This window comes from Mytilus californianus, unplaced genomic scaffold (assembly GCF_021869535.1).
Source record: "Mytilus californianus isolate M0D057914Y unplaced genomic scaffold, xbMytCali1.0.p SCAF_11, whole genome shotgun sequence".
In the NCBI taxonomy this organism is placed as follows: Eukaryota; Metazoa; Mollusca; class Bivalvia; order Mytilida; family Mytilidae; genus Mytilus; species Mytilus californianus.
Genome location: NW_026262593.1, coordinates 60,079,724 through 60,138,704, shown reverse-complemented (window position 1 = coordinate 60,138,704; position 58,981 = coordinate 60,079,724). Strand labels below are relative to the sequence as shown.

The 58,981-nt window shown below is 33.4% G+C and overlaps 1 protein-coding gene and 1 long non-coding RNA gene across 3 annotated transcripts; one reads left to right on the top strand and one right to left on the bottom strand.

The window, feature by feature from the left end:
* Window positions 1–541: 541 nt before the first annotated feature.
* Window positions 542–5,815, top strand: LOC127720451 (uncharacterized). Its single transcript, XR_007990751.1, has 2 exons — window positions 542–676; window positions 5,413–5,815. It is a non-coding gene; the product is annotated as an uncharacterized LOC127720451 (long non-coding RNA).
* Window positions 5,816–8,026: 2,211 nt separating this feature from the next.
* On the bottom strand, window positions 8,027–46,322 carry LOC127720427 (uncharacterized). 2 transcript variants are annotated; one of them, XM_052227015.1, is made up of 13 exons: window positions 46,260–46,322; window positions 33,351–33,483; window positions 30,437–30,536; window positions 29,142–29,288; window positions 27,963–28,091; window positions 26,869–26,944; window positions 23,611–23,720; window positions 22,774–22,816; window positions 17,424–17,512; window positions 14,902–14,916; window positions 11,207–12,064; window positions 8,751–9,184; window positions 8,027–8,181 (listed from the first exon to the last, which is right to left on the bottom strand). In XM_052227015.1, exons 1-13 carry the CDS (start codon window positions 46,277–46,279, stop codon window positions 8,158–8,160), a joined length of 2,178 nt encoding a protein of 725 aa, XP_052082975.1. In that variant the 5' UTR covers window positions 46,280–46,322; the 3' UTR covers window positions 8,027–8,157. The 2 variants fall into 2 exon arrangements, with proteins under 2 accessions (XP_052082975.1, XP_052082976.1); XM_052227016.1 differs by lacking the exon at window positions 14,902–14,916.
* Between the last annotated feature and the right edge of the window lie 12,659 nt (window positions 46,323–58,981).

Here is a 58,981-nt window from a genome sequence, read left to right as displayed (position 1 = left end):
GTCTTTTGGTCATTTTTTTTTTGTTTTTTTCCACATCATTGTTAGTTCGTTTTTGACTTATGAGTTTGACTATACCTTTTGTATCTTCCGCCTCTCTTCTATCTTATCAACCCTCCTTGATTTGTATTTGTAATTAAGTTTTCTCAACCAGCAAATTATTCATCCAGATTGAATATTTTGGAAGAGTCTCATTACAATATAAGTGTCATTGTTTATTTGATTTGGGATTCAGAAAATTAAAATAACATCTAGGACAGACTTGGTCATTTCGTTTTGGGGCCTTTTATAGCTGACTATGCGGTATGGGCTTTGCTCATTGTTGAAGGCCGTACGGTGACCTATAGTTGTTCCTTTCTGTGTCATTTGGTCTCTTGAAGAGAGTTGTATCATTGGCAGTCATTCCACATCTTCTTATTTTTATATTGGTACTATCCAAAGACACAAACAGCTAGTGCAAACTAAAGAGGCTTATATAAATTACAATGTATGTTATGTGATATTTTGTAAATAAATAATAGCACAAGAGTGCACACGCTGAAATGTCTCGCCTTCTTTACTAATCATTGATATTATGTTGATAGTCCTAAATATAAAGCTTTATTACAACTGTCACATAAACTTAACATTAACCAAGTAAACTAAACATTGACCAATGAACCATGAAAATGAGGTCAAGGTCAGATGAACCATGCTAGGCAGGCATGTACAGCTAACAATTCTTCCATACAACAAATATAGTTGACCTATTGCTTATAGTTTAAGAAAAACAGACGAAAACACAAAAACTTAACACTGAGCAATGAACCTTGAAAATGAGGTCAAGGTCAAATAAAACCTGCGTAACTGACATATAGATCATAAAATATTTCCATACACCAAATATAGTTGAACTATTGCATATAGTATTAGAAAAAAAGACCAAAACTCAAAAACTTAACTTTGACCACTGAACCATGAAAATGAGGTCAAGGTAAGATGACACCTGCCAGCTAGACATGTACACCTTACAATCATTCCATACACCAAATATAGCTGACCTATTGCATGCAGTATTAGAAAGAAAGACCAAAACTCAAAAACTTAACTTTGACCACTGAACCATGAAAATGAGGTCAAGGTCAGATGACACCTGCCAGCTAGACATGTACACCTTACAATCATTCCATACACCAAATATAGTAGACCTATTGCATACAGTATAAGAAAAACAGACCAAAACACAAAAACTTAACTATAACCACTGAACCATGAAAATGAGGTCAAGGTCAGATGACACCTGCCAGTTGGACATGTACACCTTACAGTCCTTCCATACACCGAATATACTAGACCTATTGCTTATAGTATCTGAGATATGGACTTGACCACGAAAACTTAACCTTGTTCACTGATCCATGAAATGAGGTCGAGGTCAAGTGAAAACTGTCTGACGGGCATGAGGACCTTGCAAGGTACGCACATACCAAATATAGTTATCCTATTACTTATAATAAGAGAGAATTTAACATTACAAAAAATCTGAACTTTTTTTTCAAGTAGTCACTGAACCATGAAAATGAGGTCAAGGACATTGGACATGTGACTGACGGAAACTTCGTAACATGAGGCATCCATATACAAAGTATGAAGCATCCAGGTCTTCCATCTTCTAAAATATAAAGCTTTTAAGAAGTTAGCTAACGCCACCGCCGCCGCCGCCGGATCGCTATCCCTATGTCGAGCTTTCTGCGACAAAAGTCGCAGGCTCGACAAAAAATGGTATAACTAATTTATTTTAACTACTGAAGATTTCTGATTTATAAGCAGCAATATTCATAGTTTTCCAAAGATTCATAATACTGTAATGAAACATCTTAAGATTTCATTATATTACAAATACAGTCATTGAATTCTAAATAAAAACTTTTTATAAAATAGCCTTCCTATAACTATATGTAATTCTAATTTAATATTTACATCTGTTAATGCCAATACCATATCAGACAACCTTTTTTTTAATTCACCAGAGATCCTAGATATAAATATGCATGGTATCATAAGCATAATGTTCTCTTAAAAACAGTATATGATCCTTTTTCAAGAAATATTCTTTCATGTCTACCCATCATATTTCATTTTAGTCATAAATTTAAAACATGTTTTAAAAATAATTTATTTTTAGTACTATCAGGGATCAGGTCTTGCTTAAACAAAGCATATTATTGTTAATTTCAAAAACTATCAATTAAAGGAGAGAAACCAAAAATTCAATTCCATATTTCATTCATCCAAATATCTTCAAAACTTTATAGCAGTTTCACCTGAACCATATATGAGTTGTACACATTTTTTTCCCTTTCTTACTTAGGATTATAATAGAACTGAGCTAGGATGAAACACTTATAATGCAAGTATTTAAATTTTCAAAGCTACTGTACCCTGAAATATAGGTCATGTGACATTCATCTTATGGTACATAGTCAGTCTTTCAAAAATGACTTTGCAAAATTATAAGGTTGTATGTTAATAAATTCTGAGAAATAGCTGCCAATGAGTGAATATACACTGATGTAGATGCCAGAGGTACTTAAAATAAGTTATAAAACGTTTCTCATTTCCAAAAATAAATTGTTAAAAAGTTTCCTGTTTGCTAAAAAATATACATGGAAAACAAAATATTCATGATTGCCAAATAAAAGCAGTTATACAAAAAAACACAAATACTGGTCTAAAAAATGTCTGATATGGTATTTCTACAGAAAAATATTGGTACAGTATTACATGGAACCATGTCTCTTGCGTGGGACTACTGCCGTTAGTTGAAAGTATGATGTGTGCCAAAAATTTAAGTTCAATTATCAGTAAAAATATGAAAACTGGAACAATAATCAAAATTATACTCTAGATGTCATCTCTTGATTATGAAGAAGCTTCTGTAAAAGTTTCCAGAAGTTCCAAGATTTGATAATTAAAATTTTTTAAAACCTAGATTGTTTCTGAATAATACCTTAAGAAATGACATTCCATAGGAAAAAGACAATTATTTTTTTCTTCATCAGATGCTTTTTCTGGATTATGAAGAAGATTCTGTTTAAATTTCACAAAATTCCATGAAGGTTTGATGTGGGACTAACACATGAATATCTATGGGTCCCAGGTTTGATTTTAACCAAAGACTGAACCTAAATGGTGTTGACACAGACGACACTATCTAGGATAGCTAAGATTAATGTCCCAGGCAAGACAGTAAGCATCCAAGAGACAAATCCTTATATAAATGACATAACAAAGAATTTCATTACATATCTTTAATACCTAATAAACTGTAACTTGATGCTTATATAAAAACATTCAGCACTACTTAACTTAACGTAACAGCTAAACATTCTATTTAACATGAGTGAAAAAAATAGAAAAAACATTTAATCACAATTGTTAAATGACTTGATATAATACTGTGAAAGACCATCAAAACTGACTACATTGAGTATGAGGGTCTGGATGGGGGTCCTTCATTTCTTTATTCTGTAAATTTTTTTTTACCAATTTTCTCTATTCTTTATATTTTAGCACCCCATTATTTTCTGTTCCTTACTTTTTTTGCCTATTTTTCTCTATTCTTTATATTTTATTTTCTATTCTTTATATTTTAGCACCCCATTATTCTCTATTCTTTACTTTTTTAGCCTATTTTTCTCTATCCTTTATATTTCAGCACCCCATTATTTTCTATTCTTTATATTTCAGCACCCCATTATTTTCTATTCCTTACTTTTTTTGCCTATTTTTCTCTATTCTTTATATTTTATTCTCAATTCTTTATATTTCAGCACCCCATTATTCTCTATTCTTTACATTTATTCTGCCAATTAAGCCCATTATTCTATATTTAGTAAACCCCATTCAGACCCTCATGTATCACATGACTCTTAATAATTATATATAATGTGTTTGTGCTAATAAGTAAACCTTAGAGGAATAACTTTGAATGCATTTCATAAGGTTTAGAAAATATACATATGTACAAATATTACAAAAATACCATTCACAAAAAAATATATATCAACATATATTCATGAATTAAGACAACAAGACACTGACATAGCACCCAATACCACCAGTACTGTTTCCTTTTGGGTTATAATTACCCCTATGGAAATTATACAAAATTCAGTATTAATGATCCTACCTGAAAATATTTTCAATCACCTGTGCCAGTGTAATGTAATGTAATTCTGATAAAATGGTCTTCAATAACAAAACTGCCAATCAATTAATGAGTTTTGTAATGAAACTATTTGATTGACAGGTATTTCATGTAACTAATTAAAACTTTTAATTAACTTAAAAATAAATTCAACAATCTACTCGATCATATTGCCGTAGTGGTTTTATATCAATTTCATTTATCTAATTTTTAAATAAAATACCATTTTGAAAGATGAATCTTTTCCAAATTTTGAAAATATATTTCCATATATCAAAATAAAAAGTAACTAATAGTTGACCATTATGATGAAGTAATATATACAACCTTTAAATCTGTTCGAAATATTATGCGCTATATAATACTGTATATGTAGGCTATTTTTGCAGTTTGGGTCTTAGTTGGGGCAGATAAATCTTGGCTGTGTTCCTTATTCACATTTCATGGCCTTGTACAATGAGATTCAATGAAGGGTTAATTTTGCAGTAAAAGCTCTACTGCTAAAATTAGATACACATAAAAATTTCTGATATACAGTAACTAAATCTTGAAGGAAGGATGTCAACAGAGGGAAAAACCGGTTATAAATATTTAGGACAAGAGTATATATGTCAGTCAGAACAAAACTCATATGTGATCTGAAACTAGCATGCAATTATCATACAAATACCAGCTAAATATCTTATAAATAGCTGAACATTTACATTAAAATTAAATATAATAATAAAAAATATACATCACATGCTTAGCACTTAAAAAAAGTAACAAACAAGCAAACAAGCAATAATAATTAAAGCACTTTAAAAGGAACAGATATACACAAATGATGAGAATAAATTACAGGCTCCCAGAATCAATAATGGCTCATCTAGCACGGGGGTCTCTTCCTATATAAAGGTATACACATACTTGCCATTTTTTTTTTGGAATGTCAAATATATCAATAGGGTGCAATTTCACATGAGGTAATATATCGATAAGTAGGAATTTATATGTCAATTGATCATACATGATCATCTTCTGTTAAAATGTCTGTAAAAACTGTGTTCTGATCTTTATATCTTGTAATACAAGAGTGCACACACTGAAATGTCTCGCCTTCTTTACTTATCATTGATATTATGTTGATAGTCCTAAATATAAAGCTTTATGACAACTGTCACATAAACTTATTATTAACCAAGTTAACTAAACGTTGACCAATGAACCATGAAAATGAGGTCAAGGTCAGATGAACCATGCTAGACAGGCATGTACAGCTAACAATTCTTCCATACAACAAATATAGTTGACCTATTGCTTTTAGTTTAAGAAAAACAGACCAAAACACAAAAACTTAACACTGAGCAATGAACCTTGAAAATGAGGTCAAGGTAAAAAAAAAACTGTGTGACTGACAAATAGATCATAAAATATTTCCATACACCAAATATAGTTGAACTATTGCATATAGTATTAGAGAAAAAGACCAAAACTCAAAAACTTAACTTTGACCACTGAACCATGAAAATGAGGTCAAGGTCAGATGACACCTGCCCGCTAGACATGTACACCTTACAATCATTCCATACACCAACTATAGTAGGCCTATTGCATACAGTATAAGAAAAACAGACCAAAACACAAAAACTTAACTATAACCACTAAACCATGAAAATGAGGTCAAGGTCAGATGACACCTGCCAGTTGGACATGTACACCTTACAGTCCTTCCATACACCGAATATACTAGACCTATTGCTTATAGTATCTGAGATATGGACTTGACCACCAAAACTTAACCTTGTTCACTGATCCATGAAATGAGGTCGAGGTCAAGTGAAAACTGTCTGACGGGCATGAGGACCTTGCAAGGTACGCACATACCAAATATAGTTGAACTATTGCATATAGTATTAGAAAAAAAGACCAAAACTCAAAAACTTAACTTTGACCACTGAACCATGAAAATGAGGTCAAGGTTAGATGACACCTGCCCGCTAGACATGTACACCTTACAATCATTCCATACACCAAATATAGTAGACCTATGGCATACAGTATAGGAAAAACAGACCAAAACACAAAAACTTAACTATAACCACTGAACCATGAAAATGAGGTCAAGGTCAGATGACACCTGCCAGTTGGACATGTACACCTTACAGTCCTTCCATACACCGAATATACTAGACCTATTGCTTATAGTATCTGAGATATGGACTTGACCACCAAAACTTAACCTTGTTCACTGATCCATGAAATGAGGTCGAGGTCAAGTGAAAACTGTCTGACGGGCATGAGGACCTTGCAAGGTACGCACATACCAAATAGAGTTATCCTATTACTTATAATAAGAGAGAATCTAACATTACAAAAAATCTTAACTTTTTTTTCAAGTAGTCACTGAACCATGAAAATGAGGTCAAGGACATTGGACATGTGACTGACGGAAACTTCGTAACATGAGGCATCCATATACAAAGTATGAAGCATCCAGACCTTCCACCTTCTAAAATATAAAGCTTTTAAGAAGTTAGCTAACGCCGCCGCCGCCGTAGCCGCCGCCGCCGCCGCCGCCGCCGGATCACTATCCCTATGTCGAGCTTTCTGCGACAAAAGTCGCAGGCTCGACAATAAATCACAGACTCTATATGGTTAACATTTCATTGAAATAAGATGTAATGATAGCTCGCAAATATATATAAATGGGTTGTGATTTTCCTATGAAATATATAAATGGGTAGGGATTTTCACATGAATCAATATATGAATGGGGGTGTTTTTTAAACCCCAGAAGGACATCTGTACCCAAATTTGTAGGTTGAGACCCCATGTGTCACTTAGCTGGTAACACTATCCCTTTATAGTTGTAGAGTATGCATGTCACAAAATATACAGTCTGGACTTTGTATCAAATAGCAAGTCAGTAAAACTTCTTGTTCAAAATGTCATATAAGAGTAATTTTCCCTCAAGCTATTCAGCTAAGTGATGATAATAGCTGGCATGAATTTTGGTTATTTTAGAACTTGATATTTACAGGATTAAAGAAGTGGTCCACACAAAAACATCAAAACCAAATAACATTAAAATAAACTACTGTAAATTCAGAAATTATTGCGATGTTTTTATTATTGCAAAAAATGTGACAGGGTTATATTCGCAAAAATTTAAACTCGCATTTTGAAATTTTTTATATGAATTAAACAGGATTTTTCTCAATATCGCAAAAATTAAATTTTAGGCTAAAATGACAAAATCGCAATAATAAATGCACGCAATAATTTGTGAATTTACAGTACTACATATACCATTAACAAAATATTCATAACAGTATCAGTAGGCACTAGAGTAAAGAGGTAGAGGGTATTTGTAAATATCCCAAAATAAATCCAATTTTAAAGAATTATATTGAATACTGGAAATTTTATATTGTAGCCAGATGGGTCTTTCAGAAAAAGTACACCCCCCTTTGCACATTGAATAATGGAATAGCCTTTAGCAATAAAGTCACTATACTTAACCAAATTAATATAACACACTGGCCATTTCATATAATTCCATATTATTGTATTATGATGATTCTGACACATGATATTGTAAGCTATGCCTAATTCAATTTTGCTGTCATGATTATTTTAAAATAGCTAACAAAATGGACCTTACCACGAAGACTTAACTTTGATCAAAAGAACACTGAAAACGAGATAAAGGACAATGGATATATTACAGATGGAAACTTCAGAACATAAGGCACCTGTATACAAGATATGAAGTATCCAGGTCATCTAACTTTAAACAAATAGTTTATTGCGCTCTAATTAGCATCCCTGGTGTCTCCAAGGTGAGAAAAAACCCAGTTACCCATTCAATTAATCTGCATTTATTGAGAAATCAGAAAAATCTACTGTACACTTAAAATTTAAAGTCCAACGTTAACATTTGCACTAGTATAATATATCAATTATTGTCTGTTTAGTTTTATAATTCTTCAATGGAAACTGTCTGGTGCTTGCTACAACATAAAAAAAGAAACATTATTTTATGTCCAAAAGTATTTTATTTTCACTTTTTCGTTCAGTGTTGTTGAACATTGTGTCAAAAGTGTGTCAAGAGATATTTGTTTTAAAATTTAGTATTCACAACATAACAAGAGTTAAAACACAGAAATGTGTCGCTTTCCTGATCATGATTTAGTTAATGTTGAGAGTCTTTAAGATAAAGGGTTTACCACTGCTTATGGTATCTGAGAAACTAACCAAACCACCAAACTTAACATTGACTTACGTGGTTTCCCTTAAAATGACCTAATCACAAACTTTAACAAATTGATGACACTGCTGGAAACAGCACCCATAAGTCTTGCCTTCATGACTTTGTTGAGGCAAGACAATAGAAGTATACTATTACTATAGCTGATGCATTCTTTATGGACAAATTCTTTTCTTTATCACAACTTATTTTTAAAATCATCCACTGGTTATTAGTTATCAGATTGATTTGACATAACAAGACCTTGATAATACCGGTAAAAAAATAACAAAGTTAAAATTCATGTAGTTAATATTATGACTATACACATACTGGTACATTATCTGTTTCTTGCTGTAATGAAGACTGGTTACTCGCCGACTCTCCACTATTGTCAGAGACTGGTGCAGCCAACATATTTCCTGATGCCGTTTGATGAAAGTTTGGTTGTTGTCCAATGTTATCTACCAGATTTATTTCCTCAGTTTGTGGAGATTCCTGATTTGTGGTGAGTGAGGGTTGCTGTCTTACCATACTTGGTGGAGTACCCAGCGTAGAATTGGTATCATCTTCCCTATTATTTTCTCTCATGTCTGGGTATTCGCCATAAGGAGTATTTGCAACGACCTTGTGACTGTCATTATTGACTGCAATCTGAATATCAATACCATTTGCAGTAGTTGGTGAAGCAGTAAATCCTTCTGCTCCACTTACTGATGCTTGAGGATTAGCTTGTTGTTCTTGTGATGTTGATCTTATTGGTATGACTAAAAATAGATATTCAAAAAGACTACTTTTACAATATAAAAATAAAATGCTTTGCTGAGTGCAGCTGGATATGACCGCAGAGGTCCAACCCTGAGCAGTTGGAGTGAAAATGGACACAATATTCGCACTTGATACATAATATGGTTTTTGACACCGAATATAAACTGTAGTCAAAGAACTTAAAAATGGTTATTTATTGAATTTATATTCAATTTTTTGCTTTTGTGAAATACACTATGCTGTTGTGTATTGACCCCCCCCCCAAAAAAAAATTTTTTTTTTGCGGTCGTATAATGACAATGGTTACAATAATTCATGCTAACATGAATAGCCCAAGCTAAATGTTGATACTTTTTATTGTAACTCTAAGTTATACTGTGGATTCATCATTATTCGTTAAATATCAATTTTTGTGGATTTCAGGAGTACAGAGGAACCAAGAATTCAAATGTGCAACATATTACAAATGGTTGAGAGTTGTCTCATTGGCACTCATACCACATCTTCTTATTTATGTTGACTGCAGGGTTTGTTGCTAGCGCTGTGTGGATGCAGTAGAATGTGTCCCCGTACTTGTGGTGTATACCCTTACATTTTACAATTAAGGGTTGTTTGTTTGTGAGAGAGCTCGCAGGAGAGTTGTCTTGTTTGGCACTCATACCACTTCTCCTTATTTATATAGGAATATATGCAGACTTTGGCAAAACCACCAAATTCTAAAAATACCCATGAAAATTCCAGTTTTCCTCAATCCACAAAAATTTGAAACTCTGAAATTTTGATGTTTTAAATCACTTATGAAATTGGTTATTTTTACCAGCATTCAATGTTTTGTCAGAATCATCAATATTATGCAGAGTTCGGAAAAAAAAAAACCCAAACCTTACGGTCCTGAGCTGCAGATTTTCATCAGGGTCACCACTTGTTTTGAGCCCGTCTGATTGTCTAACAGTGTTTACAGACATAAAAAGGTTGTTGCAATATGTTGTTGAAACATCAGGTATTTGGCCTGGTCAAATCATGAGAAACTCTTTCATGGTTTTCACCTTTAATATTGTTTTCATACATGGCCATTATGTGTAAGAATAAACAAGTATTCAGTGAACAGGAAGTTGATGTGTGATGAATATGAAAATCTATGCTCACAATAACTGTGATACAAAAATTTCATGATCAGTGCCAATTTGTAGATTCTGATAAAAATGTGACAGAAATTTCAAGGGAGACACAGACTGGGGAAAAACGGTATACCCCCTTCTGGCAGTACTGAGTATAATAAAGCTGAAAATAGTTCTCAAGTCTGATAAATGGTAAATGATTTCTTAAACAATTCAATATTAAATAGTACGCGCACAACCTAAAAAAATGTGCAATTATTCTGTCAATTTTAGGAACCTGGGTTAAAAACTGTAGGTGGAGTTGATACTTGTTCATAAATTAGATATCAACTTTCCACCTCGAGTATTCACCAGACTTTAAGCCAGCTTTGCCCTTTGTGCAACCTGACAAAAAATTTGAAGCCACTAATTAATACCCAAATTATTCTCATTAAAGGGGACCGAAAAGGGTTTATAGTTCCGTGCATCAATTTTACCTTTTTTATTTCATGATATTGCTGCTGATAGGATGCTGTTCTTTGCTTTATTGGAGGTACATAATGGCATCATTGCATTCTTAATTAACCAAGTTATGTACAATAGACTGTTTCAAAAACTAAAGGACTATGGGTAATTCAATTGTTCATACCCCCAAAATGAAAATGATGTCACGTCATTGGTTGAATTCCCATTGTTTAGGACATTTTTAACCAATCACAAGCTTTTGGTGTTCACTTTTGAAAATATTACCCAGAATGCAGTAGATTCTGAAACGGTGAATCGTTCAAGCCTAATACTTATTTTTTTTTCATCATCCTTGTATTTTATATGTCCACCCACAGGTATTTACTAAAATAATTCAATATTCTTAACCTTAGATAAATCATTTGTATACGACCCTTAATCTTGTTAACCCTTTTATACCTTTAGCCATTGGCTTGACTCTTATCTGTGGCTTGAGGATTTCTTTTGCAGCAGTAGGATTTGTAGCTGGTATATCTGGTACATCTGATTGGTGGTTAATCTCATTTAAATCGGTCTGTCTATTAGGCACAGTCTGTAAGCTTTGAAATAATCCAGGTGCAGGAATATTCCCATTGGAATTATTTTTAGAAAGACTTTCTTCTCCCGGTTCCTTTACAGATTCTACAGAGAAATTGTCACTCATTGTTTTTGGTATTGTGTCTGGATCACGATCACATGGCACTGATGATTGAGTCTGTGGAGAGCTGTGAGCAAAAATTGATTCAGAATTTAAAGCTTGTTCACCAAAAGAACTGTCATCTTGTAACAAACTGTCAGCATTCAAAGAGTTAAAAGGTTTATTATCTGAGTGTGGCATTTTACTTCTGTCCTTGGTCTCTATCTGATTTTCACATATAGATGCTGTTCCAGATCCATCAATAAAAGTGCTCATAGTTAAGTCACTAACTAGTTCATTCACTGAATCCACACGAGAGGAATTTCGTTGTTCATCATATTCATTTATATTTGTATCACTTTGTGTTCTATTTCTTTTCACAACTGTACTCCCATTTGAAACTTGATTATCCATTGAAATGTCCTGCTCTCTCTGGAATGTTGAGTTTGGAATGGTGTGACCCTCTGACCCTATCATGTGACCATTGCCTGCAGAGCCATTTGCACTTTGTCTTCCAAAGTTGTTTTGTAACCTGTCATTTTGTAACCTGTCATTTTCAATACTATTTAACATATGTTCATTTTCTTCAGGATCATGTCTGCCTCCTCTTTTACATTCTTTACATCTTGCATTAAAGAATTCTGAAAAGTTATAACATTAAATTATTTTAAGTACTGAAAGCTCTTATTTCCTTATTGCAAACTATTTGAAAGAAATGATCTCAAATAAATTAAAACATTTCAAACTAGGCAGCTAGGTGTGTGTGTGTCTGGGGGAAAGAGGGGAGGCTCACTTTACAAAAATGGCTTTGAATATAAAAGTATCCCTTATCACACCAACAGCTCAGACGTGTAATCTTAATGAAATCAATTGTTTCAAAAATATAATTATAGGTGCACAATGCCACTTAGCATGGATAAAATCTCTGAAGTTGCATGAAATTTTCATTGACTGGTTTATAAAGGATTATTTGACAGGCAATTTGAATCAAAAATGGTATCAGACCAAAACAAGAGGCTCTCAAGAGCCTGAATCGCTCACCTGTATTTCAGAGGAGAAGATTTTTAAATGTTAGCAAACTTGATGAACAAATTGTGTAAAATTGTCTTTAAAGGGCAATAACTCCTTAAGGGGTCAATTGACAATTTTGGTCATATTAACTTTTTTGTAGATCTTACTTTGCTGAACATTATTGCTGCTTACAGTTTATATATATCTATAATAATATTCAAAATAATAACAAAAAACTGCAAAATTTTGTTAAAACTACCAATTCGGTGGCAGCAACCCAACAATGGGTTGTTCAATTCGTCTGAAAATTTCAGATGCTGATAGATTTTGACTAATAGAACAATTTTACCCCATGTCAGATTTGCTCTAAAAGCTTGAGTTTTTGAGATATAAGCCAAAAACTGCATTTGACCCCTATGTTCTATTTTTAGCCATGGCGGCCATGTTTGTCGATGGATCAAAACTTCGGATACAATTTATAAACTAGATACCCTAAGGAACATTTAGTTGAAGTTTACAGGTATTTGGCCCAGTAGTTTCAGAGGAGAAGATTTTTGAAATAGTTTACGACGACGACAACAGACAAAGGACGACGAAGGACGCCAAGTGATGGCTTAAGCTCACATGGGGCCCAAAGGGCCCCGGTGAGCTAATAAAAATGGCTTAATTAATGTTTGGCTCTAACATATCAGTGATTGACTTTTTCCAGTGCTCACACTATTTCCGAATCAATGACAGGGAGAAGTGGTGATACTTAAAGGGAATTAAGTGCTTATTTGCTCGCAGCACTACAATGTTTATTTTACAATATTGCTAAATGTATTTGGAAATTAGTATCCTACTTATATAAACATTTTTTTGTTAAATGCAAATCCAATGTTTATTTTTAACCTTATACATTTGTAGAAAAAAAAAATCATATTTTTTCTATTTGTCAGGCAACTGTACTTTCATCTTAATATATTTTCCTTATGTTTTTTTATGAGAAAGATGAAAATTTTATCTATGTGCAATTAGTATTTTTCCTAATTTCACTGCAATTGTGTATACAGAGGCTGATTTAGGTGGGGCCTGGGTCCCCCCTTCTATGGAGGTGCATTTATGGTTAATCCAGACTATTTACTTGTTTCACTCCAAACTTTGTCTTGTTTGCCCACCCCTTTCAAAATCCTGGATCCACATCTGGTATATACAGAATTTATGCATTATGCAATCCATGTATTAAGCTAAAGCGTGTATTCAATCGTTATATAAAGAAAGCAAAACTAAAATTGTAGCAAATAGGCCATAATCATACATATTATTACATATATAACTATTTTATAAAGCTAGAGCATTTTCATATATATGAATCAAAACTCAAATAGCAATTTAGGCAACCAAAACTACATGTCAAATCAAACAAGCTAACTTAATGTTAAGCAAAACAAAAAATCAAAGTAAAATGCATGTGTTGGTCATGCCTAGGCATATCCTTACTCCTAATTCCTAGTATCCGAAAACAGGAAGTAGGTGTCTCACAGAACTGAAAAGCACATACAAATAACAATTCATCATAGTTAAGCTGCAGACCAAATATGAAATCATTCTGTTCAAAAGTCCTGGACAAATATGAGACAAAATATTAGGTTCCTCCAACATATTGAGTAACAAGCATTCTGAGAGTATTGCATGGCAATACATGGTCCCTTAAAGGTTAAAAATTCATTGTACTGGAATAAAATGCTAACTTGATCTATAACTTGTCATGGTGTAAACTATATAACAAATATTAAGTCAATAACTTCAAGCATGACAAAAAATAAGTGGGGAAAACTGATTATTTGAGTGAATTTCCAAGTCCAAGGACCATAACTCTGCAAAAATTCATGAGACCAGAACAAAATTCAAATTTGATCTGTAACTTGTCATGACAAAACTATATATACCAATTATCAAATAATATCTTTAATCATGACAAAAAAAAAGGCGTAAAAAATGATTATTTGGGTGAATTTTCTTAGTCCAAGGACCATAACTCTACACAAAATCATCAGATCGGAACAAAATTATAACTTGATCTATAACTTGTCATGATAAAACTATATACCAAACATCAAATCAATATCTTCAAGCACGAAGAAAAATCTGATTTGCCAGACTGACGGACAGAGTGCAAACCTGAAGTCCCCTTCGACATCGTCGGTAGGGGACTAAAAACAAATCAAAGTATTGGCAACAGGAATTAGGTTTCTGACATATCCAAAAAGTGCTCACACTTAACAACACACCACTGACAAGCTGCTGACCAAATACAAAATTCTTCTATTTAGCTGTACCTGACAAAAGTGTCAAGAAAATTTTTGTTGGACATATGGACGGACAACAGAGTGCTTGCAATACAAAATATATAGCAGCCGCTACTAAAGTGCCAGTATAAATAAGCAAAAGAAATCAAGCAAAAATGTTTATTTTATTCTATACTTACTACAGATATTAAAGCCTACAAATAGAATTCTTACATGACAAAATCAACCATTCACATATACTGGTAAATGAAGTATATATTGTAAAATAAATAAATAAATCTAATAACAGCATACTGAAGTTCATAGTTAAGATAATCATATAATCAGAAATAGGGCTTTTGCATTTATATACCAGTATTATATTCTATAATTTCACTAGTGTCTCCTGTAGAATGCTTCCAATATATCTCTGAACCTTAAGATCTAAAGCCATGATTGATTGATTGATACAATTATTTCTGAAGCTATTAACAAATAGTACAATAAGTACATTCTGCAAGGTATGCCAACCAGGAGGAAGGGATGGAAATTTGGACTGCCACATGAGACAAGATGCATAGAAGCTTAAAATTTAGTCTTATAACAGACCACATATACAGGATGTATGAATAGGCAACCAAGTGAAATGAATGCCCACTTTAGCAAGGATTTTCATGCTGGTCAGCCATACACCAATATAATTGATGTGCAGATGCATCTTGGAGGAACTGACCGAAAGCTATAAGTTGAATGTGATTTATGCTAGTTCAGTTTAAATTTGTGAAGCCTAATGAAAGGAGAAGGTTCGATAAGGCCCTAAAATGGCCCCTAATTCTAGCTGAAATTTGAAATTAAAATTTATTGGCCAATGTCACATGAAATCATAGGTAATATGATGCCTAGGTTGGAAAAACGTCTTCTATTGAAGATTTATGTTTTTGCGTTCTATTCATGACGTCACAAATAGCACTCATTTTGATTTTCCGTGAAAATTTGATGAAAACAGGGAAATTTATTATTGAAATACTTAAGCTTTTCTACCTCAGGAATAGAAAACCTTAGATGTATTTCGCAAAACCTTTAGGAATTTTTGGTTCTCAATGCTCTTCAACTTCAAACTTTATTTGGCCTTTTAACATTTTTTTTTTTATTCGAGTGTCACTGATGAGTCTTTTGTAGACAAAATGCGCGTCTGGCGCAAATACTAAATTTCAATCCTGGTATCTATGATGAGTTTATTTGCAACCACTGGGTCGATGCCACTGCTGGTGGAGTTTTAATTCCCCGAGGGTATCACCAGCCCAGTAATCAACACTTCTGTGTTGACAAGAATTATCATTGATATGGTCATAATTATAAATTAACTGTTTACAAAACTTTGAATTATTGAAATACTAAGGCTTTTATACCTCAGGAATAGATTAACTTAGCTGTATTTGGCAAAACTTTTAGGAATTTTTGGTTCTCAATGCTCTTCAACTTTATTTGACATTTAAAATTTTTTTTATTTGAGCGTCACTGATGAGTCTATGATGAGTTTATTTACGTTGATTTTTTGGAGAGGAAACATATAGCGCATGCATCGACAACAAAGATATTTAAGCCTAATGTTTGTTATGACATTTTACATATCTGACTTGAATATTTTGTTTGTCATAGCCTGCACTCTATGTTTCCTAGGTCTTAATTTGGTTGAAATCCGGATGATTTAGTCCAATTTCGCAAAAATCTCTATTTTTAAGGGCTATTCCATTAAAATGTATGTGGGTGGGTAGGAAGGGACTTTCAAAATATCCCTACAACCAAGAATCATTTTCTAGATAATTTTGCATAATGGTAATAGACGCATACTGAAAAAAGACCCATGACCCACATTCAATAATTAAACTTCCCTTCCTACCCTCCCAGATACATTTTAATGGAATAGCCCTAACCTATTTGGGATGTCAAAATCAATGCTTAATAAAAATAAAGCTCTGGCAAAAATAGTTCAATATTACTTTCTCACATGTCTTTTCATCAACTTAAAACACATTTTATCCTGAAACACTGAACTTAATATTTGGGGCCAAATTTGGCCCTTACCGAACTTAATTACTCCTTTAACTATTTATGCAAATTTCAGTTATCACTTTACCTTTACAACGTTCATCACAGACAAATTGTGTCCTTAATTATACTGTGATGCAAATTGCCATTACAAGTGAATACACACATGTACTAGTGTGAATACACACATATGTACTCGTGTGAATACACAAATGTACTCATGTGAATACACACATGTACTAGTGTGCATACACACATGTACTCATGTGAATACACATGTGAACTCGTGTGAATACACACATGTACTAGTGTGAATACACACATGTACTCAGGTGAATACACACATGTACTTATAACAATGGCCTTATTTTAATCCATCTGTCTAGTGGTTTATCTCAATCATTGTCAACTTGGTTAAATAATTACCAAATTTATCTACTGCATAACTAAATAGTAGACTGCAACTTTTTTTTGCCATACCATCTTTATTTTTGAAAAATCTACTGCCTCTATTTGTCTGAGGGTTTTTGAAAGGGCATAGTTCCATAAAACGGAAGAAATAGTGCCAAATGTAGAGAGGACAAAAATTTTTGGATGATTTTATAAAGAAATGTTATATTTTCCAATCAAAGAGAGGTGTACACCCTCTCCTGAATCAGCCACTGTGTCTTACCTTTAAATTTTTCCCTCAAAGTATTTCTGTTGCAATATAATATCCCAACACACACCAGAATAGCTACTGCAACCACTATTCCTATTATCCTGTAATTAAATATTTTTCATGTGATGATATATTTATGGCCACTCTAGAACATTACTTATGTAGACATGAACAATTCATTTTCATTTTTAAAAGGCAAAAATAGCTGTTGTTTCGGCAATATATTTCACTGGACACATGAGCACTAAGTGGGTCATAATAGTGGCACAGGGTTTAATTATTGTAAAACAAGAATATGTGCCCATATGACACCTTGTCAAGCTGGCACAACCAAATTTTGAACTGCAAAATCTGGGTTCAAATCCTAATTTGGCCATTTAAAAAAAACTCGCATCATATTGAACATGTATACTGAGTTTCAAGCTGATGTGATCAGAACATCATGATACTGTAACAAAACTTTTTTTCATGGACACTTTATTTCGTGTTTAGGCCTTTCTAGCCGACTTTGTGGTGATTTAATTTCCCAGATTTCAATTTTATTTGATGTAGTTAAATAAGTAAGATTTTTCATATTCACAACAATTTATATTCACGTTATTTTTCTACTTGCGAAAGTTGTGAAAATAAACCGATGGCAAAAATTAGTTGGTTTACAGTAAACCACCTGCCAGATAGACATGTGCACCATACAATCATTCCATACATCAAATATAGTTGATATATTACTCAAAGTATCTTTAGGAAATAGATATAGACTGACCACTAAAAACTTAACCTTGATTACTGATCCATGAAACAAGGTCAAGGTCAGGTGAACCCTGTTAGATGGTCATTTAGATCCGATATATACAAACATAGTTACACTTTGACTCATTAAAAGTGAAAAATTAATGTGTTAAATAAACTGTTTACACAGAGATATGTCTTGCCTTTTTGTAATTTTGGTAAAATATTGAATCCAAATGGCAATATCGAAACATGCAAACTATACAATATATTCATAGTCCATAAGCCATGACTTAATGTGCAGGACCAAATAACCTCCATGGAAATGAAAAAAGCTAATGCTTATAAAACTATATACCACATACCATTGACTTATCAAAAGTCGTACCACTAGACGTTAAACAATCAATCTATCAATCAAAAGTGGTGCCATGTACACTAACCAAAACAAAAACTTTAACTTGTAAACAATGCAAAAGATTCCAAGTCAATGAACCATGAGGTCTGAGAACACAGTTATTGTCCTTAGAATTTCTTTGTCTACAAATATAGTCCCTTCTGTGAACAGTGTATTCGTTGCAATAGTTTTCATACCCCTTCCAATTTTATTTCTTCATGTTTTATGCCTAAAATAACAAGTAGGGGGGATGAAATTACCGTCAAGCGGTGTGTATAGTGCGCACATTTATACCCTGGGTCGTGTTTCTTGTAAGAGGGGTGCGCATTATACATGCCTACAAGCATTTTCTTAGTCATTTTTCAGGTCCGAGTTCTGACAAAGAAAAAACCAGGTGAAGTGAAGAGTACGGAATTTTTCGCTAAAACCACGATTTTTATTATGTTTGACATGTTATATTTGTAATATGTATCTTATTGTTCTTGATATGTCATGTTTTATTCATTTAAAATACATTTTATATCTCTGTAGTTACGTTTATCGTGTAAATTTGTCCATCTGTTTGCCATCCGGAAGTTTGCCATGTCTTAATAAAGACACAATGAAGCTTTTGTTGTCAGTTAATTTAGCCTCTGTGTATCTTGTGGTCATAACTTACTGTTTTTGTATGTGTTCATCATGCAGAGTAGAAGATAAGTGTATGAAAATTGAATAAACCACACTCGTTTTGAAAAGATAAACCATTTTTTTCTATTGTATCAGGTGATCGCCAGTCATGTGACTTAACATTGTAACGTGATGAATTAGTATATGAAAAGTTTTTTTTTTATAAATATATTCTACTTTGTAACTTTAAACAGTAACAACTGTTTAAAACCGTTCAAGAAATTATGATTGAAAACATGATAATCCCATAATTGTAACCTGAACGAATTTAATTAGGAACAAGGTGAACCTGTCATTGATTTGTTTTGACATCGATTAGACCCATTGATTGAGGTGTGATAATCAGGATTAACAGCTAGAATCAACAAACAAAAAATAAAAATTATGAGATTTTAACAATTCATTTCAGCACTAATTCATAACATATAAAATGCTTCGCTGAGCGCAGCTTGATACGACCGCAGAGGTCGAACCCTGAACAGTTGGGGCAAATTTGGACACAACATTCAAGCTTGATACTGTCTGAATTTTTAACAGATGTATCATGTTAAGGAGGGGTATTTGCGAAAAATACCAGTCGAGAGAATGTTAAATTTCGCGAGCCGTAAGGCGAGGGAAATTCATTCTCAAGACTGGTATTTTTCGCAAATACCCCTCAAGAACATGCTATATCTGTTTAATTACACCGAATGTTAACGTTCAAAAACGCATTGATGATCGTGACGTTACAAGCATCCAGTCGGATAGAGTATTTTTTGGCAAAAACCATGGCAGAGAGGGTAAAACAGGCATATCCTTTTTGCATATACCCCGGCGGCGTTAAAAAATGAACGATATTCATTTGATAACAGTAAATTGGTGAAAAATACACTGGCTATCAACCAATCAAAACCCAGGATTCTTACATAAGGTGTAATTAAGATTGTAATCAAATTTTTGACATAATATAGGTTTCTGACACAAAATAAATGTGGTCAAAGATCTTATAAATCCATTGCGCAATACTGTGCAACTGAAGATTTCTTCTTGAAACTTTTCAAAAATTCGAAATTTGAAAAAATTTTGAGAAAAAAAATATGAATCCCTTTAAAAAAATTGGGAAAAAAATCCCCCCCCCCCCCAACTTTTTGAAACCCCCCTTGGAGCAATAACCCAAAACTCAATCCCAGCCTTTCCTTTGTAGTATGGAACCTTGTAGTACAATTTCAGAGAGATCCATACACTTACACACAAGTTATTGTCTGGAAACTAGAAAAATGCTTGTTTTTGGCCCTTTTTTGGCCCCCAATTCCTACATGTTTGGGGAAATTCACCCAAAACTCCACCCCAGCCTTCCACTAGTTATATGGAACCTTGTGGTACAATGTCAGAGAGATCCATACAATTACACACAAGTTATTGTCTGGAAACTAGAAAAATGCTCGTTTTTGGCCCTTAATTCCTAAACTGTTGGCCCTATAACCCCTAAAATGAATCCCAACCTTCTACTTGTGGTATTAAACATTGTGATACAATTTCAGAGCAATTGAAATACTTATACACAAGTTATTATCCTGAAACTAGAAAAAACTTGTTTTGGGCCCCTTATTCCTAAACGATTGGGACCATCATCCCCAGAATCAATCACAACCTTCCTTTTGTGGTATTGAACCTTCTTAAAAAATTTCATCAAGATCCATTCACTTAAACTAAAGTTATTATCTGGAAACCAATGTGTCTTCGGACGACGATGCAGACGCAGACGACATCATACCATTATACGATCCCCCAAAAAAAAATTTTTGCGGTCGTATAAAAATTAAATAATACAAGATAAGACAATTTCGTATTAATTACTTATTCTGTACGGAATTCACCGACATCGGTGACCATTTAAAAAACTTCCAGTTTAGACTTCCTGTTTGCCAACAAACGACAAACATTAGCTTGTGGGTTATAAAAAGTAGATAACTATTAAAATTCTTTATTCAGCTACAATAAATTCTTTCCATGATATTAATCATGACTTCTCATTAATTCCTTGCCAAAAAAAATCACGTTCAAGCAACATTTTACCGATTTTGGAGCTGTGACTTTCCGAAAATGTCTATGTGTATTATAGGAAGAAGAAACTTATTTTCTCAAGTTTCTTTGACCATAAAGGGGTGCACACAATACACAAATGCGCACTATACACACCAAAAGACGGTACACTGTAAAAAAATTTGGGTCATGAATTTTAAAGTAAAGTAGTGATTTGGTCCAGCTGAAAAAGGTTAAAAATTAGTATGTCTGAAGCTTTCAAAAGAATTCAAGACCCCTTTAACATAAAATTGTCCATGGAAAGTTCATAAAAAATTATTATTTCAGGGGCAAATAAATCCAAAACTGGTTGTTTCATTTGTCTGAAAATACCACCACAGAGATATTGATCTACTGATCATTGTTTACCCTCATTAGATTTGGCTCTAACTGCTTTAGTTAATGAGATATTTAAGTCAAAAACTGCATATTACCCCTATGTTCAATATTTAGCCAGGACGGCCATGTTTGTTGACTGACAGGAAAAATAAATGTGGAATGTGTCTATGGAACACAGATTATGCCCCGCTTGCATATCATATAAAATTATAAACGGGCATAACTGAAGAACAGTAAAAGAAACGTTCCCAAATATGAACTTGATCTGAGTTTTGTGGTAATAAGTATTGTGTATAAGTTTCATAAAATTTGGTTGAGGCAAACTTAAGTTAGAGAACGGAAACGAAAAATTCAGCAATTATTCCATTTTTAAAGGGCATAACTCTAGAACGGTTAAAGTGACACCACCAAAATTCACACTTGATCTGTATTTTGTGGTAATAAGCATTGTGTATAAGTTTCATAGCATTTGGTTGAGGCAAACTAAAGTTAGAGAACGGAAATGAAAAATTTAGCAATTTTTCCCTTTGTAAAGGGGCATAACTCTAGAATGGTTAAAGTGACACCACCAAAATTCAAACTTGATCTGTATTTTGTGGAAATAAGCATTGTGTATAAGTTTCATAGCATTTGGTTGAGGCAAACTAAAGTTAGAGAACAGAAACAAAAAATTCAGCAATTTTTCCATTTGTAAAGGGGCATAACCATAGAACGGTTTAGGTGACACCACCAAAATTCAAACTTGATCGGTGTTTTGTGGTAATAAGCATTGTGTATAAGTTTCATAGCATTTGGTTGAGGCAAACTAAAGTTAGAGAACGGAAACCAACTTTGGGACGTACGGACGGACGTACGTACAGACGGACAAGGGTAAAACTTAATTCCCCCTCTCCGCTACGGCGGGGGCATAAAAATACAAACTTTATACTGGATACCATAAGGATCAATCACCCCGAGTTTGGTTGAAATTGGTTCAGTAGTTTCAGAGGAGAAGATCTTTAGATGAGGAAGGACGTCAAGTGACAAAATTGTATTTCACAAAATTTAAGATTATAAACTGTCTATATATTTTCAAACATGAATAAACCTTAACACTCCTATTGGTCTACTGCTGTTACATTCAAAAATACATTTTAATTAAAATTCTCTTTGTTTAATAAAAATGCATACCATGTTTTATCTGACTGTTTGCTAACTGTTGTGGTAGCTGTTTCTGAAAGGAAGAGAAATAACTTTTCAGAGCTTAATATCTTTTAAAATATACATATACATGTCTTTTTGACATTGTGTCATAGATCAAATTTATTCGTTCAGTGTATGTTTACTTGTTTTTGTTAATATGTCTTTTTGATTGAGTTAAGCCATTTCAATTGATATTTTATAGTGTGTCTTTCTATGTTGTAATGTTACACTTCTATTTCAGGTTAGGGTGAAGGTTGGCACCTGTTAAAACGTTTAAACCCGCTGCATTTGTTTGCACCTGTCCTAAGTCAGGAACCTGTTTCAGTGGTTGTCGTTTTTTAATGTGGTTCTTAAGTGTTTCTCGTTTTTTATATAGATTAGATCGTTGGTTTTCCTGTTTGAATTGTTTTACACTAGTCATTTTTGGGGCCCTTTATAGTGTGAGCCAAGGCTCTGTGTTGAAGGCCATACTTTGACCTATAATTGTTTACTTTTTACACATTGTGACTTGGATGGAGAGTTGTCTCATTGACACTTATACCACATCTTCTTATTTCTATAAACAGTCTGCTGGTTTATCTCTTTTGAATTATTTTACATTTTGTCAAGCCAGGGTCTTTTATAGTTTAAGTTTTGTACAAACTGTTATGAGTGTTGTTCATTGAGAAGACTGTACTGCCTCGCCATTATATTTATATTTACACAAATGATTATGAAATCTGTATTCCATAACTATATAAACAAGAAATTTTAAAAGATATTTCAATACATATACAACTGAGTAATTTAGATTGAGCCAAACCTTATCGATAGGTAATGTAATACCTGTAGTTGTGATAATTTCTGGGACAACAGTTGTTGGTTCTTCATTTGTCTGACATATTCTGTCACTGGTTATAGATCCAGGGTTTTCTTCTATTTCACCATCTTTACATCTATCAAATAAATATTTAAGTTGTCATCATGTCAAATGTGTAAAGCCAAAAATAATCCAAACGTTTGTGAGCACTAAAGGGTAAAGATTGCATTGTATTAAGAATTGGAAGGCAATACTATGATAATTCAACTCAATTATATATATATATATATGGACAAAGGAAGATAACTCCAATTTCAAATATTACTGAAAGAATGACATCATTGGTAGTTTTACAACAGATACTAGATTCATGTACCATGCACAATTTATGTAATTTTCTTGACAAGTATGCTTATATACATACACATTATTTTGTAATTTGAATATCTGAGTATGTATTTCATTGATAAATATCTTGAAATGTTGATGGATAGGATGAATAGGATGTTGTGCTCAATGCACAATGTTTTTTCTATCCCAAAAGCGTTGATAAAGTTTGGAAAATTGATAACTATCAAGCCAGACACATAAGGGTTTTAACTGCATGAATGCAATATTTACCCTAAAAATTGGCAGGGCAATATGTTTTTAAAATATGAATTTATATCCATATAGTTACATATTTTGTTTTAAGTAATTACCAGTACAAATGTATTCAATGTTGGATACTTAAAACCTTGTCAGCACAAAAAGTTTAATAATATCTCAAATACCAATAAAAGTTGCAGTTTTCTTAAGTGTTGTTGTAAATTTAGCTGTATCTTAAATACGGTAACAATAGCCTTTATGTTTAAGTGAGTCAATAGATAAGTTTTAAAATTTGGAAATCAAATAATTTATTTTTGTTTTTAAATAACTGGCTCCAAACAGGAAAGAATCACAAAATTTCTATTACAATAATTATGACACAATTTTTTATTGATACCTTTTTCCCAGTACTTAAAAATCTTAATCAAGAAAGGCTGTAATATTTTCAACAAATTTGAAATGCATTTGAAATGGCAATTTAATACTACATTGCATGGACTATTCTCATCAAAGAATCAAATCTTTTCAGAATAAACATCTCGAAAGACAATGCAGACTTTTAAAACATAGTTTAAGGTAGATTAACTATATACTGCCATCTTGGATTGTAAAATAGCAGTACACAATCTGTCTACCGTAGAAAGGCTTGTATAGTCCGCGGTTTTATTCTCCAAAATTGGACCTTCCAGATGGGGTGCGGACTATAGAGTACAATAAGCAAGTAATAAGAAAAAAAATTTCAATTTCGCGGGCGAGGTGGTTTGTTTACGTTCCGCCATCTTTGTTATTTATATTGTAGAGGGCGCTCTTATAATTTTTCAAACTAATAATTTTAACTCATCCATATTAATAAGTTATTTCTATTCAATATCAAATTAATACTGATAAATATAAAAACTAAACATTTCATTACAAATTTCTCGTTTCTTTTCAATGCATTGGTTGAAATAAACTGGTATCTGCTTGATTGAAAGGATACAAACATAGTGAAAAAGACAACCGTAAACCAGCTTAGAATTTGTAAACTACAAAACGTAATCGGTTATTGTTCGTTCCGTATTGGTGTTTCATACGGACTAATATGGTTTGTATTAGCTTAAGACCCTTCAAACATTAATGTGATAGATATATTAAAGACTGTTTTACAAAAGGATGGAACTGTTTTACTTTCAAAGTCGTATTATAGTTATATCTGTTATGTACGGATTTCGACTCTCACCGGTTAATTTCTTCTTTTACACGTGCTTTTTAAACTTCCTGTTTAAACATACACAAGTTTCTAAATTGTTTTTTAAGTGAATTAAACTTATTTTAACAATCATGAAGCGTTCTAGAATCATTTACAAGCAGTTTCAGCTTCTGTTTGATGATGGAAAACATGTTTTTCCAAGAAAATACCGCAAACGACCGCACAGGATTTGAAATTACCGGAGTTTCATTAGACCTTTTCTAACAGTTACAAAAAGTTTTTTTACCTAAAATTTCGTGGGGAGAAGGGGGTGCGGACTATGTACCAGTGCGAACTATACAAGCCTTTCTACGGTAGTTCTTTGTTTAAATCTGCAAATATTTAGACAGACTGGCAATTAATGTGTAAGACTGTTTGTTTAAATAAAGGAAAATAAGATAATTATTGCACAATCTAGTCTGTTTCAACAATTACTAAACATTTGTTTGTGCAATTCAATTTTTAAACTTAGCCATATAAGGGAAGATAACTCTTATAGTAAAATTTCTTATACTTGAATGATAGTGAAATTTTCATATTTTACTTGTAGCAAGAAAACAAGTTCGGTTACACTATTTTTTTCTTTTTATTTTCTTAAAGCATATTATATAGTTCTATTTCAAAATTTTATCTCATAGAAATTTTTTTTATTAACAAAAAAGTGTTTTTTCATGAATAATCTATGCAAAATTGGGAAAGGAGAAGGTCCGGTAAGGGCTAATTTCGGCCTGAAATTCGTAATACATCTGATGAAAGATCTTTGACATGTTTTAAACACTCAAGTGTCTACTTCAGTCGATTCAATCAGTTTATGTTAAATATTTCAACTGATTTGGCCATTAAAGACTCTCAAATTCAAGCTTAAATATGAAAAATCTGTCAAATATGCCATAAAACATCAATTTTCAGATGGTTTTCGTTTAAAAAGAAAGTGGCCACATTCGTGTTCAGTCTCAACATTTATATATGTTATGTATTATCATCAAATACAACATATATCATTATCTAAATATTAAGACTGAACACAAGTGCGGCCACTTCCATTTTAGACAAAAGCCGTCTCAAAATTAGCACAAATGCTAAAATTGTGAAGATTTGAGTATTTTTGCATGAAATAATGATGCTAGTACCTGATGCATGTCCATTGTATTTTCAAAAACAGCCCATGTTCATGTAACAAAAGCATTCTACTTTCCAATAAATAGCTAAAAGTGACATTTTTTACTACTTTGTAAAAACGCTATATTTTGGGGCCAAAAAGGGGTCTTACTGGGCCTACTCCTTTTCGACAACTTGTAGCATGGCCAAATGTAAGAAAATTCTGAGGAAATATGTAGTGAGGATCCACCTTAATACTTCTTTTGAACATAAATCTAAATATTATTAAATATTAGCCATAACAAAGAAGTAATGTCAACTGGTAATCACTTTCAATTAAATGTACAATGAAAAAAAGGAAAATACAAACTCTCTTTTATCTTGACAAATTCCATATTGGTCTCTTCCTGGCTTGAACTGATTGGGACCACACTCAATACAGTTTCCTAAAAATGATTAACATGTGAAATTTAAACACAAAAATATATCTTATTCATAATCTAGATTGTAGTTCATGGCTAGTTACTGGTTGATGTCTGTCTGTCATACATGTAATTGGGTTTTTTTGTTTGATTTTATTAGTACAAATGAGGAAATTAGTATTCTCTGTAATATTGTTTCACATTTCGTTACCTGGAGCCTTATACAGCTCACTATCCCTTATAGGTTTTGCTCATTGTTGAAGGTCGTATATGGTGGCCTGTAGCTCTTCATGGTCTTTTGGTGCACAATAGTCTCATTGGTAACTATACCAATTCTGTTTATTTCAACATTAATCACATTATTGGTGTACTTACTAATGTCAAGAATATTTGGGCAATAAGTTCAAACCTTTGAACAGCTTTAGACAAACATAAAAGTGAGGCAAAAGCTATTTTCCCCGTTTTTACTGATCTTATTGTACAAGTTTTTTTTGTTACAGTGGTAGTAATATCTGATGGCGGTATGAGTCAACTAAAATAATTCTGCAAGGGGATCATTGATATATTTTTGCATGTACTTGTACCTGTGTTTTTGTTGTCTATTGTACCAGTAGATATAGTTATGTAACTTTTTTACTGTTCAAAATCAAATTGAATAGGGCTGAGTGCATTTGGTTCATCGACATATACTTATCTTTTTATTTAAAGCCAATACTCTCCCTTAGCTTTAGTGAGGGGAACAAATAAAACCATCAAAACAAGGAATTATTTGAATCTGGAATTATTTGGAATTCTGGAAAATTGATAAGAAATGTCTGGTGAATAACCAAAATTAGGAGGGTTGGCCATGCAAGCATGGCTAAGGGGGTTGGTTAATTCATACTGATATATAAGTGAAAGTAACTTGAACCTTAAACATTTGCACATGGCTAACCCACTAAAGTTGGGTTAGTTTTCATGACATATTTCTTATCAATTATCCAGAATTCAAAATTATTCTTGATTCAAAGAATTCCTTGTTTCAAATAAAAATCATAAATACCATTTAAATCTAACTGATAACCCGCCTTTTTACAGTCATTCAGCCTTATACTACAGTTGTCTGGGTCTGTACCGTAGTAACCTTTACTACGATCACACTCACATTTATTTCCAACTAAAATCTTCTCAGCTGAAAAGACACAATAACATGCATATCAACAGTTATTAACTTGGAAACTCAGTTGTTAACTTGTTCAAGTGTGAGGGGAGAATTTATTATTGCCAATAAAAAGCAAATACATGTATACACCACGACTGACTAAATTAAGGAATAACAGTACTGTCGTTGAACAGTTGCCCATATTTGGTGATTTAACAGTCTCAAATGCAGTTTTTCCTGGCGACGCTTAGGGAAGACAGAAAATAAGATATTTGCAATTGTCACCAACACCTGCAGGTAGGAGTTCTTCATATCCAGTCAATTATCTTATTTCCAAATAAAATGCAGTCTTTCTCAATTTTGTGGTTGTTGTTTGTTGCTGTTTATCATATTTCTTTTTTTAAACTCCGTTTGGTGAACCAACGCCTGTGTGAATCATTTCAATAGAGTCCCTAAAGTGGATACCTTGGTATGCAGGGTTGTCAAATTATGCAAATGAATGCAACATTTAAATAATACTCAAAATTGACAACAACACTTCAAATGGTCCAAGGTGGAACAATGTCATGTATCATATAAAAGTAAAACGAATTCAATTTACATTGTAAACAAACTTTATTTTTCTATATTTATCTAATCTATTTATAACTCTTTATTGCTACTTTCACTTTTCATTGTTTCTCTCACCTTGACAACGTCAAATTCAATGTACCACTTTGAGTACTTCAGTAATTAATTTCTGTATGAAAATTGTCCTGATAACGCCCGTCTTGCAGGCGAAACATGTAGACAATAGCAAATAAAATTGCAGACCATTTGAAGTGTTGTTGTCAATTTTGAGTATTAGTTATATTTCTTTTTTGTTTCTTATTTTTTACATAAATCAGGCTTTAAGCTTGCATGAGTTATTGGTTTTGCTGATGTTGAAGGCCACATGGTGACCTACAGTTGCTAACTTTATCCATCATTTGGTTTCTGTTGGAGAGTTGTCTCTTTAGCAATCATACCACATCTTCTTATTTTCATATTTTATACACTTTCCATCTTTTAAATTCTTCCTTATTCGAGAGATGGTCTTACGTGCACTACAATCAGGTTTTAATACACAAACATCAGTTTCTTCTTTCCACTGACTTGTATCTATAAAATCATTAGTGTACTGGTCTGCAGGGCAGTCCTGGCATATGTCATATCCTTGATCCTTCTGACAAAATCTAAACCTTTGACCTGGAAGTAATTAAATTCAAAGAAAAAATGTTTTTGACAGATCATTCGTTACTGTCATATAAGCTTGTTTAAGATTCATGTATAGAAAAGCAATCTTATTAAAATTAGATAGTTCTCTGCACTTGCTTCTTATTTGCGTTTGGATGTTTATATGTCTCGCTATAAACAACAGACTGAAAATGAGGAGCAAGTTAGAACTAATTCTAATTAGATTGATAAAAAAGCAACCGGTTTTAAAACTGCTGAAACGGGAAAAACCTTGAGTATGGCCTAATATATACAGTCAGTATAATCATTCCTGTTCTTCTATGTATGCTGATATATCTCAAGCTTAAAACAAGAATGTTTCCATAGTACACAGATGCCCCACTCGCACTATCATTTTCTATGTTCAGTGGACCGTGAAATTGGGGTCAAAACTCTAATTTGGCATTAAAATTAGAAAGATCATATCATAGGGAACATGTGTACTAAGTTTCAAGTTGATTGGACTTCAACTTCATCAAAAACTACCTTGACCAAAAACTTTAACCTGAAGCGGGACGGACGGACGAACGTATGGACGCACAGACTAGAAAACATAATGCCCCTACTACTATCGTAGATGGGGCATAAAAATCTCTACGGAAAGTCTATAACTGTTTGAAAATTGAGTTGTTATAAGGAACCCTACAAAACAAACCAAAATTTATCTTTAATATATTTCGTATTTGAATGTTCCAAAATCAAAGTCTTATACAAGTACATGTATATGTGCACTTGCACAAGGTCGATTTCTAACCGACACAGCTCATATGTTGTCTGCCATTTATTGATTGTAAGTCCTTTGAATGTACTCAAAATTACTATAAAATATTTTGGTTGAGGGGGATTTTAGAAGTCTCTCTGTTCTCTCCAAGATCCTTTTTAATAGAACTATCCCTGACCTTATCTCAATGGCTAAGTTGCAATACTTACGGTTTGTAACTTGAAAGGCCATACAAATGGCAATTGCACTTGAATTTGATATGCTTTAGGGGGCATCTATTTGACTGCTGTGAGTGAGTGATAAGAAAGGTGATATCTACTGATTTCTAAAAATTATGAATATGCTGCTCCAATGAAATCCTTAATACATACATTTTTTGTGTCTTATGTAAAGGACTTACTAGTATTACAATGTGCTGTAAAACAACAAATTGAAGCTCCATAAGTATCTTTTCTTTCTTTTTGTCCTGCTCCACAAGTTAATATACTTGGTATTGTTGCCTAATTAAGAAAATGTTTTAAATGATATGAGTTGAAATTTTGTTGGAAAATTGATGACTACTTATATTAATATTTTAACTTCTAAAATGTGGCTACATTTTCAAAACTGTTCCAGTAAAATATCTGTCATATACATTATTTGCTGAAGCAAAACTCTGTCATTTTCAATGTTGAATCTTTTAACTGTTCCCTGAAACTTCAAAAGTTCCCTGCTCAATAAGAGCAGAAGACCGTTTTGACAATGATAATCTTGGCAAGAACACTAAATTTGTTTATCTTTTAGAACACTGATCCCTCAATAACTGACATCACTCCTACAATTGAAACAAGATGATATTGAACTTTCTCCCAAAGTAATTTTTCTCCATATGCATACTGTTTTGCCAAATAAAGAAACAATGTTAAAAACTACAAATCTTCATATCTCCCTTAGCCAAAGGAAATTGATGTTTTATTCCATTGGCTATACTATTTTTACTTCCTGAACATTAAATATTAATTTGCATACAACTTTTCATATTGGCTTGTTTTTATAACTATACACAACATTAACAATAATAGTAAAAATTCAACTATTTATTATATGACATGTTTTTTTTCTGTTTTGCTTTTTCATCTAAAATAGTTTTTAACATGTTTTTATATTCTGTGTGGGCAGTTGTCCATCACTGTAGACCATAGGGTATGACCACCTTTTATGATTAGAAATCTATCCAATTAATCATTGAGTTGCTGTTTCATTGACATTCATTCCAGTGTTCCCCCACAAATTTCCTATAATGTAGTATTCTGGTAAACAATGAATACCATCTTGTTTCTAGAAATAACAGAATCACATCCATAACACAATCTATAAGAAAATGATTTCAAATACATGTAGCATCACATTTATTACATTCAAGCAATATACCATCACGTTACAAAGATGCTAAACACGGCCATAGAGAGAAAAATGAACTCAACAGCTCCTTTGTATTCATTTAGAATGAGCAGACCATTTAAAAAATTTTGTTACACTGTCATGGAATAAACATTCTGTTATAATATTAGTTCCAAATGGAAAAAAATACGGAATATTATTTTCACTTGAAGCCAGTACTTGTTCTTGATGGAATTAAAGGTATATAATATGTGTTCCAGAAGGAACAGATATTATCAGATTATAGCATTATATATAAGTTTCCAGAGGAACTTCTGTCATGTCTATTTTCCGTAGGAGGCACAAATATACGTTGACAAGTGAGGCATTTCATAAGCATGATAAAAAAAAGTTTTATGCTGCATTGGCACATTCAAAAATAACATGTTTTGAAAAATATTTCTGAAAATTATAAATATAAAAAAAATAAAATGCTCCGCTGGCTGCAGCTTGATACGACCACAGAGGTCGAACCCTGAACAGTTTGGGCAAGTATGGACACAACATTCAAGCTTGATACAGAACTGAATTTGTATTGTGATTAAATATTTGACACAGCATAGGTTTCTGACACAGAATGAATGTGGTCTAAGATCTTAAAAAAATTTAATCTACCTATTCAAACCATATCATTATTATTTGCTTTTATATATAAATCAGAAATAACCAATTTAAAATGGAAAATTTAAAAGAAAAAAAAAGGAAAAAAAAATCCCTCCCCCAAATTTTTTGAACACCCTTATGATTCATCACCCCCAAACTCAATCCCAGCCTTCCCTTTGTGGTATGGTACCTTGCAGTACAATTTCAGAGGGATCCATACACTTGAACACAAGTTATTGTCTGAAAACTAGAAAAATGCTTGTTTTTAGGTCCCTTTTTGGCCCCAAATTCCTAAACGTTTAGGGTAATTACCCCCAAACTTAAACCCAGCTTTCCCTTTGTGATATGGAACCTTGTAGTACAATTTCATAAAGATCCATACACTTACACACAAGTTATTGTCCTGAAACTAAAAAAATGCTTGTTTTTTGCCTCTTTTTGGCCCCTTATTCCTAAACGTTTTGGGCAATTACCCCCAAACTGAATTCCAGCTTTCCCTTTGTAATATGGAACCTTGAAGTACAATTTCAGAAAGATCCATACACTTACACTCAAGTAATTGTCATGAAACTAGAAAAATGCTTGTTTTTTGCCCCTTTTTTGGCCCCTAATTCCTAACATTTTGAGGCAATTACCCCCAAAATCAATCCCAGCTTTCCCTTTGTGGTATGGTACCTTGCAGTACAATTTCAGAGAGATCCATACACTTGAACACAAGTTATTGTCTGGAAACTAGAAAAATGCTTATTTTTTTGGCCCCTTATTCCAAAACGTTTTGGGCAATTACCCCCAAACTCAATTCCAGCTTTCCCTTTGAGATATGGAACCTTTTAGTACAATTTCTGAAAGATCCATACACTTACACACAAGTTATTGTCATGAAACTAGAAAAATGCTTGTTTTTTGCCTTTTTTGTGGCCCCTCATTCCTATAATTTTGAGGCAATTACCCCCAAAATCAATCCCAGCATTCCCATTGTGATATGGAACCTTGTGGTACAATGTCAGAGAGATGCATACACTAACACACAAGTTATGTCTGGAAGTACAAAAATGCTTATTTTTGGCCCCTAATTCCTTAACTGTTGGTACCATAATCCACAAAATCAATCCCAACCTTCCTTTTGTGATATTGAACCTTCTGGTAAAATTTCATAGAGATCCGTTCACTTAAACTAAAGTTAGAGTGCGAAAAACCAATGTGTCTTCGGACGACATCGACGATGACGCCAACGTCATACCAATATACGACCGCAAAATTTTTTTGCGGTCGTATAAAACATGTACACATACAGCTACAACTAGGGTTGTCAGGACCAAATTGACCATCCAGTAATTCTTTTTTGTTCCACCTCGCATATCTGTAAACACATATGGCGCTGAACATTTACTATCATAATGTAAATGTATACATTTCAAAATTGATCTGAAAAGATAAATAAGAAGATACCTTTGAGTAAATTCATTGTGAACAAAATCCAAATACAACAAGCATTCTGAGAGTATTGCATGGCAATACATAGTCCCCTACCAGTTAAAAATTCATTGTACTGGAACAAAATGCTAACTTGATCTATAACTTGTCAAGGTGTTAACTATATAACAAATATCAAGTCAATATCTTCAAGCATGATGAAAATAAAATGCTTCGCTGGGGCGCAGCTTGATACGACCGCAGAGGTCGAACCCTGAACAGTTGGGGCAAGTATGGACACAACATTCAAGCTTGATACAGCTCTGAATTTGGATTGTTATTAAATATTTGACACAGCATAGGTTTCTGACACAGAAAGAATGTGGTCTAAGAACTTGAATTTTTTTAATTTACCTATTATGGTCCAATGTCCAAAATCAAAATACATGGTTAGATTCAGCATATCAAAGAACCCCATATATTCAATTTTTGTTAAAATCAAACAAAGTTTAATTTTGGACCCCAACTTGGACAAACTTGAAAACTGGGCCCATAATTGAAAATCTAAACACATGTTTAGATTCAGCATATCAAATAACCCCAAGAATTCAATTTTTGCTAAAATCAAACTAAGTTTAATTTTGGACCCTTTGGACCTTAATGTAGACCAATTTAAATAAAATGCTCCGCTGGGGCGCAGCTTGATACGACCGCAGAGGTCGAACCCTGAACAGTTGGGGCAAGTATGGACACAACATTCAAGCTTGATACAGCACTGAATTTGGATTGTAATTAAATATTTGACACAGCATAGGTTTCTGACACAGAATGAAAGTGGTCTAAGAACTTAAAAATTTTCAATTTACCTATTCATACATGTGATGGACTGTGAAACTCAGATCAGGAGATTGGGAAATTTTGGTAAGGAGATTAGGACTCAGATCAGGAGGTTTTTAATCGACATTAATTTTGTTGTAAATGTAACCGTGTGCTGTAAAAATGGTCTTTTAAAGTGTGTTTTCTTCAACTTTCCATCCAATTTATTATGTTTATAGTACCCTTGTACTTATAAAGTTTCTCCATCTTTATATTCTACATGTTCAATCTAACATTGTTTTTTTCCAGTATGTTCATTAAATTTTTTACTTCATATTCTATAAAACAATCATTGCAACCAGAACATTTGTTTAGCTATCTGCAAATAGTTTTTATTTTTTATTTTTTTCTCTTGCAAATAGTTTTTATTTGCAAACTCAGAAAATCATTCTATCTGTAAAATTAGGGTCATAGTTATTATATAAATTTCAATTTAAGCCTTGAAAGGAAGTATAGAATCCTCAAATAATTTTCAAATTATTATTTTTTTATTTGTCCTAAGACATTTAAAATCATTTAATAACCATCCTTTTATGATTATTTGTTCAATTTATATTTTATTTATATTCTTTTAAAAATTTTCATTATTAAAAGGAAAGTAACTTAAAACAGGATAAATCAAGGGAAGTAACCCAATAAATACACAGTTTTTGTTACACAACGGCAGTTAGCCTGAGGTAAAAATCGTTGATTACCAGTATGTTTGACACCCAAGCTGACAAGTGAAGCCATATAAATATGCATGTTAATTGATTTACAGGTAAAATATAACTTCAGGTAATGTCAGTTACACCAGATGCCTGAGATGATATGTTGGGCAGAAATTTTTCATTCATGAAAAATTTCATACACGGGATTTTTTCCTCTTCAACAGGAGGTCGGGAGGAGACCCCTGAAAACGGGATTATTGTACTCCCGTCGGGAGGTTCACATGTATGCCTATTCAAACCATATCATTATTATTTGCTTTTATATATAAATCAGAAATAACCAATTTAAAATGGAAAATGTTAAAGAAAAAAAAGGAAAAAAAAAATCCCCCCCAACTTTTTCAACCCCCTTATGATTCATCACCCCCAAACTCAATCCCAGCTTTCCCTTTGTGTTATGGTACCTTGCAGTACAATTTCAGAGAGATTCATACACTTGAACACAAGTTATTGTCTGGAAACTAGAAACATGCTTGTTTTTTGGCCCCTTTTTGGCCCCAAATTCCTAAACATTTAGGGCAATTACCCCCAAACTCAATTCCAGCTTTCCCTTTGTGATATGGAACCTTGCAGTACAATTTCATAAAGATCCATACACTTACACACAAGTTATTGTCCTGAAACTAGAAAAATGCATGTTTTTTTTGCCCTTTTATGGCCCCTAATTACTAAAATTTTGAGGGAAAACCCCCAAAATCAATCCCAGCCTTCCCTTTGTGATATGGAACCTTGTAGTACAATTTCATAAAGATCCATACACTTACAAACAAGTTATTGTCATGAAACTAGAAAAATGCTTGTTTTTTGCCCCTTTTTGGCCCCTAATTCCTAAAATTTGGAGGAAATTACCCCAAAAATCAATCCCAGTATTCCCTTTGTGATATGGAACCTTGTAGTACAATTTCATAAAGATCCATACACTTACAAACAAGTTATTGTCATGAAACTAGAAAAATGCTTGTTTTTTGCCCCTTTTTGGCCCCTAATTCCTAAAATTTTGAGGCAATTACCCCCAAAATCAATCCCAGCATTCCCTTTGTGATATGGAACCTTGTGGTACAATGTCAGAGAGATCCATACACTTACACACAAGTTATGTCTGGAAGTTACAAAAATGCTTATTTTTGGCCCCTTTTGGCCCCTAATTCCTTAACTGTTAGTACCATAACCCCCAAAATCAATCCCCACCTTCCTTTTGTGGTATTGAACCTTATGGTAAAATTTCATTGAGATCCATTCACTTAAACTAAAGTTAGAGTGCGAAAACTAATGTGTATTCGGACGACGACGCCGGACGACGACGACGACGACGACGACGACGACGACGTCAACGTCATACCAATATACGACCACAAAAATTTTTTTGCGGTCGTATAAAAACGGAACTTAAAATTAAAAATCTAAATACACGGTTAGATTTGGAATATCAAAGAACCCCAATAATTCAATTTTTGATGAAATCAAACAAAGTTTAATTTTGGACCCTTTGACCTCAATATGAACCAATTTGATAACGGGGCCCACAAATAAAAAATCTAAATTCATGGTTAGATTCAGCATATCAAAGAACACCATATATTCAAATTTTTGTTGAAATCAAAAAAAGTTTAATTTTGGACCCCAACTTGGACCAACTTGAAAACAGGGCCCATAATCAAAAATCTAAACACATGTTTAGATTCAGCATATCAAAGAACCCCAAGAATTCAATTTTTGTTAAAATCAAACTAAATTTAATTTTGGACCCTTTGGACCTCAATGAAGACCAATTTAAAAAACGGGACCCAAATTAAAAATCTAAAATCACGGTTAGATTTGGCATATCAAAGAACCCCAATAATTCAATTTTTGATGAAATCAAACAAAGTTTAATTTTGGACCCTTTTGACCTCAATATGAACCAATTTGATAGTGGGGTCCACAAATAAAAAATCTAAATACATGGTTAGATTCAGCATATCAAAGAACCTCATATATTCAATTTTTGTTGAAATCAAAAAAAGTTTAATTTTGGACCCCAATTTGGACCAACTTGAAAACTGGGCCCCATAATCAAAAATCTAAATACATGTTTAGATTCAGCATATCAAAGAACCCCATATATTCAATTTTTGTTGAAATCAAACAAAGTTTTAATACTGGACCCTATCTTTGACCAACTTGAAAACTGGGCCCATTATCAAAAATCTAAACACATATTAAGATTCAGCATATCAAAGAACCCCAAGAATTCAATTTTTGTTAAAATCAAACTAAGTTTAATTTTGGACCCTTTGGACCTTAATGTAGACCAATTTAAAAAACGGGACCCAAAATTAAAAATCTAAATACACGGTTAGATTTGGCATATCAAAGAACCCCAATAATTCAATTTTTGATGAAATCAAACAAAGTTTAATTTTGGACCCTTTTGACCTCAATATGAACCAATTTGATAGCGGGCCCACAAATAAAAAATCTAAATACATGGTAAGATTCAGCATATCAAAGAACCCCATATATTCAATTTTTGTTGAAATCAAACAAAGTTTAATTTTGGACCCCAATTTGGACCAACTTGAAAACTGGGCCAAAAATCTAAAATCTAAATACATGTTTCGGTTCAGCATATCAAAGAACCCCATATATTCAATTTTTATTGAAATCAAACAAAGTTTAATTTTGGACGCCAACTTGGACCAACTTGAAAACTGGGCCCATAATCAAAAATCTAAACACATGTTTAGATTCAGCATATCAAAGAACCCCAAAAATTCAATTTTTGTTAAAATCAAACTAAGTTTAATTTTGGACCCTTTGGACCTTAATGAAGACCAATTTAAAAAACAGGACCCAAAATTAAAAATCTAAATACACGGTTAGATTTGGCATATCAAAGAACCCCAATAATTCAATTTTTGATGAAATCAAACAAAGTTTAATTTTGGACCCTTTTGACCTCAATATGAACCAATTTGATAGTGGGGTCCACAAATAAAAAATCTAAATACATGGTTAGATTCAGCATATCAAAGAACCTCATATATTCAATTTTTGTTGAAATCAAACAAAGTTTAATTTTGGACCCCAATTTGGACCAACTTGAAAACTGGGCCAAAAATCTAAAATCTAAATACATGTTTAGATTCAGCATATCAAAGAACCCGATATATTCAATTTTTGTTGAAATCAAAAAAAGTTTAATTTTGGACCCCAACTTGGACCAACTTGAAAACAGGGCCCATAATCAAAAATCTAAACACATGTTTAGATTCAGCATATCAAAGAACCCCAAGAATTCAATTTTTGTTAAAATCAAACTAAATTTAATTTTGGACCCTTTGGACCTCAATGAAGACCAATTTAAAAAACGGGACCCAAATTAAAAATCTAAAATCACGGTTAGATTTGGCATATCAAAGAACCCCAATAATTCAATTTTTGATGAAATCAAACAAAGTTTAATTTTGGACCCTTTTGACCTCAATATGAACCAATTTGATAGTGGGGTCCACAAATAAAAAATCTAAATACATGGTTAGATTCAGCATATCAAAGAACCTCATATATTCAATTTTTGTTGAAATCAAAAAAAGTTTAATTTTGGACCCCAATTTGGACCAACTTGAAAACTGGGCCCCATAATCAAAAATCTAAATACATGTTTAGATTCAGCATATCAAAGAACCCCATATATTCAATTTTTGTTGAAATCAAACAAAGTTTTAATACTGGACCCTATCTTTGACCAACTTGAAAACTGGGCCCATTATCAAAAATCTAAACACATATTAAGATTCAGCATATCAAAGAACCCCAAGAATTCAATTTTTGTTAAAATCAAACTAAGTTTAATTTTGGACCCTTTGGACCTTAATGTAGACCAATTTAAAAAACGGGACCCAAAATTAAAAATCTAAATACACGGTTAGATTTGGCATATCAAAGAACCCCAATAATTCAATTTTTGATGAAATCAAACAAAGTTTAATTTTGGACCCTTTTGACCTCAATATGAACCAATTTGATAGCGGGCCCACAAATAAAAAATCTAAATACATGGTAAGATTCAGCATATCAAAGAACCCCATATATTCAATTTTTGTTGAAATCAAACAAAGTTTAATTTTGGACCCCAATTTGGACCAACTTGAAAACTGGGCCAAAAATCTAAAATCTAAATACATGTTTCGGTTCAGCATATCAAAGAACCCCATATATTCAATTTTTATTGAAATCAAACAAAGTTTAATTTTGGACGCCAACTTGGACCAACTTGAAAACTGGGCCCATAATCAAAAATCTAAACACATGTTTAGATTCAGCATATCAAAGAACCCCAAAAATTCAATTTTTGTTAAAATCAAACTAAGTTTAATTTTGGACCCTTTGGACCTTAATGAAGACCAATTTAAAAAACAGGACCCAAAATTAAAAATCTAAATACACGGTTAGATTTGGCATATCAAAGAACCCCAATAATTCAATTTTTGATGAAATCAAACAAAGTTTAATTTTGGACCCTTTTGACCTCAATATGAACCAATTTGATAGTGGGGTCCACAAATAAAAAATCTAAATACATGGTTAGATTCAGCATATCAAAGAACCTCATATATTCAATTTTTGTTGAAATCAAACAAAGTTTAATTTTGGACCCCAATTTGGACCAACTTGAAAACTGGGCCAAAAATCTAAAATCTAAATACATGTTTAGATTCAGCATATCAAAGAACCCGATATATTCAATTTTTGTTGAAATCAAAAAAAGTTTAATTTTGGACCCCAACTTGGACCAACTTGAAAACAGGGCCCATAATCAAAAATCTAAACACATGTTTAGATTCAGCATATCAAAGAACCCCAAGAATTCAATTTTTGTTAAAATCAAACTAAATTTAATTTTGGACCCTTTGGACCTCAATGAAGACCAATTTAAAAAACGGGACCCAAATTAAAAATCTAAAATCACGGTTAGATTTGGCATATCAAAGAACCCCAATAATTCAATTTTTGATGAAATCAAACAAAGTTTAATTTTGGACCCTTTTGACCTCAATATGAACCAATTTGATAGTGGGGTCCACAAATAAAAAATCTAAATACATGGTTAGATTCAGCATATCAAAGAACCTCATATATTCAATTTTTGTTGAAATCAAAAAAAGTTTAATTTTGGACCCCAATTTGGACCAACTTGAAAACTGGGCCCCATAATCAAAAATCTAAATACATGTTTAGATTCAGCATATCAAAGAACCCCATATATTCAATTTTTGTTGAAATCAAACAAAGTTTTAATACTGGACCCTATCTTTGACCAACTTGAAAACTGGGCCCATTATCAAAAATCTAAACACATATTAAGATTCAGCATATCAAAGAACCCCAAGAATTCAATTTTTGTTAAAATCAAACTAAGTTTAATTTTGGACCCTTTGGACCTTAATGTAGACCAATTTAAAAAACGGGACCCAAAATTAAAAATCTAAATACACGGTTAGATTTGGCATATCAAAGAACCCCAATAATTCAATTTTTGATGAAATCAAACAAAGTTTAATTTTGGACCCTTTTGACCTCAATATGAACCAATTTGATAGCGGGCCCACAAATAAAAAATCTAAATACATGGTAAGATTCAGCATATCAAAGAACCCCATATATTCAATTTTTGTTGAAATCAAACAAAGTTTAATTTTGGACCCCAATTTGGACCAACTTGAAAACTGGGCCAAAAATCTAAAATCTAAATACATGTTTCGGTTCAGCATATCAAAGAACCCCATATATTCAATTTTTATTGAAATCAAACAAAGTTTAATTTTGGACGCCAACTTGGACCAACTTGAAAACTGGGCCCATAATCAAAAATCTAAACACATGTTTAGATTCAGCATATCAAAGAACCCCAAAAATTCAATTTTTGTTAAAATCAAACTAAGTTTAATTTTGGACCCTTTGGACCTTAATGAAGACCAATTTAAAAAACAGGACCCAAAATTAAAAATCTAAATACACAGTTAGATTTGGCATATCAAAGAACCCCAATAATTCAATTTTTGATGAAATCAAACAAAGTTTAATTTTGGACCCTTTTGACCTCAATATGAACCAATTTGATAGTGGGGTCCACAAATAAAAAATCTAAATACATGGTTAGATTCAGCATATCAAAGAACCTCATATATTCAATTTTTGTTGAAATCAAACAAAGTTTAATTTTGGACCCCAATTTGGACCAACTTGAAAACTGGGCCAAAAATCTAAAATCTAAATACATGTTTAGATTCAGCATATCAAAGAACCCGATATATTCAATTTTTGTTGAAATCAAACAAAGTTTAATTTTGGACCCCAACTTGGACCAACTTGAAAACTGGGCCCATAATCAAAAATCTAAACACATGTTTAGATTCAGCATATCAAAGAACCCCAAGAATTCAATTTTTGTTAAAATCAAACTAAGTTTAATTTTGGACCCTTTGGACCTTAATGTAGACCAATTTAAAAAACGGGACCCAAAATTAAAAATCTAAATACACGGTTAGATTTGGCATATCAAAGAACCCCAATAATTCAATTTTTGATGAAATCAAACAAAGTTTAATTTTGGACCCTTTTGACCTCAATATGAACCAATTTGATAGCGGGGTCCACAAATAAAAAATCTAAATACATTTTTAGATTCAGCATATCAAAGAACCCCATATATTCAATTTTTGTTGAAATCAAAGTTTAATTTTGGACCCCAATTTGAACCAACTTGAAAACTGGGCCAAAAATCAAAAATGTAAATACATGTTTAGATTCAGCATATCAAAGAACCCCATATATTCATTTTTTGTTAAAATCAAACAAAGTTTAATTTTGAACCCTTTGGACCTTTATGTAGACCAATTTGAAAACTGGACCCAAAATTAAAAATCTAAATACACGGTTAGATTCGGCATAACAAATAATTAAATGTGGTCAAAGATTTTACAAATCTAATGCGCCATACTGTGCAATTAAAGATTACTTCTTGAAATTTTTCAATATTTGAAATTTGAAAAAAAAATAATATTTGAAGAATAATTCTTTTTAATTTCTGAAATCTGAAATGAGAAAAAATTGACCCCCCACAATTTCTTTTTACCCCCCCCCCCCCCCCCTTTTTTCCCCAAAAAAATTCTTTCCCTCAAGATATGGTCATAATCTCAATTCAAATTTCCAATGGAGTTTGCAACCATAATTATCCATTTAAATTTACCATAGTGCTAACTTAATCTATTTTATAAAAGAATTTAAAATATAGTGTCAAATCTTTCATATGGATTTTTTTGTGAAAAAAAAAGATGCAACATTTGCAGATATTTTTACTGGTCTTCCTTTATAAATATGCATTTCTTTAAACATAATTTAAAAGCAGTGTAAGGGAAGTAACCAAAACGTTGTATTTGGATTACCTCTCTTACACTGTTTTAAATTATCTTAATTGTTCATTAACCATTACTTTATACATAATTTAAAAGCAGTGTAAGGGAGATAATTTCAATGATGTATTTGATTTATCTCCCTTACACTGCTTTAAATTATGTTTTGTACTAAAGTATTTGTCCATTAACCAGGACAACCTTGTTTTTCCCCCTTTTTTGCCCCTAATTCTTAAACGGTTTGAGCCATAACCCCCCAAAGCAAATCCTAACCATCCCTTTGTGGTATGGGAACTTGTAGTATAATTTCAGAGAGATCCATACACCATTCCACAGTTATTGTCTGGAAACTAGAAAATGCTTATTTTTGGCCCCTTTTTGGCCCCTAATTCCTTAACTGTTGGTACCATAACCCCCAAAATCAATCCCCACCTTCCTTTTGTGGTATTGAACCTCATGGTAAAATTTCATAGAGATCCATTCACTTAAACTAAAGTTAGAGTGCGAAAACTAATACGTCATACCAATATACGACCACAAAATTTTTTTTGCGGTCGTATAAAAAGTGTGGAAAACTGATTATTTAACATGTTTAAGTGAATTTTCTATGTCCATGGACCATAACTCTGCACAAAATGATCAGACTGGAACAAAATTCAAACTTGATCTGTAACTTGTCATAATGAAACTATGCACCAATTATCAATTCAATATATTCAAGCATGACAAAAAAAGTGCAGAAAACTGATTATTTGAGTGAATTTTCTAAGTCCAAGGACCATAACTCTGCACAAAATCATCAAACCGGAACAAAATTCGAACTTGATCTGTCATGATAAAACAATACACCAAATATCAAATCAATATCTTCAAGGACAAAGAAAAAATAGTGTTGAAAACTGATTTGCCGGACTGACGGATGGACAGACAGACAGACCGTGTGCAAACCTAAAGTCCCCTTCGACTTCGTCGGTAGGGGACTAATAAAATTCAAAGTCAGATAGTAGGCTAATTTTAGCAATTAGTGTTTTAGGTAAAATCTTCACAATGTGGTGCAATTATAAATAGGGGCCAGCTGAAGGACGCCTCCGGGTGCGGGAGTTTCTCGCTGCATTGAAGACCCATTAGTGGCCTTCGGCTGTTGTCTGCTCTATGGTCGGGTCGTTGTCTCTTTGACACATTCCCCATTTCCATTCTCAATTTTATGTACGTTGATAAATTACTCAAAGACAGGAAATACTTCATCAAAATAAATGTTCCATGGCCATATGCCATAATTTCATTAGGTCAGAAATAACCATTAATTGGTGGATTATACATGTACCTCAATTCAGGAATAATCCACAGTTGACATATAGTGAGATAGACCAATGGCGGTGGGGTACACAACAACTCTTACCTTTGCCAATTCGTATTCGACCAACTCGTACTTCTACCAACTGGTACCCATTTTCGTAGCATTTTTATGTATGATTTAATTAGATAAATTGACACTTAATGGTAATTTTGTATTTCACAATTGATCATGTCCGAGACCTTTGTTTAAATCTCTTTAAATGAGAAGTAACATTCATTAGTTTTCTCCTTTTTGGTAAACAAGGCACTTCATGCATCTTGAGCTTGAAATCTGAAGAAAATTTTGGAATATTAATTTTTTTACTGATTTTTTCACTGGGTGTGTGTTGAAGAAGTTTGTTTTAGTTTATCTCTGAGGACTTCATAGTTTTTTAATATGATAAAGCTACTACATGAGTTGAACTAATTTCAAATGATCATAGATTGATATTAAATACTTAACTGATAATAATAACAAAACATTCAATGAATTTTACTAAATTTAAAATGTCAAAAAGCCATATTTTTTTGGTACCCACGATTTTCGGAGACCTAATTATTGACACGTGAATGTTACCCAAAATCTTTATTTAATATGGTGTTATACTGTTTTCACATCATGAATTCGATTTGTGTGTCTCGTATGCAAGTTCCGTGTGGATAACAATATAGTGGACATAAATATTCAAAAGGTATATAACTCTATCTAGATAAATAAAAGTATAAAAAGTATTAATCATATTTTTTTTTAATTTAAGTCTTACAAATGATGTATTAACTTTTCAAATTTCCATTATTAACGAAACTAATAATTAGGAACTTTTTTACTCTTTTTATTTAGTTACCTTTTGAATAATCATGTCTGCCATATATCGTTGTGCAAGGAACTTGTATACAAAACACACAAATTGGATTTTTGAAGTGAAATTATACTTTTATTTGAGTAAAAATGACTTATTATTATAGCTCAAATTCTATACTTAGATTAAAAATGACTTATAGCTCAAATTATATACTTATATATATAAATGCAATATAAAACCATATAAAGTAAAGTTTTCGGGTAACATTTGTCGGTTCTCAGGTCAATATTCAGTTCTTGTGAGTTCTCTGGAAATCATGGTACCCATATTTTTCTTTTTAACGAAAATAGTGATTGTTAAAGTTACACCTCAATGAATGGACTTTTATATTCAAATTAATGCATTTATTCCAATATTTTTCTTTTTATAAACTTCTCCATGTTTTTCTAAAATAAAACCCAATTCAATAAGCTTTTAGGTCCATCGTACACTGAACACACTCATCTTATACAAAATTTATACGATAGAAAATAAATACTATATTGTATTTGAATACAACTGAAAATTTGGTACGTCACAGTTGGTGGTAGTAAAAGTTGGTAAAAGTATGAGTTGGTTGAGACAGAGTTGGCAAAGGTAGGAGTTGACAGTAGGATTTTTGAAGGCTGTTGCAGAGTTCTCGATAAGTGGTGGTCCTAGGGATTTGACCACCACATTTTTGGGAAGGACCAACACAATTTTGGTAATTTGCAATAGAATGATAGTGAGGACCTTCATATTTTCTTCATGGACCACCAGGCAAAAAAATGTTTCGAGAACTCTGCTGTTGACTTTTATCCTGATGATATTTCAGTCATGGTGTCTGCAGCCATGCAGGGGAAATGTTGTCTTTAACATGTTGTAGTACAATTTCAGAGAGATCCATACACTTACACACAAGTTATTGTCTGGAAACTAGAAAAATGCTTGTTTTTGGCCCCTTTTTGGCCCTTAATTCCTAAACTGTTGGCCCAATAACCCTAAAATGAATTCCAACCTTCTACTCGTGGTATTAAACATTGTGGTACAATTTCAGAGCAATCAAAATACGTCACAAGATATTATCCTGAAACTAGAAAAATGCTTGTTTTGGGCCCCTTTTTGGGCCCTAATTCCTAAACGGTTTGGACCATCATCCCAAAAATCAATACACTTTAATTATCGCTATTCCCGCTTGACCCGAGAATCTATCCCGCTTGAACTTTTGACGTCATACAACAATCACTTTTCCATTGTGGCGTCAGATATTTTCTATTATGACGTCAAAATTTTAGGGGAACTTTTGTGATGTCCAGTAATGGCGGACAAATAGCGATAAGGTGTATCCCAACCTTCCTTTTGTGGTATTGAACCTTCTTAAAAAAATTTCATTGAGATCCATTCACTTAAACTAAAGTTATTGTCCGGAAACCAATGTGTCTTCGGACGACGACATCATACCATTATACGATCCCAAAAAAATTTTGCGGTCGTATAAAAATATACCCGGTGCGTCACATTGCCATTTGTTATGCATCTTTTGCCTCTCTTTTATGACTGTTAATCGTTTCAACAAAATCATTGAGTATCTTTTGACACTTCATTTTTTTATAACGAGGGATATGTTACGACTACATTTTTCACAAACTTACTTGAAAGGTAGAAATATCATATATATTGCGCACAATGAATCAGTACATGTATCATAAGCTGGTTCTCGATTGACTACTACACTTTGTTTGAGCGAAGCGTTAATACAAACGGATTCCAGTTTAATTGTATCGGTTACGTGTATGGCATGAATTATTCGGATTACGCAATATGAAACTAACGACGCGTTTGGGTATTCGACTTAGTCAGCAATAGACGTATTTACACTTGTATGCAAATTTGTCCGCCATTACGTAAAATCACACAGGTTCCCGTAAACTTTGACATCATAATTCAAAACATTTGACGTCACAATCAAAAAGTGATTGTTGCCTGACGTCAAAAGGTGATTCGGAGTAGATCTAAGGTCATTCGGAGGCAAAATATAGCTAAGTACCAAAAGTGTAAATACGTTTATATGCCCCTGAGATATTGTTGAAATACAAAAACAGGGGCGGATCCAGGATTTTTGAAAGTGGTGGTGTAATTCCGAAAACGTAATGAGTACCGCCTATCTGTTTCTGTATCTGTATTAGGAAATCCCTCCTTCAAAGGAGCACTTCGTAATGAATAAGTTTTTCAAGAAGTCTATACACACTTGGTTTGTGAATATAAAAAATAAAAATAAATGTACGCCCCGTGGGGTGTACATTGGCTACAGTCGCTGACCTTTACGCTTGCTGGACGGGAAGGTCTTTAAGAGTTCATTTCTTTGAGCATGCAAAGCATAGCACAGTTTTCTGGTTATATATTCTACCATAAAGCAATTGTCAGTGCATTTGCATCTACAACCACAAGCACATAGCGAGTAACTCGGATCTAAAATGAGCTGTGCGTCTATTACAATGTTGGTAAGATTTGAGCATTTAGTACAGTTTCTAAAGCTACGAAGAAAGCTTTCCAGTTCATGCAGGTATGGTATGCGGGTATCATGCAAAGTCTTACATTCAAGAAGGAAGTGATCTACCGTTTCTGCGGATTCTTTGCACAGTAAGCAGGTTGGATCTACAGCATTTTGATTAAATGAAGCTTTAATTGTTGCTTTGAAAATAGTAGGTTCCTGTTAGAAGCTTTAGTTTTGTTTGAAGACGACTTATATCCTGAGATGATGTGCCAACACTTGCAAGACAAGGATAGGTGTTTCGCCAGAGTATATTATTAGTGGATAGATAATTGAGAGAACTATATAGGAATACTTTTGTTCTTAATTGATCATGCCAGACACTGTCAACTGCTTTTTTGACTTGTGTTTTCCATCGATTTTTATTGACCGGATTGAGCATTAGATCATGAGCTGAAGGTAGCTTGTATTGCGCTAGAATGCATCTTGCTTTTGAGAACCAGCTTTGAGAGTTGAAACCAGACATAAGTAGTTGCCGTTCAGCTAGGTCCTTTTCTATTGAGGATTCCATGCCACATATTTTGTTGTAGATATTTATGACAGCTTTATGTATAGTTCCTTGTATTGGAATGACTCCTGTCATAGTATAGACAGCTGCATCTGCAGTGTTGTTTGGCAATTATATGATTTGTTTGATTGCTTTCCTATAGAATACTTCTAGTGGCTCTATGTGTTTTTTGTCTGGAAGTAATATATCTAGTCCATAAATAAGAACAGGTAGGATATATATTTGAAAGATGTGTAGACAAGTAATTGGGTTGAGCCCATTCTTTCCATGAAGTCCAGCCCCCATCAGGCTATACATTGTTCGTCTGGCTTTAGAGATATTTCCTTCAATATGAATGTTGATTGTTTTCTTTAAGTCAGAGCTGTGTTTAATTCCTATATGAGGAGCTGAACTTGGCTGAAATATTGCTGTCTCATTGATCTCAAATTCGAAGTCTGTATTTTTTGAGGAGGTCACATTTTTCAGTACAATGCTCTTGGTTGGTTGGAGTTTGTATTTTTTATGAATACTGTAGTTTTCAACTGTAAAAATATTTTGGTGGAATACAGCTGCGATTTACCGTAGATAACAAGACCACAGCATGGCAGAAGTTAGAGAAAGGAATAGTTACGGCTTGTACCATCTCACCGATACTATTCATTATGAGTATGAATATCATCATGAAGGCAGCAGAAAGAGAAACAAGAGGTCCAAAGTCAGATTCAGGGATTTTTTTTACCAGCAACAAGAGGGTTCATGGATGACCTTACAGTAACAACTTCATTCCATATTCAAGCAAGATGGATACTGTCAGCACTGGAAGAGGTAGTTACTTGGGCCAGAATGAAATTTAAGCCAAGGAAGTCAAGATCAATGATACTGAGAAAGGGTCAGATAACAACGAATTTCCAGCATTAAGATCCAAGGGGACGAAATACCAACAATAGTAGACAACCCTATAAAATGCCTTGGAAAATGAGTTGATGATACCCTTAAAGACAATACCAGTGTGAAGACAGTACAAACTCAGGTTGTAGAATGGCTTAAGAAGGTAGATAAGAGTGGATTGCCTGGGAAGTTTAAGGCTTGGATATACCAACATGGGCTGTTACCAAGACTGACATGGCTTCTCATGATCTACGAAATGACAGCAACAACAGTCGAAGCCATAGAAAGAAAGATAAACAGTCACCTCAGAAGATGGCTAGGAGTACCACCAAGTTTTACAGCCATAGGTCTTTACAGTAGATCATCACAACTCCAGCTACCTTTAACATAAACTTTGGAGGAATACAAGGTATCAAAGAGCTGACTTGTTATGACTCTCAGAGACTCAAAGGATAGCAAGATCAGTAAGGCTGGAATCCAGACACGTACTGGGCGGAAATGGTCAGCAAGAACTGCAGTAGATCAAGCAGAAAGTATTCTTCATCACAAAGACATAGTTGGCAACACCTGTACTGGTAGACAAGGCTTAGGAATGACACATTTCCAACAGTGGTCAAAGGCAACACCAAAAGAGAAGAGCAGCGTGGTGCAGTCAGAAATAAGAACAGTAGAAGAAGAACAAAGAAGGACAAAAGCAGTATTTTCTTCCCCTTCAAACTTACACCAGTGGGGACTGATAAAAGAACCAAGCTGCAAGTTATGTGGTGAAAGAGGCACTATGGCACATATACTTTCAGGCTGCAAGGTTGCTCTGACACAGGGAAGATATCGATGGCGGCTCGACAAGGTCCTAAAACATCTGGCAGAGATCCTTGATATTTAGAGAAGAAAGAAGAGACCATCAAAAACAGAGGCAAATCAGATCAGATTCGTCAGAGAAGGAGATACGGGACATGCAATAAAGTCACAACAGCACTTCATCTTGGACAAGGGCAGTGAATGGAACATGAGGGCTGACATTGGCAAGAAGCTTGTGTTTCCAGAATGCGTACAGACAACCCTACGCCCAGACATTGTAGTTTGGTCACAGTCGTCAAAGATGATAGTTGCAATAGAACTGACAGTTCCTTGGGAAGAGAGATGTGAAGAGGCATACCAGCGGAAGAAGGAAAAGTACACAGGGCTGATGACAACATGTAGAGAGAGAGAGATTAGAAAGCGTGGCTGTTCCTAGTAGAAGTAGGCTGCAGAGGTTTTCCTGCACAGTCAGTATGGAGGATGCTACATGCAATGGGAATAGTCGGAAAGGCAAGAAAAACAGCAGTAAGACAGCTAGGGGAAGCAGCAGACCGTTCATCTTGCTGGTTATGGCATCGCCGAGATGATCTGAGCTGGGAGCAGAGTGCTGATGAGTAGAGGTTTGGCCACCTCTACTGACCCGCCAACCGGAGGATGTAATGGTACAGTGTCGAAACATCTGGTGAAGGTTGAAACCATCTGAAGACATCAAAGCACCGGCAGAGAGCGACAGGGATTCAGAGATGAAGGAAGATGAGCAGTCAAGAGAATATGACAGCAGAAAATCAGAATACCAACATCTGTAAGTAATAATCGTACTTATCATTGACTGGAGATCTGAAGATGAATTTGCAACCAGGGCAACATCATCAGCGCAGGTTGGCAAACCACAATATATATTCCCAATGTAAGAACCGAGACCGCTATTTTCCAGTTGGTCCAGAATGTCATTTATATACTTTATAGAGTTCGGTGCTGAGTATTCCATCTTGTCTTACTCCTTGGTGAACAGGGAATGGATTTGATATTAAACCATTCCATTTGATGGAGGTTATGGCATAAGTACTAAGTTGGCGTATTAAGAGCCAGATCGAGTGTTCCACCTACTCCTGATAAGAAGAGTTTACGATGCATGCTATCGTGGTTGACAGCCTTAGCATCCAGTAGAGTTACAAAGACGGGTAATTTTTGGTCCATGGATTCTGCAATTGATTCTAATAGTATGAGAGCACTGTATAGTGGAGAAACTCCTGGGGTAAAGCCCCTTTGAAGACGATTTTGGAGAATTTCAATGATATCACTGATCAGTTGTCTGAGAAGTATTTCTAGTATTTCCCCGATGATTGGGAGTACAGTGATACCACGGTAATTTTTTTTGCATCTGTTGGTAACCCTTTATTTTTGAAGATTGGGGTTAGTATTCCATGTTTTAGGCAATCTGGAACTGAGGCTTCCTTGCATATGTTGTTAATTATTGAGGTAATTCCTTGTAGTAAAGCATCGCCGCCATATCTAATGTGTTCTGCTGTTATGCCATATATATCTGGCGCTTTGTTGGTGTTAATAGATATAAGAAGATGTGGTATGAGTGCCAATGAGACAACTCTCCATCCAAGTCAAAATTTATAAAAGTAAACCTTTATAGGTCAAAGCTGGTTTATAGCTTTGTCAACTTCTTCTGATGTAAAGACCAGGGGTTCCGCATTTTCTTTGCAGATTTCTTCCATGATATCAATATCAAGTTTTTTGTTGGTATAATCAGATTTGAGATCAGCAGTTTCAGGTGTTGCAAGCTTGCTAAAATGCTCATTCCAGCCTTGGAGCATCTCTTCTCTTGTAGAATAGGTTTTATCTTCTACACAAAGATCTGAGATGCCATTTGTTTTCGACTTCCTCTGCGCATTAACTAGTTTGTGAAAGATTTTACTATCTCTTTGTTTTGCGTTCATAATTGTCTGTAATGATTCGTCTCTTTGCCGTGCGATTTCTTGTCTTCTGGCTTTTCGTAGTTGTTTCTTGGTTCTTTTTCTAACTTGCATAGTTTCACCATGGAAGTATTATATTGACAGGAACTACTACTACGCGTCTTCAAACGTTTCATCTGCGATGCCGCGCGCAATTTAATGACATGTTAATTAACTTGAAACATGGCACGTTATTTACACACCAGCGTGTGGTGCCCTACAAAATCGTCATTCTCCGTTGCTTTCGCGATTGCGGAAACAAACGAAGAAATCGAAAGTTGTGATAAATTCTTAGGAAACAGCAATCGGCAAACATAGGCAGTTTCCGTTACCCGACATCTGCATATGTGTGCCGATTGATAGATTGATGGATTTGTGCGAGACATCATTAATTCTATAGAAAAACACATTAACGATGGAAATTTGTACCATATTAATTGAATAAATGCCCCATGTTTATTGATTTTTTTTTCGGAAGAAATTGCACTAAATGTAATATATATCGCAAGTTGTGATTATATATATAACATGTATAATTACTGCTTACTCCAGTGGCACACATTTCATGCATATTTAAGACGATTGTAAAATGATTCTTCTGATAAAAATTAAAGATTAAAGAGATTTGAAATAAATGTAGGAATTATCAAGCTTCGCTCTAAATCCAAATCATTGGTTGGTATACGAATGTTTCAGCTGAGCCCCGATGTGTTGAAATTTTGTAAGTACTACAACTGTTCAATAATATTTTCTAGTATCATTTGGACAGATAGTGATAAAATATTATTTTAGAGATGCTTTGGTTATTCCATAACATTTTATAAGTCTCGTTTTTTTCTCAAATTGATAAATACGGGTCAAATCATAAGTCAAGATTGGCACATTCATAAATGACAAATAGAAATACTGACACCGGATGCATATCATCGGATAAAATTCGTTCAAATACGAATATTTTAGCAGTTTTGAATTTCACAAATGTCAAAAAATTTAAACCCACTTATATATATATCATTTTTTTTTTATAAATAACGAGGTGCGTCTTCTTTTTAACTATATTTGTTATGTATAATTTCTGTGATATTAAGTCCTTGATCGATTAATTTTAGCATTTAAAACTGAAAATTTCTACTTAACCCCTGAAGAAATAAAATAATGTCACTCACTATTTTGAATCGTTGTAGAATAATTAATTCTGGGCCGATTTTCATTTTTTATGCATTAGTCGATTTGTTTCAATAAGTTGTTCATGATAAATGTCAACCTACGCGATTGAAATAAGTAAAGGTGTTTTCCGACAGGTATTGATGTAAATCTGTCTAGATAAAAACCACGTGATTGATAAGAAGCATCTGGTCAATTTATGACCGCGGCATCGCAGATAGTCACAAAAGAAATTAACGACAGCGTACTAATAAGACAGTTTCCATATCTTTTCTACAGTGCTACCCGGGTTATAAATAAGTGCTAATTAATCGTTGTAGTTCCTGTCAATATAATACTTCCATGGTTTCACCAATGTGTGGTTTCCCCTCCATTTTCCTTTCATAGAGTGCTGTCTTATTCATTTTTATTGAAATTTCTATCTCATCATTTCATATATGTTTGTTACGTTGTGATGATTTTTTTTATGTTGGTACAATACTTTCTTGAGTAACTACGATGGTATCCATTAGTTTAGTTATTGCATTTGGATCATTTTGTAATCAATTATATTTTCTTGTAGGCTTTTGGTTAGACATTCTTGATATTGAAGTAAATCGATTTTATCCCATTTTATTTTGTTTGAAGTAAAATTCTTATCTTTTTCTTTCCCAGATTCCATTTCTATTTCAATTTCTGTTAATAAAGGATAATGATCGGAGGTATTATTTGGTAACATATCTAGTCTTATGGTGTTATAGACTTTGTCGGCCAAGTTGCTATGCACAAAGATGTAATCACTTGTAGATGACTCATTGCCGTTTGGATGAATGAATGTTAGAGGAGTAGATTTAAATGCGAGTTTCTTAGAGTTCAGAAATTCTTCCATCCAGATTGATCTTGCCGGCTTGTTTGAGGATTTCATCAAATCACAGTTCCAGTCGCCACATAAAACTGGGGTACATGTATCTGAGTATTTGATAATTATCTCACGAAGCTGATCTAAACATTCTTTGAAATGGTTGTTTGCTTGTATATATTGATCCATTACAAGGCATGTACGCACATAATAATAAAATTGGTTTTGATTTAACTTTCAGTTTAATACGACTCTTTCTGATCCATCCTCAATTTTTTCTACGAGGTGGTCCATGCTTTGTTTCCAAAGAATAGCTACTCCACCATATCCTCTAGGGGTTTTGGATTGTTTTCATCAACAGGTTTGCATGTCCATGAAGTTCTACTAAAGAGGTCACCAATATTTTCTTGTTTAAATTTGAACAGCTAATGTTCTTGGATACATATAAAATCACTGAAATCTAAAATGTTCTTTATATAAGCTTGCGAGTTATATACATTTTTACAGTTGAACATAGCTATTCCTAGAAGCGCAGAATGTTCCTGTGCTATGGGATCATCGGAGGTTTCTGGCAAAGTTCTAAAAAACAATTTGACTGAGTATCAGTAACGTTATCCAGTATATGGGTGACGGACCTAGTAGCTTCTCCTTGAATTTGTGCCTCTTCCTTATCCGATTCATCACCAATGAAGATAGGTTTAGGTAGGTCAGGGACCAAGATAGATGGCTCACCTTTGGATTCTGTTTAGAGAATTTGCGGTAACTGTACTTCCAAAAGAGTCTTTTTCTGTTCTATCTTATTTGAAGTTATGATGACTTCCTTGTCTAGGCTTGATGGTATTTTCTCTGTAGAAGGTTTAGTTTTGACAGAGATTTTTGGATTCATGATATGATTGGATGATGTAGAATAATCTGATTGGGGTTGAGTACTAAGGTTGAAGTTTCTGCTCCTTGCAAGTTTTGATGCGTTGAGTACTGTTGTTTTTTGAAATATTAGTTTTTTGTTGTCTGTACTGGTAATTTGGAGGTGGTATACTCAAAGCATGTGGTGGTATTTGAGATTGTAGTGGCCTGTGTAGGTAAGGTTGACAAGTTGGCACTAATTGTGGTGTACCTGGCCAATTCGGATGCATAGGTCTATGATAAGGAAGATGACTTGGCATTCTTGTCATGTATGTAGGACCATGAGATATAGGATTCTGCATTGTGAATGGATTGAAGTGACATGGTTGATATTCTGGCCTAAAGGATTGTTGCTGTAGAGATGCTTCTAAGTTTTTGAGTCTTTGCTGGATTGATTGAAGTTCCATATCATGCATCTGTCGATATAATTGACGGGTATTCTCTATGTGAGTTATTCGATCTTTAATAATATTGTTCTCTAAAATTGAGATATGTGTTTCAAAGTTGGATGCATGTCCATTAGCACATGGTGGTGGACCATTGTCTTGTATATTTGATTCTTCATTAAGAATTGCCATTGCGCCAGTTACACCACAAGCATCTTTTGAAAATACCTCAGGGACAACAACTGGCATGCATCTCTTATTTGGTTGGATTTGATCAGTGGTTTGGTTATTTCCATTTTTCCTATTCTTTGGGAGATGTTGTTGCATGTCAGTAATCTCTGATGAAGTAGAGTCAACCTCACAACATATAGTACAGATGTACTGGATGTTGTTTTCGTCACTTTCAAGTTTTTCTATTTCTGCTTTAGTTAGCTTCTCACAGGCATAGTGGATCCAATTGTTTCCTTTGATACAAAATACTCCCCTAGATAATAGTTTTCTTTTGCATTTTGGACAGTTATCATCAAGCGATTGTTTGTTTGTGTTGACTGTATTCTGGTTTGATTTTTGGCCAAGGATAAGTCAGTTGATTGGTTATCGCTTTGGGTTCCGGCTTCTTTGAGAATGTTCTCTGATGCTTGGCACATTCTTCTCTAATTTGTTGGTTGATAGAAGAATAGTCTTTGTTATTATCCATTTGTTTGCATATGTCTTGGAGTTCGTCAAAAATGCTCTATGATTACGACCATTGACCTCTGCTCTACACGTTGGGTTGTACAAGTTTATTCTATATTGTTGACGTTAGTTTTGACAACATTTGACTGATATAGATTGATCTACCACCTTTCCTGTCTGGTCTTGTTTTTCATGAATGTTACAAGTAACCTTGGTGTTGGTGTTCAAATGCTGGACTAAGATTTTGCTGAAGTGAAGATAGAATGCAGCACTAAATTCCAAAATTATATTGCCATGTTTGTATTGTAAATTTACATCAGAAGATCGGCTGGTTGCATCTGATATTTTTTCAACAGCTTTTTGATCATTCAGTAAGTAGTTTTTGACTGACACGTTGACTTTTGATGGTGTAAATACTTGTGTCGGTATTCTGTCTCTTGTTGGCCTTAAAGTTGCCATGATGAAGTGTTTTACAGAAGTGTTGTCCTTATGTGAACAATGGAGTTAGGTTAGAATTGGTATAGCGTGGGAACATCCACGCTGACCACTAGAAAAGAATGAAGTTCAGTCCGTTATAGAGAGTATGTTGGTTGTATTGGTTTAGTGTGAGAACATCCACACTTAACACGTAAGAGTGTGTAATATAGCTGAGCGGAATGTTTGGTAAGAATCTGGATTAAGAAGCTACTAGGTCTGTTGTCTATGGAGAGATAGTAATTTCTATTAGATATTATAACACTTATATTAATAGGTAAGTGTGGATGCTCCCACGCTATACCAACTTTGGCTTTAAGCTACTATAAGGACAAGGATAATCTAACTAATATATATTTAGGCAATATAGTACTTCTGCAACTGTATATAGATAGTAGCTTCTGAAAAAGCTGGAACAGGATACAAATCAATAATCACATCAGGAATATATCTCCAAAGCATCTAGTACCGGTCTTGACAATCACCCTCCTAGGTAAGTGTGGATGACTCCACGCTATACCAAGCATTTAGCTTGAAACAATTGAATACTTCTGTGGCTCCGTGTTTGGATCAACTATCATAATAGGAAATTCTTCATAGCAACTCCATTATAACTACATAATCTCTACATTCCATAGAAATCAAGCTTCCATAATACAGGAAAGTAATAGCTTTTAGAAAAGCTGGAATAGGGAACTAATCAATATATAAAATATAACTATTAGATATTATAACGCTTATATTAATAGGTAAGTATGGATGTTCCCACGCTACACCAATTTTGGCTTTAATCTAAGAAATTACTAATCATAACTAGTCAATATTTATATAAGGAATAATCTATATCATCTTATACACTAATTGGCATAATTCCATAGTGGCTGTATGAAATCTTCCTGGATGTACAGGTGCAGATATATGTGTGTGCAAGAAGCTGTGCATTCTATATCAGTAGTTTAAAATACTTTAAGCTTGCTTTTAATTACTGTTAACTAGCATTCACTTTATCTTTTGTATTTTTTCTGATTGAGATAAATTAAGGATGGGACTGGGTGCTAAACATAGTTTTATTAAGCCACAAGTAAAATTGAAGTACCTGTTCCAAGAAAGGAACCTCCTCAGTAGGTGTCTCTGTTTATATATACGATTTAATTTCTTTTAAAGAATTGATTGTTGATGGCAGTAACAATAATAAAGTTAAGTGTACTGACAATATAAAATATGAACATTCATGCACAGAGATGGATAAGTGTAATGTGTGCCTCTGCTAGTTATGTAGGAAAAAGGAATATCTAAATTGATATTTAAACATATTTTATACCTTTTATAGCTTGCTGTGTGGTATGGATTTTGCTCATTGTTGAAGGCCTTATGGTAACCTTTAGTTGCTATCACTTACATGTCATTTGGTCGCTGGTAGAGAGTTGTCTCATAGACAATTTAACCACATCTTCTTATTTTTATAAAGTCCATCTACAACAGAAATATTTAAGATGGCAGAATTTTAATCTTCTCCACTGGTATTTGGTATTTTTTTCCGTGGTGAAATATGAATAGACAGTAACACAGAGATATATAAGTAACTTTTAACTGAGTGATAGACCAGACATTTTCATAGTATGTTGCTGCCATGCAAATGTCTGCTTTAATATTCAAACAAATCTATATAATAAAATGCTTCGCTGGGGCGCAGCTTGATACGACCGCAGAGGTCGAACCCTGAACAGTTGGGGCAAGTATGGACACAACATTCAAGCTTGATACAGCTCTGAATTTGGATTGTTATTAAATATTTGACACAGCATAGGTTTCTGACACAGAAAGAATGTGGTCTAAGAACTTGAATTTTTTTAATTTACCTATTATGGTCCAATGTCCAAAATCAAAATACATGGTTAGATTCAGCATATCAAAGAACCCCATATATTCAATTTTTGTTAAAATCAAACAAAGTTTAATTTTGGACCCCAACTTGGACAAACTTGAAAACTTGGCCCATAATCAAAAATCTAAACACATGTTTAGATTCAGCATATCAAAGAACCCCAAGAATTCAATTTTTGCTAAAATCAAACTATGTTTAATTTTGGACCCTTTGGACCTTAATGTAGACCAATTTAAAAAACGGGACTTAAAATTAAAAATCTAAATACACGGTTAGATTTGGAATATCAAAGAACCCCAATAATTCAATTTTTGATGAAATCAAACAAAGTTTAATTTTGGACCCTTTTGACCTCAATATGAACCAATTTGATAGCGGGGCCCACAAATAAAAAATCTAAATTCATGGTTAGATTCAGCATATCAAAGAACCCCATATATTCAATTTTTGTTAAAATCAAACAAAGTTTAATTTTGGACCCCAACTTGGACAAACTTGAAAACTTGGCCCATAATCAAAAATCTAAACACATGTTTAGATTCAGCATATCAAAGAACCCCAAGAATTCAATTTTTGCTAAAATCAAACTATGTTTAATTTTGGACCCTTTGGACCTTAATGTAGACCAATTTAAAAAACGGGACTTAAAATTAAAAATCTAAATACACGGTTAGATTTGGAATATCAAAGAACCCCAATAATTCAATTTTTGATGAAATCAAACAAAGTTTAATTTTGGACCCTTTTGACCTCAATATGAACCAATTTGATAGCGGGGCCCACAAATAAAAAATCTAAATTCATGGTTAGATTCAGCATATCAAAGAACCCCATATATTCAATTTTTGTTGAAATCAAAAAAAGTTTAATTTTGGACCCCAACTTGGTCCAACTTGAAAACTGGGCCCATAATCAAAAATCTAAACACATGTTTAGATTCAGCATATCACAGAACCCCAAGAATTCAATTTTTGTTAAAATCAAACTAAGTTTAATTTTGGACCCTTTGGACCTCAATGAAGACCAATTTAAAAAAAACGGGACCCAAATTAAAAATCTAAAAACACGGTTAGATTTGGCATATCAAAGAACCCCAATAATTCAATTTTTGATGAAATCAAACAAAGTTTAATTTTGGACCCCAATTTGGACCAACTTGAAAACTGGGCCCATAATCAAAAATCTAAATACATGTTTAGATTCAGCATATCAAAGAACCCCATATATTCAATTTTTGTTGAAATCAAACAAAGTTTAAATACTGGACCCTATCTTGGACCAACTTGAAAACTGGGCCCATAATCAAAAATCTAAACACATGTTTAGATTCAGCATATCAAAGAACCCCAAGAATTCAATTT

Coding starts and splice junctions, on each gene's coding strand:
- LOC127720427 (XM_052227015.1), bottom strand. CDS start 46,279: ATGATATTTCTACCTTTCAA. Junction 33,484..46,259: donor ATGATATTTCTACCTTTCAA/GTAAGTTTGTGA, acceptor TTATCTTTTCAG/ATCAATTTTGAAATGTATAC. Junction 23,721..26,868: donor ATTTGTCAAGATAAAAGAGA/GTTTGTATTTTC, acceptor TTTATTTGATAG/ATGTAAAGATGGTGAAATAG.